The following is a 70680-nucleotide window of genomic DNA, read 5'->3' as shown; positions in this document are numbered from 1 at the left end:
AGCTGGGTATAGATAATAAAAACATTACAGAATAGGACACCCCTATTTTCATCAGAGAAATGTTGGAGGGTACGACTTGGTTCTGTCATGGTTGCCCCTTGATTCAACAGTGAGAAGGCCCCTTAGCCTATGCTCGGAAGTGCAACACAGAACTCTGTCTCGAATTAAAACTGGGCACAGCGATGCCTGAGGAATTTCTTGCTTTGTAAATCCCATTGCAAACTGTCTTGCTTCAAACTCCCGCAGACTCATATGCAGACTTGATCAGTTCTTTATAATGCAGATACGATTTTAGAGAAAAAATATCGCCGTGATGTGTGTGTGCACAAATACCTCTCCTCTCTTCTCCACTCTAGAGACATACATATACAAAACACACAGAGATTCCCCTCCTTCTACTCTTGTAATGCAACCCGTCCCAGAGAGTCCTGTATTTGAAGAAACATTTCCTCTCTGCCCTGTCTCCTCCAAGGCTCTCTTTTAGGTCTTGCTAATGGGCCTTGTGGCATTTTTGCAAGCAAGATTTCAATTAGGAGCTGGAAATAGCTTCTGAACCCTGCATGACTGATTGCCGGGTATCACCGGGCCAGCCACAATTAAGGAGGAAGAGAGAGGACGATTGTATGGTGGCCTGGCGGTAGGGACCATAATAGACCGGGCGTTGCCATCCATGTAGCCCTGTGGTCGAACCTCCTACTGAATGGGAGGGATCACAAGAAAGAGACAGTCAGCAGATGGAGGTGGCCAGGGAGGGGATTTCGGCTGACCTGCTTTGGGACAGAGAATTGCAGCAGGATGGGCAAAGGTTTTAATCTGGAGATGGGCGTCAGCAGGATGTTCCCAGTTTCACGGCTCAGTCATGGGATGTTCTGGATTTATTCAGTTATTTATTAAATTTATACACTGCCCTTCATCTGAGGATCATGCGGCAGTTTGCAATATAAAAGCACAAAAATGCAAGGTGTAATCACAAATAAAACAACTCTCCACCGCCAGTTTTAAAGGCCACCGATCATTTCATTAGCCAAAGGCTTTGGAGAACAGGAATGTTTTTGCGTGGCACCTAAAGATATGTAATGAAGGAACCAGGTGAGCCTCTCTGGGGAGAGAATTCTATAAGCAGGGAGCCACCACAAAAGTGGTCCTTGAAGTACTACGTTCCTGAGCCATTTAACAGACCCTCCAAGTGTCCCTATTTTCCAGGGACAGTCCCAGATTTACAGAAGCCGTGCCGGTTTCTGATTTGATCCCGGAATGTCCCGCTTTTCCTTAGGGCGCCCCTATTTTCATAGGAGAAATGTCGGAGGGTTTGGAGTTACATGACCCCTTGAGCCAAGGAGATACCGTATTTTTTGCTCTATAAGACTCACTTTTTCCCTCCTAAAAGGTAAGGGGAAAGGTGTGTGCATCTTATGGAGCAGGCTGCGCAGCTATCCCAGAAGTCAGAACAGCAAGAGGGATTGCTGCTTTCACTGTGCAGCGATCCCTCTTGCTGTTCTGGCTTCTGAGATTCAGAATATATTTTTTCTTGTTTTCCTCCTCCAAAAACTAGGTGCGTCTTATGGTCTGGTGCGTCTTATAGAGCGAAAAATACAGTAAGTGACTATACAACTTTTAGAAGACATCTGAAGGCAGCCCCGTATAGGGATGTTTTTAAATGTTTAATGTTTTCTCATTATTTTTTTTACATATGTTGGAAGTCACCCAGAGTGGCTGGGGCAACCCAGTCAAGTGGGTGTGGGGTATAAATAATAAAATTATGATGATGATGGAATAAAAGGTAAAGGTACCCCTGCCCGAACGGGCCAGTCTTGACAGACTCTGGGGTTTGTGCGCCCATCTCACATCTATTGGCCGGGGGCCAGCGCTGTCTGGAGACACTTCCGGGTCACGTGGCCAGCGTGACAAAGCTGCATCTGGCGAGCCAGAGCCGCACACGGAACGGCGTTTACCTTCCCGCTGGTAAGCGGTACCTATTTATCTACTTGCCCCCGGGGGTGCTTTCGAACTGCTAGGTGGGCAGGCGCTGGGACCGAGCAGCAGGAGCGCACCCCGCCGCGGGGATTCGAACCGCCGACCTCTCGATCGGCAAGCCCTAGGCGCTGAGGCTTTAGCCCACAGCGCCACCCGCGTCCCTGATGATGGAATAGGACGGCCCTATTTTTATCAGAGAAATGTTGGAGGATATGCCAGCCACGGTCTCTATAACATCTCCACGGGACCACTGGTCAAAGCTGACTAATTTTGACTGTCAGTGGGACACCCCCCCCCCACGAGACAGGTTGCTGGGCCAGCCTGCCAGGGCAGAGAGAGACACAAGCTCTGAACAAACTCAGTCAGAGGCAACTCTGGGGTGTGTTTTCCCCTGCGCCACTCTTTCTCCCTGAAGACAAAACTGGAGCAGATAAAGGGCATCTGGGATCTGTTAACTGGATTCAACACTGCAGAACACATGGGTTGCATTAAAGCAGCTTTCTCCCCTCCCCCCCTCCTTTCGCGCTAGGAAAAATATATATATCTCCAGCGCTCCGTTGTGTTGCCACTTGGAAACTCTTCATATCTCTGCAAACGTTTCCTTCTTTGTGAGCCGAATTCAACTAACCCAGTTTCGGTCGTCTCTTTCTCTCTCTCTCTCTCTCTCCCCGCCCCCCCCCCCAGGCCGAGACGTAGAAATGCAAGCCTGGCTGTAACTCACACAAGTGGCCCTGTCAGAGACAGCGATGGCTGGAGCAACCCAGATTTTAAGGGTTTCCTCAGGAGTGTTGCCTTGACCCTGAAATGTCAGCTCTCGCCATATGTTCAGTTGTACAATGAATGGGTACAGGGAAGACCTACATTCATTCTGTGAGGAGCCCCCCATGGATGATCTAATGAACATAGGTGGGAGGTCCCTTTCCCCATTCTAAATATATTCATTGGACACGGGTGGCGCTGTGGTCTAAACCACTGAACTTCTTGAGCTTGCCGATCAGAAGGTTGGTGTTTCAAATCCCCGCAACGGAGTGAGCTCCATTTGCTCTGCCCCAGCTCCTGCCAACCTAGCAGTTCGAAAGCACGCCACTGCAAGTAGATAAATAGGTACCACTATGGCAGGAAGGTAAACAGTGTTTTCGAGCACTCTGGTTTCCTTCATGGTGTCCCATTGTGCCAGAAGTGGTTTAGTCATGCTGGCCACATGCCCCAGAAAGCTGTCTGTGGACAAACGCCAGCTCCCTCAGCCGGAAAGCAAGGTGAGTGCCGCAATCCCATAGTTGCCTTTGAATGGACTTAACTGCCCAGGGGTCCTTTACCTTTACCATTTTACCTGTTCCTCTATGTGCATCTCAACTTTCCATCTCCAAAACACCAAAGACTTCGAGCAGAGCAGAAGATGAACCAACAGAAAAAAGCAAGAGGATGGGACAGGAATGGTCTGGTTTTCCAACCAGTGGTGGATTTACATATAAGCTAAACAAGCTATAGCTTAGGGCCGCACTCTCTTGGGGTCCCCCAAAAATTAAAGAAAAAAACACTGGATGTACATTTCCCAAATATAAGATAAAAAACAAATCAAATAAAACCTACGTATTGCAACAGTGTTTTGTGCTGTTGAGGCTCCTTTGATGTAAGTAATGGGCCCCACCTGCTAGCCTGTTCCCTAAAATACCACTGGTTTGCTCATTTCTATGTATAGATTGCCTACATTCTGCATGTGCGAATGGCTTTAGGTCCATAAATTACCATATAGCATATATTCAAGACAAAAATAAAGCGACAATTTGTTGTTGACAAAGGACAGCTGGACATATAAAGGGCCCCATTGCCTTCAGTAGCTTAAATGTAAAGGTAAAGGGACCCCTGACCATTAGGTCCAGTCGTGACCGACTTTGGGGTTGCGGCGCTCATCTTGCTTTATTGGCCAAGGGAGCCGGCGTACAGCTTCCGGGTCATGTGGCCGGCATGACTAAGCCGCTTCTGGCGAACCAGAGCAGCGCATAGGGACACCGTTTACCTTCCTGCTGGAGCGGTAAGCGGTACCTATTTATTTACTTGCACTTGACGTGCTTTCGAACTGCTAGGTTGGCAGGATCAGGGACCGAGCAACAGGAGCTCACCCCGTTGCAGGGATTCAAACTGCCAACCTTCTGATCGGCAAGTCCTAGGCTCTGTGGTTTAACCCACAGTGCCACCCGCGTCCTGCCTCAGTAGCTTAGGGCCTCATCAAACTTAAATCCAGCCCTGTTTCTAACATCTGTGAACATGATGGACTGGAAAACCACAGCTCTCTCAACACATGCCATGCTATGGTGTGATGCATTGGACGGGCAATGCCTCAGTCCTCGTGGAAGCATACCTTGTTGAGATTGTTGACTCTGCCTTTGTATTTTGTGAAAATCACAAATAAAATATGTATCTTTAATTTCTAAAAATACAAATCCGCAACAGAACAAAAATTAACAATAAAACCTAGTCCAGTCAATAGTGGGAAGAGCCAAGTTATTTCCAGGAAAATTAACACTGGAAAGAGCCAAGATCAAGACGAGAAAACTCCACACAGCGGAAGCAGTCATGAGGCAGTGGTGGAACACTGATAAAGTGAAGTGAACCATATGGGTTGCTTTATATTCGTTGCAAACCAGTTGTGAGGTTTTACCCCCTACAGTCAAGTGATATATAAATTGTCTGAGATTAACACTGACGTATTAGCTCTGCAGCCAGCACTGATGTGTCCGCTAGCCACAACCTGGCACGCTCAACATTAGCGTGAAGGAGGCCTACGCGTGTACAAACCTGCATGCAAAATGTCTGCTTGGCTCTTAAGATCATGTTGAGGGGGCTGTTCTCTGGGCGCTCCAGTTCTGGTTTATGGGAAAGTGGGAACTGAGAACAGAGCCATTTCTGTACTGGTAACCTCATTATGGAATACTCTGCCCAGAGACATCTACCTGGCACCAAGTAAGTTTCAGGTCCCAGGTCAAAACAATTTTCTTGCTATGTGGTTCCATGCCAATTTTTCTGTTGTCTTGTGTACCAATGGGAGCTTTTGAAAGGTAAGTCTGATTGCTGTGGAGGGAAGGTGACTTTTGTGGGGGAATCACGTTCTCCGTGGGCTGTGGTCCTGATGCCAATTGGCTTTCCTTGATGTTGTTGTTTTTTAGTCGTTTAGTCGTGTCCGACTCTTCGTGACTCCATGGACCAGAGCACGCCAGGCACTCCTGTCTTCCACTGCCTCCCGCAGTTTGGTCAAACTCATGCTGGTAGCTTCGAGAACACTATCCAACCATCTCGTCCTCTGTCGTCCCCTTCTCCTCCCAACATCAGGTTCTTTTCCAGGGAGTCTTCTCTTCTGATGAGGTGGCCAAAGTATTGGAGCCTTAGCTTCACGATCTGTCCTTCCAGTGAGCACTCAGGGCTGATTTCCTTCAGAATGGATAGGTTTGATCTTCTTGCAGTCCATGGGACTCTCAAGAGTCTCCTCCAGCACCTGTTATTAAATGAACCCCCACCCTCCCAGCTTATGACAATGCACTCTAAGCATTTAATGTGGCCAGATCTCCCTCCTATTGCCAGATCTGCCCAAGGAACTTGGAAGGCTGTGATGGAGAATCTTGCCAGCAATGACCAGTGATGAGGGGGGCTTTCCCCAAGGGTAAATATACGTGAAACAAAAAACATTGGCTAGCTTGTCCAATATTCAAGGTATAGCTCAGCCAACAGAGCATGACACTCTTAAGCCCAGGGTTGTGAGTTCGATCCCCACATTGGGCAAAAGATTCCTACACTGGAATACATTCTCACCAATATAAAAGTAAAGGTAATGGACCCCTGGACAGTTATGTCCAGTCAAAGGCGACTATGGGCTTGCGGCGCTCATCTTGCTTTCAGGCCGAGGGAGCCAGCATTTGTCCACAGACAGCTTTCCAGGTCATGTGGCCAGCAGGACTAAACTGCTTCTGGCGCAACGGGACACCGTGACGGAAACCAGAGCGCACGGAAACGCCATTTACCTTCCCGCCGCAGCCATTTACCTATTTACCTATTTGCACTGGCATGTTTTCGAACTGCTAGGTTGGCAGGAGCTGGGACAGAGCAACAGGAGCTCACCTCGTCATGGGGATTCAAACTGCTGACCTTCTGATCTGCAAGCCCAAGAAGCTCAGAGGTTTAAACCCCAGCGCCACCCACAATATGCTGATGACACGCAGCTCTACTTTTCCTTTACAGAACCTCCTGATTCCTTATTTCCTATCAGCAGAAGCACAAAGATTTCCTATTTATAACTCTTGAGTTATAAATAGGCACATCTTTCATATATCTAAATATTTAAAAGAATAAGACATAAAAATACTAACAACAACAACAACAACAACAACAACAACAACAACAACAACAACAACATATTCAGTACCTAAGAGAATGGGCAGAAATGTAAACAAGTACACACATAAGACGTTACAAGTTTGGGCTGCCTCAATTAACACAAATGAGTTTATCACTGTGATTTTTGCCAAGAAAAGATGATGGGTTATCAGGAATGTTAACAGAAGGACTTTAATGGGCCTTAATGGCCTTAAACTCTCCCCTCTCCACCCCTGGAATGTGACATTATAAGAGCAGAGGAAGGGATGGAGAGAAGCAAGTCAGTCAGAGCTGGAAAGAATTGAGAGCTGGCTGAGAAGTCCATGCTTCCTTCCCTGTTCCCAAATGCTCTCCTCGCATATTTGTAAACAAACAGATATGTCTTATCTAAAGGAAATTAAATCCTGGACTTCTCAGTGGTCAAGAAAGTGAGGAGCACAGAAGAGTGCATTTTCTTTTCTTTCTTTCTTTCTTTCTTTCTTTCTTTCTTTCTTTCTTTCTTTCTTTCTTAAAACAGACCTGAGGAACACAAGGATGAAAAAGTTGCGTTCTCCTCCCAGAGAAGAACAGCAGATGAAGTTGATGGACTATGCTGAAATAGCTAAAATGACGGGAAGAATCGGAAACCTGCTTCACAGTGTTTACAATTCGAGAAAGATGTTCTCAAGCTGAAACGTGTGCAGAGGAGGGCGACCAAGAATATTAAAATACAGTATAAAAACATGAATAACAATAAAATTCAAAAATCAATTAAATAATCCCCAGGGCTAGCTGGCTGAATTGGTCCTACTTGGGCCAGCGAGGAGGCCAGGGGAGAATCAGCTGTGGGGTCACAGAGCGGGTGATCTTCATAAAAGGGGAGGGGGAGGGAAGAGAAGATCAAGGGTTTTGGAAACCAAGCCTTATGAGGAATGGTTGAGGATAACAGATATCTTTAGCCCGGTAAAGAGGAGATTGGGTTGACATATGATACACATATTCAAATATCTAAAGGGCTGTCACATGCAGAATGGAGCAAGCTTGTTTTCTCCGGCTCCAGAGAGTAGGACACAAACCAATGGATTCAAGTTACTAGAAAGGAGAAGAACTTTCCGACAGTAAGAGCTGTTTGACAGTAGAAAGGCCTCCCTGGGAAGGTGGTGGACTCTTCTTCCTTGGAGGTTTATACGCAGAGGTTGGATAGCCATCTGTCATGGATGCTTTAGCTGAGATCCCTGCTGTGCTCGGCCTGGGGGTAACCTGAGTAACACGGTCCAGGTCCGGTCCCAAATCCAAGGGTTCCACGAGGAGTCGGGCAGGCAGGACACAAGGCAGCAAACCAGGCAAGGTCAGGCACAGGATCTCAGGCAGCTTCTGGCAAACAGCAATGTTGCTCCCGCAACCTGGGGTGGGGTCCAACAGCCTTTTATCTCTGACGGGGTAACGGCCGGTCCTGATCCCCCAGTGACTCACCTCCCTGTTTTGCCCGAAGGTGAGCACTCCTCCTGCGATTACTCAGGTCTCTCCTTCTCTCAGACCTCAGTCTCTGCAGCTCGGGAGGCGTTGGTGGGTTACTAGACCCAGGGGCCGCCTCAGCCTCCCCTGATCCAACTGGTAGTGGAGCAGCTGTAAGTGATGGCCCAGCTGAAGGCAATGAGGTGATCCCCGCATCTGGAGCCAGGGCAGGGTCAGGCCCCTGACTCGGCCCAGCTGATGCTTGTTGCAGGGGAACCTGTGCAGACTAGGACTGTTCGACAGTAGAAAGGTCTCCATCAGAAGGTGGTGGACTCTTCTTCCTTTGAGGTTTATAAGCAGAGGTTGGGTGGCCATCTGTCATGGATGCTTTAGCTGAGATCCCTGCATTGCAGGGGGTTGGACTAGATGAACTCTACAATTCTATGATTCTCTTCTACCCCTCCCCCATTATAGCCATGAAAACTCTAACCACTACACCACACTGTGTAAAAACGACTTTAGGAAATGGAGCGTTTACATATTCTTGGCTGCTGCGGGACACTTAAGAGGAGCACAACTTCCATATGCCTCATTTGTGAGCAGGGCCGTCTTTACCGGGGATACAAGGAGTGCAGGGCACCCAGGCGCCGAATTCTGGGGGGCGCCAGGCACCCGCTGCTGAAGCCGCCTAAGCTCTTAACTACCTACCTGTTATGAAATAATAAATAATTTTGATCAAGCTAGAAAAACAAAATACATATATACCTAGGTACGGTGGATGCTCAGGTTGCAAACATGATCCATGCAGGAGGCACGTTTGCAACCTGCAGTGCCGCGTCTCGCACATGAGGGTCATGATTCGGCAAGTCTGCGCATGCGCAAAGCATGATTTAGCGCTTCTGCGCGTGCACGAGCACTGAAACCCGGAAATAACCCATTCGGGTACTTCTGGGTTCGGCGCGGTGCGCAACCCCGAAAACGCACAACCTGAAGTGTCTGTAACCTGAGGTATGACTGTATTACCGAAATGTATACCTACTGTTTCACTAAAGGACTTTTGACTTTGTGCGCTCATTTGCCAAAGATGCGCCGTGCCAGCAGCGGCGCTTGTCATTCACAACGGCCGCGCTTGTCAGACTCAACGAGTATAAGTGTATTGTAAATAATTGAGCAAATAAAAAAGTTTGCTTCTTTTCCCTCCCTCTTTCGTAAACAAGAGATAAGGCGTAAGCGTGGTGTCTGACATAAGGATAATAAAAGTTAATTTGGGGGCTAAACTGAATTTGGGGGCGCTGGGAGGATCTTTGCAGCCTGGCGGCGCATATGCTAAAGACTCCCATTTGTGAGGCTTGGCTTCCTCTGTGCCAGGGTGCTGGGCTTTATGGGGGCATAAACTTCACATTTCACCAGAAGTTGTTTGAGAGGCACATTGAAAATACTCAGAGCACTATGGAGGAGAAGTGACAACTGTGATCCCATCAACTGGGAAATAGCTGCTCTGGTTTTCTACTATTTAACGTGCATTGGGCTATGTGTGCACTACATTGCAGCTTTTTAGCTGGAATCAGGGGTGCCAACTTGAATAAAATATGGGGGGGCAGACAAGCCCCTCCCTACATAATCGATCACATGACGCACTACACACACACCCCGTTTGAATGACAATGCCAATCCACTTTGAGGGGTTCTTGACCCTCTCAAATATTTTATGGGGGGGGGAGGCGTGAAGGGACCTAGGCCCCTAGGAGTTGGCTCTTATGGCCGGAATCTAAGTAGCTATCTTGATGCTCCATCAGCCAGCCTTAAGCTTTAAAAGTGGGACCCACGGCGAACCTGGGCAACGTGGGGTTCTGCTGATCGGAATGCCCGATTCCTGGGTTGTTTGGTTTCTCGGCCTGTCGCCAGCACAGTCTGCCAGCACTCCATGGCTGCCTTGCACATGGATTTCGAAGGAACTGCAACTAGCATAGCCTGGACCCTGTGCCCGGAGTCCCAGTGCCACCTGTGGAGAGCTGTCCCAAAGTAGCAGTTTTTTGTTTGTTTGTTTGTTTGCTTGCTTGCTTGCTTGCAGAAGCAAGCCAATCTAGGGCATTGAAAAAAGTCAAAAAGCCCCTTACCCCTGGTTTCCCTCCATGAAATGCTAACTGAAACCTGCAGGCAACAAGGAGGTTTTGCAACGGAGGTACATAGATGGGGGTCGGTTGTTAAGAAGCCATTGAGAAGACATCAGAAGGTGTCTTCATGGGGAGACCCCAGCCACAAAGGCAAGCAGCAGCCGCTGCGTTGCGCTCTCTGTCTGTTTCTCTCCCTTCCTAATGAGAGGGTGACTATTCCTTTTCCTTCTTTCTCTTTCTCTCCCAGTGCATTCTCTTCTCTCCACCCCCCACCCACCCCAGGCAAACCCATCGCATTCCTGAGCCCAAACTGCGAACTCCAAGTGATGAGGTGGCGTCTCTCCCCCTTCTTAGCCCAGTCTCACTCCCCCCATCCTTCTCATTCTCTCTTTACACACACACACACACACACACACACACGATGAGATTCTTTTCTTTTTGGTCATGCTGCAAAAAAACAAAAATTAAAGACACATCTTCGTTCTGGAAAGCACCCAGCCTTTTTAAGCGTCCAAAAACCCAGTCAGGATAGAAGGGAGGAGGAGATGTCTCCTGCAACGTGTGCGTTGTCACAGTCAATCAAAGCCGGCGGGAATTTTTTTGCATCTGCGTTGCTGGAGGGAAGTCTCTTTCGTTGCTTTGGTGGAACTCTGGTGTGCATTTAATTGCAGCCTATTAAACCCACACAGAGCCAGGGCGCCTGCGCAGAAGGCTTCGTGGCTCCACTTCTGACGTGTCCCCTTTGAGAAGAATACACGTGGATCTGAAAAGTGGAAATGCAGAAATGTTTTTTACTTCTTTATTTTGGGGGCAACCTGGAAGAGAGGAGTGCTCCGCGGAGCAAAGGGGTGAGGGATACAAAGCAGTCGATTTTTGCATCATCGTTAGCAAGGCCCGCCTGTGGAGGGTAGCAAGGCTGGGCATTTGCCAGTGTCTCAAGAGGTGGTGGAAATGGGGGAAATGCCACACACATTCAATGCCAATGCTGTCAACTGTGGCAGCCTGTAAATCTCCTTTTTGACCCAGGGAAATCATCGGATGTACACGGTGCTACGACTCTTCATTTCCCCAGAGTGGCTGGAGAAACCTAGCCAGATGGGTGGGGTATAAATAATATATTATTATTATTATTATTATTATTATTATTATTATTATTATTCATTGCCCTCATCCTACTGCATCCAGTTTCACTGCCTGGAAGTAGGTCATATGAGTTGCAACCATCAAGGGCATTCAAGTCCACACGAGAGCTCCATCTCCCTCATTCAATGCTGGGGTAGTTAGAAGTGGCTGGACTGCAGTTCCCATTAGCTCTGACCAGCATGGCCAATTGTCAGGGATGATGGGAGTTGTAGTCTAACAATATCTGCAGGGCACCATACTCACTACCCATGCAGCTGAAGCCATCGCCTACGAGCGTTATTTAGATTTGTGGCCTTTTCCAGAGTTGCGATCCTCCTTTAATCGCAATCTATGGCATGAGAATCACTTTTCATTCACCGCCCTGACTTTCCTCTCCCCAGTTTTCTGCTGCTTTTTTCAGTTATGGATGCACAATGGCAGCCGTATTATCCCTTTGCGCAGACAATGTGCATCTCTCCCCCCCCCTCCACTCAACTCTTTCCTGAACAACCAGCAGCAAAGAAAACCATTTTAAAAGAACAGGGAATGGCGGCAGTACTGCTGGTGCAGATCCACCTGAAACCAGGTGGTAATTCCACCGGTTGAAGGTCAATGATGGGAGGTTTCTTTTTTAAATAATAATAATAATAATTTTTTATTAAGTTTTCTATTTAACAATCCAATCATATCACATTAATTATTCCAAATTATACCAGTACATATCATAAAGTCCAAATATTTTGCCAAATTATATATTTTTGTTGGGGGTTCCCATGCTTTGAGTTCAGTAAGGGTCCAGTCATCTCATATTTCTGCTGCTTTTAGTGTTCACCGGTCCCATCTTTCAATCTTCTTGTTGTTATCGTTTTTCTTCTTAATAGCCTCTGAGTTGTTTCCACAGGTGAGTTAAAGTAAGCAATATTATGCTTCTGTGTGAACTTTGTAAAGCTCTCCCTTTTTTAAAAAAGCTGGTAAGTCTTTTGTTTGCAATAAACTCTCACACGCTGATCCAAAAGTCCTTCTTGAGCGGCAGACGCCATCATTCTCAGTTCCAATGAAATAAAATCTAGGCGAATGATGGGAGGTTTCTAAAGTGTGGTCTGTGGACCACCAGTGGTCTATGAGTTTCATTCCAGTGGTCCATGGAAGTTGCAGAAGTAGGAGGCTCTGCCTTCCTCGGAGGAACAAAGCCATGGCTGACGGCTTGGTGGGGGAAGTTCCCAAGCAGGGTAAAGAAGCTGAAGAGGTTATTGAAAGGAGTGGGAGGGGTCTATGCATGGGAAAGAAGGAAGCTGCAGGAAAGAGGGGAGGTCTTTAAGGAGAGAGCACAAGCAAGGCACAGGTGGGGGAAAACATTAAGTTGTCAGCAAACTTTTTCAGCAGGGGGCCGGTCCACTGTCCCTCAGACCTTGGGGTGGGGCAGATTATATTTTTTTTTGGGGGGTGAATGAATTCCTGTGCCCCACAAATAACCCAGAGATGCATTTTAAATAAAAGGACACATTCTACTCATGTAAAAACACACTGATTCCTGGACCGTCCGCAAGTCGGGTTTAGAAGGCAATTGGGCCGGATCCGGCCCCCGGGCCTTAGTTTGCCTACCCATGGCCAAGACCCGCAGCAACTTTACCTGGTCTTTGGTAAGGGGTCAAATTTGGGAGCCACTGTGGGAATGTTCAGGGTGGCAGGAGAGGATATATTGTTTATTAATATCCTTCTTAACTTGCGCTGGAAAGTTCCTTTATGTAGCAGAGTTACATTCCTCTTTTTACATGCACAGGAGATAGCTGGCTGCAGGCTCGTATGAGCCTCTCACTATTATACTATTCAGTCTGTCTCAGATTGAATTGTATGTTCCTGGTAAAAAGTAAAGGTAAAGGGACCCTTGACCATTAGGTGCAGTCGTGACCGACTCTGGGGTTGCGGCGCTCATCTCACTTTATTGGCCAAGGGAGCCAGCGTACAGCTTCCGGGTCATGTGGTCAGCATGACTAAGCAGCTTATGGCGAACCAGAGCAGCACACGAAAACGCCGTTTACCTTCCCGTCGGAGCGGTACCTATTTATCTAATTGCACTTTGACGTGCTTTTGAACTGCTAGGTTGGCAGGAGCTGGGACCAAGCAATGGGAGCTCACCCCGTCACGGGGATTCGAACCGTGACCTTCTGATCGGCAAATCCTAGGCTCTGTGGTTTAACCCACAGCGCCACCCGCGTCCCTGTTCCTGGTAAGCTCCCTTGAATCCCTCTTAAAAGAATAAAGATTCCACAATCTTATTCAAAGTCAATAAAAGAAGTTTACTCACGAAATGATATATAATGAAATGAAAAAGGTACTTAAATGTACTTTCCCTAAGAAACCAGAGGCCTTCCTCTTGGGCATTGTCGGCCAATTGGTGCTAAAGAAGGACAGAACATTCTTTATGTATGCTACAACAGCAGCAAGAATACTCATAGCAAAGTATTGGAAGACACAAGACCTACCCACCTTGGAAGAGTGGCAAATGAAGGTGATTGATTATATGGGACTGGCTGAAATGACTGACAGAATCCGAGACCAGGGGAAAGAGATGGTGGAAGAAGATTGGAAGAAATTTAAAATTTATCTTAAGAAACATTGCAAAATTAATGAATGTTAAAATGTTGTGGTTATATAAAGTAAGGGTTACAGCTGTTAAAGATTAAGTAAAAGACATGAAAAGGGAAAAATTGGACAAAATTAAGGCTAAGGATTTGCTGAAATAATTTTGGGAATTGGAATGCAGAAAGGGGAGGTATGGGGAAGTCGATGAAGGAAGTTTATGGAAAAAAGGGAGTTGAAATTATACGTGTTTGCTTGTTACCGTATGTATATTTTTTGTATTGTGTGTATTGTATGTGTCTTTAAAACTTGTGAAAATTTAATAAATATTAAAAAAAAATAAAAAAAGAAGTTTACTCACATCAGTTCACAGTTGGATTCCGGAAGGCAGACTTGGTTACAAATATGTACATGTGGATCTACCCCATATGGGGGAATAATCTCAGTGCATCTGCTAGCTGAGAGCTAGCAGAGCAGTCCTAGCTGAAAGCTGGTCAAACGAAGAAGGAAGTCAAAAAAAGAGGAAGTGTGCTGTGTGACTTGTCCTTTGTTACCTGGACAGGTAAGACCACGACCACCTTCTACCACATGCAAAAGGAAGGATGCTCCAGCCAGGAGGAACAGGACGTTTCGACTGGCTGGACCAAACATTCCCCCACTTGTCTTCTCTAGCGTTACAAGGAATGTTGCACTTGACTGCCTCTCATGGATCACTTCCCACAGCCACTGCCCTTGACAATCTCCAAAATATATTCTGATCCGTGATCCATCCTTGTTTACAGTTGGTTCAAGGGATCCCGACCAGGCTGGCCCATTCATGAGGAATGCATCAAACCGTGCTTCTGTCTTCTCCTTGGCAGTCCTTCCTCCCTGCCCAGTGCCACCTCTACAGTAGACCCTTGGCAAATAGGAGGCATTGGTGGTCTCCTCCCATCTCTAAGAAGAAATGGTGGGGTCTACCCTCTGGGGTCTCCCAGGCTCTGCAGCAACCCAGTGTGATTCAGAGCAAGCCCCTCTCCTTGCCATTGTCTTTGATCAACTTCAATGGTTGATTTGATCCCTGTGTTTCTGCTATATGCCATGTTTCTACGGGAGTTGCCTGATGTGTGTGTGGGGGGGAGAGAGACATGCATTTTGCCTTGTGAGCCCACCCAATTCACACTTCCCGAAACAATATGCCAACCGAAATGTAGGCGCCCTTCCAAAATCTGCTCTCCTCTGAATTTTGCAACGCAGTCAAAATACGGTCTCCGAAAATGCATACGTTCGGAGAGTGTGCACATATAAATGCAAATACTGGTCAAAGTAACATACAACTGTTGTGCTATACATGGTGGAATTACTTGCAAGTGTGTGTTCATTAGGGGAAAGGTGGACTAAAGCTCTAACAATTTTTCATGACTTGTTGCGAAACTTTGTTGCGAAATTTTGAACGAAAAATTCACGAACTGGGGCAGAAATATGGCGAAGACTGGGAAAATAAGCAGAAATTAGACAGATTTGTCGGCGTCTGCTGCTAAGATCCATTCTGCTGCCATCGTGATTATTAGGAGCATTAACTCATTCCAGAGTGTTCCTGTTTCATGGAATAGATGCATGTAAAACCTTAAAACTGCAAAGAAGCACAAAACCCAAATTCCGCTGCTTCTCCATACTTCCAAGGATAAAGTCACACAATGATATTTCTCTCTACATTTTTTTATTTCTCCGGGTAAAGTTTGCTCTCTTTCTCATGGTGTTTGCCTTGGGATGCCTTCCCTTTGGAATCTTCTTGGTCCTTATTTTAAAACCCAGAAGTTGAGAGGTTGGCCTGTTAAACATACATGCATGCATACACACACATTTATATGCAGTGGTAATTACAGCTTCTAAAAACTGCAACGTATCTTGTGTGCTGTTGTCATGATGCTGCTTCTTTTTCCAACCAACGTGGCTCTTCGCGCTTTCGAACAGTCATGGAAGTTTGCCATTCTTATTTTTTTTAAAGAAAAATGCCCTTGAGGTCCATCAGGGAGACGGAGTATACTAGCTAATAAGAAATCTGCCTTTGGACTTTTCCCTGAGCTTCCTGGAATGCTTTTATTTGAGTCACAACAGCAAAGCAATCTTTGCAACTGGGATTTGAGGGGTTTGATCATTCAAACCTTTGTGAAATAAGTGGTGGAAAGTTTGAGGGAGTCATTTTTATTGATCAAAGGTTTGGGATACTCTTAGGGAAGTCTCGCTGAGGTTCCAGATTGGGATAGAAAGAGAAATATTGTGATTTTCTTTCTTTCTTTCTTTCTTTCTTTCTTTCTTTCTTTCTTTCTTTCTTTCTTTTTCACATCAGTACAAATAAAGGGACGGTTTGGAATGTGGGTAACATTGTGTACAATGGGAAAAACAACTTTGTATGGTTTTAACAATGTGTTTCAATCTGCTATGTGCACATGTGAAAACTACCCTGCTCTGTTACACATCCTAACAGACCGGCAGCCATGAATATAGGTAAGCCCAGTGCTTTTTAACAGCAATGTTAAAAAGCGTGGCACTTACTCCTGATGAGTACCGGCACTGGGTAAGCCATATCACACAGTGAAACACATGCACAGGTAGCCTTCCTGTTGTTGTTTTTCACAGAGAGGGTGGTCAAAAATGGAAAGCCAAAACCCTGATACTTTGAGACACCTGACCACAACCCTGTACTACCTGTGATCATAACTCATCGCTCCATTAGTGACTGCATTGCATGCAAGTTAAATCCCACCGATTTTTTCCTATGGAATTCTCAAGCAAGATATGTTTTACTTCGCTGGGGTTATAAGCAAGACCAACTCCAGAACTTTCCTCTTTTCAAGCTGTCATAAGCAATGTTTCCTGACGCAGAATCTCAGGTGTACTGCGATTCACCTACAGAGTCCCCATATGCATATGGTGTAGAAAAGGAACAGGGGGGACTTCGAAGGTCAGGAAATTCTGTGCAGAGCTGCTAAACGCAGAGGGACTTGCAGAGATATTCCTTTCCCCTGCAGTTTTGCCTATTTGCTTCTTTTCTTTTGGTCCTTTGTAGATCATTTCAAGCTCCCTTCTCGTTTTTTTAAAATAGGACACTCTCCAAGCCACTATATACACTTTAAAGGTGTGTGTATGAAATTAAGCGGCAATTATTTTTGAAAGGACAGCGAGAAAGAGGACAAGGCGGCGAAAGAAAGGATGGATATAAAATTAAAGCAAACAACAACATAGCAAGGATCAGATCGCATTTAGAGGAAGTTTGCAAGATCCCCAGAGTTTGGCTTTTTCTGTACTTAGAGAAGAAGAGAAAACAAGGACAAACAAATACACACTTTGCTCTACATCTCCCTCTGGTGCCTCACCTTCACAGGTGTGCTACTAGGTCGTGCAAAACCTGCAAGCTCCATCTCACTACTATCTTGCATGCCTCTTAATATTCAGCTTTTTTCTTCCTAACGTTCCTGTAACTCCTATTCTTCAAATCAGTCTGCTCCCACTTTTCTTTTAACTCCCCCAGTCCGCATACATCCATACACAAACACATAAGCACCCTTCAATTCATACCCCATTTCATTCCTCCCTCTTCCTGCAGAATCTACTGCCAACCCAGAAGAGCCACTGGTTTTCTGGAAGAGAGGCTAGCGGGGTCCATTCTTTTTGTGATTGGTTAGAAAGGGGCTTGGCTTTGCTTCTCTACTTTTTGGGAGTGGGTGCGTGTGTGTGTGTGTGTGTCTGCGTGTCTGTGTGCGCCTTGGGGGCAGGCTGGGCTCCTCTGATTGGCTGAGGGGCTGGCCCAAGATCTCCCCCTCAGCACTCAGAAGCAAGCGAAGAAGGGATCCACCTCTGGGACACTGGACCGTATAAAAAGGGAGGCTAAAAACTTGACAGATTCAGTAGGAAGTTTCTGCTGGGGTCTGGAGTGGAACTACATAAACCAGACCATCCCTGTATGACTGGACACTAAAGCAGAACCAAGGATACAAAGAGTCTTCATGTCTAATATTTAGACATGTTCAGCTTTGTGGATTCCCGGTTACTGCTCTTGATAGCAGCAACTGTTCTACTCACCAAAGGTCAAGGCGGAGAAGACCGTAAGTACAGCATTTTTATTGTAGTCCTATGGATGGGGTGGTGCTTGCCCCCATATTTCCTTTCCCCCATCTCTTTCTGTCGAATGCAAAATTATTTTCCCCCTCTGCGCCACCCAGAACTCCAGAAGTGCAAAGACAGTAAGCACCAAACCAGTTCTACCGAGCAGTTTGCCAAAGTTGGGGGAGAGGAGCGGCGGGGGCGGCTGAGTTGTGATTTTGCAATCTGTGCTTCCCTGTGGCTATAATACTCGCAGCGTGTTGCGGTGGCTTGAGAGATGTAGATATAAGACCAGGCAAAGAGAGCGCTTGTTACATACAGTCTTAAGATTCCTTTAAAAAAAGAAATAAATAAAAACTGAGAAAGGTCAACACACGTTTGTGATCTTTCCGAACCTTCAGGAGTTGGCATGAAGGCAATGTGGGGAGGAAGGCTTAAGAGACTGAAAAAGAGGGTATCTCTCGCACCTCGTAGATTTCTCCTGAAAGTGCTCTATGGAGAAAACAAACCACTCTTCTAAAAGCAAACTTAGCCAGCTGTGCATAGCCTTGGGCGTGTTTCCTTTGGTCTCTCTCCCCCCCTCTAGCTCCCTCCTTCTTTTCTCTTAACATGTCCCTTGGGGCCAGATAACAAGTTGGATCAATTAGAATCTCTGCACTGGCATGCCAAGTTCAGGAAAGCGGGGTGGGGACTGCGAGTGGGTTGTCACTGGAGGGGGGACAGGAAAGGGGAGCGCGGCAAATGATGGAAAACTCATTGTGCGTTCTTGGAAAGCCAAGCGCTTGACAGGGAGGAGAGGCGAGCAGGACAAAGCTGTTTTCCCTGCCTTGTCGAAGAAGTCTGCAGAAGCCATCAGGAAAATATGAGGGGAGGGGGGAGAGGAGGAGGAGGAGGAGAAAGAGAAGTTTCAGGATGATTCATAAGGAAAATGTTTCAGCAACTTATAAAGCGCAGGAGTCTAGACATCACTTCATAGACAAAGCCTTTTGGATGGTACAGGATTGGAGGGGATCACTTTTGCTCGCCAACCAAGTCCAATGGCGACATCTACTGGCCATCAAGGGACTCGCTTGTCCTTGGCATTCTTCTATAGACTTGCCAGGGGTGGGGTTGTGGGGAGTGGCCTTAAAATGGGTCAGCAATGATCAAAGGGAGTGTATTTCCGGGGTCAACAACTGAACAGGATTAGTAAACAACTCCTCACCGGAGGGAAATCAATTTACCATCAAGCAAGCAAAAAATTTTGTGTGTAGTATATTCATCACTCCAATTATGGAAGTTTTGCTGCCATCTAGTGATGGGTGGGAAGTTTTCCTGCAGCATCCCAGGAGAGCGTTCTCAAACATGAGTTTCATGTTCCCAAAACAACTTGACTCCTTCCCCCTTTAATTTTTTCCTGAGAATAGCGGGTTATCTTTCTCCCTCCCTGTCCAGTATCTGGTGGTTTTTTTTATTTTTGCAGAAAATTCAACAGTCCAGCACTCGGTTTTAACAGGAGGAAATAATTTATAAAATGCACGGTCCCTCATTTAAAAAACAAAAACAAAATCTGCTAGAAAAGCAAATGCTTACTTCTTCTCCAGCATTCGTCCTTGGTCATATCTCTTGGTACATTCCTTAGCTCAGGTATGCTCCACAGTTAACATCCATGGTGCTACGAAACTCCTTGTTTCTGAGCAAGCTGGCGTCGGATTTCAGCCAAGGTGGGAGGCCTAGTGAGCCTGCCCTATTGTGATCCACACCTGCTGACTCCTCATCCTACCTAAATTGTTTGCGATGGAGCTGATTTCCCAAGGCCTCACGCCATCAGCGGGATGCAATTTCTTCTCTTACACGGGTCCTCCTCCAGTCCAAATTCCTGAGTCTCTCTCTCTCCCTCTCCTCTTTATCTCTTTTGCTTCTTAGAAGGCTGTGAATTTCTTTCTCCTTTCTGTGTTTGGCTTGGCTTCAGCTCAGAACGTTGAGGTTACCAAGTTGGATGCAACAACCGGCCAGAAGTTTTGTTTAAATTCCAAAGCAACTGGAAAGAGTTATTGTGAGGCTGGCTCGTTTCCTGTGTCATAGAGTTTGCTTGATGAAAAGCAGATGAGGGTTTTCTTAGAGCGCACGCACAAAATGTCAGCGTTAAGTGGAGAGCAGGAGGAGGAGGGATGGGAGGCCAACCATCGGAAACAATTTTATTTTTTTAAAAAAATGTATGTGCTCTCCAGATCGATCCGTTGTAAGAGGTTCACATGTTTGCACCTTGGCCATTCTGCCGACACTGCTGGCTCCCAAAGGACCCTTTCCCTCTTCCCTTGCCCACCTCATTTCTTGTGTCACCTCCTTCTTTAGTGCCATCTGGAAGGTGCATACAGAATGGAATAACGTACAGTGACCGAGATGTTTGGAAACCAGACAGCTGCCAGATCTGCGTGTGTGACAGCGGCAGTATCCATTGCGAAGACGTGATCTGTGAAAACTTGGAGGACTGCCCAAATCCCGAGCAACGCGATGGAGAATGCTGCCCTGTTTGCCCTGGTATGGATACTGACTTTACCTACTCTTCTTCCATCCACTCATACCATCAGTACTGCCTATGGTTCTGTCCGTCCACGGTCATTCAGTCCCCCCCCCATTCCATTTAAGCATACTCCAATCAGTCTCCTGGAGAAACTGCCTGCCCGCAAATGTATTTACTCATTATATCTATTCTAGTTTTACTAATTCACCCATCTTCCCAAACGAAACATCCACCTTCTACTAATGTACACCAAAATCCATTTGTTTACCTATCTAGTTCCTCTTCTCCCCTCTCTTCTCTTTACATCAACCAATCAACAGCCATCTAATCACCCATCCATTTATCCACCCACCTACAGCCCCATCACCTATTTAATTGTTTCTTTGTATCCACCCCTCTATGTGCTATCTAACCGCTCATCCATCCATTTTGTTTTCATCGTAAACATCAATAACAAACCGCTGGTTTCATAGAAATATTTGCGTCCCTTCCTTGAGAGATTCCAGAAATTTGGCAAAGAAAATTCTGCAGAGTCAGGAAAGAGAGTGAAGAGTTGGGAAAGGACCTTTCAGGCATCTTAACTTTAGTTGATGCTATATTGGTGCATTGTGGGAAGAAACTGGGCTTTCTTTCCTTTCTTTGAAAAGTCAACACTTCAAATAGGATTGCCCAAGTAGACTGGATGATGTGAATCCTTCAGATTGGCCCATTACATATTCTGATTAGGCCAATGATAGGAGTTGCCATTTCCTATCAACTTCTAAATGTACCTAGAAAAGAAGCCTGGTCTTCATTCAATGTTTATTAAGGGAAGGATGTTCTGATAGACCAGAGGGCATTGTGGGTGCAAGGGAGGGGTAGCAATGGTACCAGGTGATGATGATAAATTCTGGGTGATGGTTCTGATTCCTAATATTCCTTTTCCTTTTGTATTCAAGAAACCGATGAACCTCCCCCAGAAGCCACTGGAGTAGAGGTAAATTATCTTTTGGTAACCCTAACTTCCATTTATTTGGATGCAACGATTTTGTTTTCTTTTTGATAACCAGCTAATCACTATTATCTTCCTAATTGGCAGGGTCCTCAGGGGGAACGAGGCCCTAAAGGAGACAGGGTAGGTATCAGTAATGAAACTTTGGCTGATAATAGTTCAAAGGGGAAAGGAAATAAAATTAATATGCAAGCATGGCAGAAAAATTGGTGGCAAGTAGTTGTGTGTGACTAGGACAGTCATAAAATATTCTTTGGCCGCATTTTGAAATTTCCATTCCTATACGCAAAAGAAATTCTGCCTACTTAGGTTGTTTAAAAGAACACTCGCCCCCTCTAAGCTACAGAAAGGAGATTCAAATCTCCCTTTGCTTCTTCTTTTTAACAACATTTGGATTTCTTCAGCTCACATCAGCTTTTAACTAAACATCCCAAAGCTGTTGCAAAAAGACCCGGCCATTTTGGCATTCTTTACTATAGCATCACGGTGGTTCATATTTTGGGAGTGGGAGAATAGAAGGTCCCCCTTCAAATGTTGCTGGTGTGTGAGGAATTTCCAAACCAGTTTTGGTCTTCTAATATTGCTTTCTAATAATGGATAGCTTTAGCATACTCAGGAATCTGAAAGTTTTGTGTCTCTTTTGTAGGAAACATATACCGTATTTTTCGCTCTATAACACGCACCTGACCATAACACGCACGTAGTTTTTAGAGGAGGAAAATCCGTAGGCATGCCACCTGTAGGCATTTCCTCCATAACACGCACAGACATTTCCCCTTACTTTCTAGGAGGAAAAAAGTGAGTGTTATGGTGCAAAAAATACGGTACATTTTTGTGCATTCAGCACCATATACTGCCACGGTGCTAACCTGCGACTTCCTGCTCTCTTTGTTTTCAGGGGCTTCCTGGTCCCCCAGGCAGAGATGGCACTCCTGGCCGACCCGGACCCCCGGGACCTCCAGGCCCCCCGGGCCTTGGCGGAGTAAGTTGGGTTTGCCTCCATAACTTTTGTTTTTCCAACAATTCACGGAGGATGCATTTTTAAGAACCGCAGCAACACGTTCTCTCTTCTCTCTTCCTTCTCCTCCTCTCCCCTTACAGTACTTTGCTCCTCAGATGGGTTACGGTTATGATGAAAAATCTGGTGGCCTTGCTCTTCCTGGCCCAATGGTAAGTGTTGACGGCCTCAGTGGATTTGAGCTTAGTGTGGAAGGAGAAAAGTGGGAAGATTGTAGAAGTATGAATGAAGGAGTCTGTTTCAGCCTTCTTGGTTCCTTAATCTCAGGACAGAATGGTGAGGCCACAGGTAGGGAGGTACATGTTGCTAACTGATGTCCGCCTGATGAGCTCTTAGTAGCAGAAACTGAAGTATCAAAGATACTCCAACTTTATTCTTTTTGATCGGGCAGGCATCTCACTAATAAAGCTGAGTAACTAAGGGATAGCATTGCTTCTTTCCATGAGGAAAAGGGACATGGAATGTGGGTTCCATGAACTAATAATAAGCATCATGACAATGATAATTTTTTATGGTCCTAAGTGTTTACCATAGAGTTGGAAGGGAACTTGAGATTCATCTAGTTATATAACATTAGATCCAGACTAAGGTGGTTAGACGCAGCTCCCAGTGAAACCCGTGGAACAAGTTAGTCATGAAACTCATTTTAGTGGCAACAGTGGCTTGAGTTTATGGCTGAGCAGTGTGGGTTAGTATACTTGCTTTCTTTAAAATACACCGGTTAATCGGGTTTGAAAAAGGAGCAGGGGACTTAACGGTGAGCAAATCCCCACCAAGAAATTCAATTAGTCTTGTGGGAATCTTTTGAGTGTCTCTCATAGCTTCTCAGAAGTTATTCCATTGCAGGAACCTCCCATTTTGTGTTACGTTTCACTTTAGGCTAAATCTGATGGCAGCCCAACGCCTCTCAGCTGGGAGGTATCCAAACACGCTGACCACTCATATAGCAACTACAAAAACAGACATACCCCAACTTCAATGTGGAACACTAGACCAAGAGAGACGAAATGGTTGTTTAAAGAGAGATGGGGGGAAAACAATTTAGGAAATGACATAAAAGTGGGTGGAGGTCAGAGTGAGGCCTAGTTAAGAGAAAAGGTCAAGAATGTATGGTTAGAGCAAGGCAGTACGAGAATGGATACCCACAAGGGTCAAGGCAAGATGGCTCCAATTTCATTTACTTGGGAAACATGACTGATTCTTCTCACTTTGGTTTGTAGGGTCCAGCTGGTCCCCGTGGTCTTCCTGGTCCTCCTGGTGCTCCCGTAAGTACTTCTTTGCTTCCATCTTAATAACGAATTCTCAATACATTTTAGACAAGGGGTTGTGCATTTGGGATTTCAGATGAGAGAGGTGCATTGTAAATGTACGGACCTCAGTACTTGAGGCAATGTTCACCAACCAGAAATTCCCAGTTCTTTCCTTTGGTCCTATTCCTTCCTTTGGTTGGAGGAATGGGGGCTAGTGGGGTTTCTAGTGCTCTGGAGAGCAAGGATTTTGTGCCATCTTTGTCTCTTTCCAGAAAATAGTAATAATAATGCAAATCTTCATTTGTATAAATTCTGGAGTCACAGAATTCACTTATCCTTGGCACAGAATAGGAGATTGCTTTGGTAACAGATTTCTTTTCTCTTTGCACAGAAGAAATAAGGTCCTCTCTTGAGAGGCCTACTCCATAGGCCTGGATGCTCACAGGCATTCACAGAAACTCTGGAGAGATGAGAGAAGGGGCATGGAATACATAACCATTTCCACATTGATGTGTGAGGTGGTTACTTATTGACACTATTCCTTCTTAAAGCGGGTAGACCAACAGTGTGCAATGAAGTCAGGCAACGGAACCAAAGTAATGTATCGCTTGCCTCTTCGAATAAGAGAGGGTGTGTGTGTGTGTGTGCTGGAGATGTAGGTGTCCTGAACTCCAGTCCAAGATACATGAAGAATCTACATGTTCTGCAGAACACTCTGCCCATGCACAGTGGCACTTGTTTCTATTTCTTTGTTGAGCTCCCAGCATTGGTGAGCTTTGGCTCCAGCTGACCTTTACTGGGAAGCTTATGCATCTATGCTGGGCAAACTGGGGTGTAGGCCAGAATAGGACAAAGGTGGTTCAAGAAGAGATGCTTTGTAGCAGGCCAAGAGGGGTGCAGGTTCAAAGGGAAGAGGAAGTTGCTTCAGGCCAGGAGAGCAGCACAGCAGAAGTCATGGAGGTGGAGATGAAAGGAAGGGGGCACTCGGGGCTGACAAAACTCAGGTGGGCCATCATGGCCTACCCAAAACAAATAGGGGTGCAGTAGGTCATAGCCTTCCATCTAATGTAGATGCTCTGATTTATCTTCCAGGGTCCTCAAGGTTTCCAAGGTCCCCCTGGTGAACCCGGAGAGCCTGGTGCTGCTGTGAGTACCATCTGAACTATTTCTCGTATCTCTTGCATGTATTATTATAGCGAAGCTGAACAGCCTCCTTGGAGCCTGTTCCTTGGAGTTCTCTTTTTCCACCACTTGGGGGAGCTTTTGAACGTCGAATGCAGTAGGCAGGTTTCCGTACTGGGGATTCTTTGGCCCACTTTTGAAAAATTCAACCGGCTTATAAATAGGAGCAGGGACGACTCGGCTAGGATTTTAATGCATCTATTTCTTCTCAAACTCTAGGGTCCAATGGGTCCCCGTGGTCCTGCTGGCCCACCTGGAAAGAATGGAGATGATGTGAGTGACTTATGTCTTTTTTCGGAGTGGGGGGGGGTCCCCGGAAACTTCTTCTTTCCAATTATCCAAAGACGGAGTGTGCCCAAATAGCCACACAAATCACTGACTTCAGTGTCAAGGTTACTCTCAACTTACAAACTTGAGTTGGCCGACTTATCCACCTGCCTTGCTTTGATTCCAAGTAAAGCGAGTCAGGTCTAAAAAACTCGCAGTGTAAAAATTAAAAAAGCCCTATCTGCAATCAGTGACTTGAACTCCTAAGCAGCCCACCAAACCAGCATTTGATGGGAGACCCCCACAGTTTGTCAGTGCTGGGCCTTATCCATCCTTGCCCCTTACCACTTTCTCTGGCTTCTCCCTTTCTGCTTAGCAGAAGCACCAATCCTTAAGGAACACCTGTTGACATTACAGGGCCATTTGGTTGCAAACCTTAATGCGAGGTCAAAGTCCCTTTTACAAACACAGTTCCCCAATCAATGGTCTTTCATCCTCGCGTAGTGCACTGTTTCTTGAGCATTGGCTCAGACCCTGTCTCCTCTTCTTTCTCCAAGGGTGAAGCTGGAAAACCTGGCCGTCCTGGCGAGCGTGGTGCCCAAGGTCCACAGGTAAGATGTCTCTAATCATGGGGCGGCTGTCAAGCACCTGTCTTTTTAGGAAGAGCTGCTCCTTGTCCTGGCATCCCTGGAGCCTTGAGATTATAACCTGTTGTTTAGGGAAAGTGATGCAATGTCTTACATTGGCGGCCTGAAAGAGCAGATTCGACGATCGTATTAGCAAGAAGCGGCTTAAGTTTTTCGATTCCTGCTTCGGTACAGAGGGATGGTTCATTTATAAACCCACCCTACAGCCGTCTCCAATCTCCAGATATTTTGGACTACAACTCTTGTCACCCCTCACGACTGGCCATGATGGCGTCTGGGGCTGATGGGATTTGGAATCCGGCAGCACCTGTAGGACATGGGATTGGCGAAGGGTGACATACAACCTATTCCCACCCCAAAAGCTGTATTGCAATGCATCCCGACTTCAGTTCACCTTCCCGGCAATTTTGCAAGGTGGTTAGGTTTGACTGTGAAACAGTTTATGCGCCTAAGGCCTCAAGATGGCTGGGTGAGATTTTGGAGCCCATATTTGAACACATCCACTCTGCCCACTAGACTGGGTGATCACTGACAGACTCCTTCCTAGAATGAAAATTTTGAGCTCTTGATGGTTGGTCCCAGCTGTACAAAGAACTAGGATGTTCAAGGAGATGTAAGGACATAGCACAAAACTAGCAGTAAATATGCCGCCATCTGCCTTAATAGCACTTCTTAATCCTTTTAAACTGAGTCCTACAGTGTTGTTGCTATTGATGAAAAGCACATTAGGTATGTCCTAATCATAAACCAGTTATTGGTGTGAAGAGGTCCCACCCACTTGCCTAAAGAAGGCGAGAAAGGCGAGACACGTTTTCTTCTTCTTTTCTGACTCCTAAATAACTTTTTGTTCTCTTGCTTCAGGGTGCCCGTGGTCTTCCCGGAACAGCTGGCCTTCCAGGCATGAAGGGACACAGAGTAAGTGCGCTCCAATAGCTCAATGACCAAGAAAATCCGGGGATCTTGCAATTCAGAATGTCCCCTGGCTAGATTATTTACTTAGGAGTAGACATGCATTCCCGCTGGAGCTTTTAAGGTTTACAGCCATCACAATACAAACAGCATCTGCCATTGCCATCATGGCACCTCCACTAGATAATGCCTGCCATGAAGGTGACAATAGCAATGTGGTCACCTAAACCTTGGGGTGAAGCCCCACCTAGAACTATTTATCTTACAAGGTAGCCAAGGTCCAAGCTGAGAAGAGCATGAAACGAACCCTTAAAAATGTCTACTCAGGTGTTTCTAGTTGACCATTATATTATTATCTTGTATATTCATATCCTTGGTTCCAAGGTGGTCTTCCACCCAGGCCTCCTCAGCTTTTGCATGGTTGCCAATATGGAGCCTGTAGTCTTTTCAGTTGAACAGTAAAATGAGGAGCTGCTAACCTTCCAAACGTAGAATTAAGGCACCCCATTGCCTTTTTTATACTCAACTCCTTGAATTTTAATGTTCCCTTTTCTTCTTTTCCATCCGTTCCTTCATCCCACTACTTTAGGGTTTCAGCGGTCTTGATGGTGCTAAAGGTGATGCTGGTCCAGCTGGTCCCAAGGTGAGTGTCCACTTTTAAGTATGTGCCCCCTTCCGTTTATATCTAATTCTACCCTCTCCTGTTTCAGCAACAGGGTGTTGACGTCTGCTCTGTTTCCTCTTTCAGGGTGAGCCTGGTAGCCCTGGTGAGAATGGTGCTCCTGGACAAGTTGTGAGTATCATTGTTCTTCTGCCCTTTGCTTTGATGGGTAGACAATCTTTCCAAATCTTACAAGCATAGGCAGGGTATTAGCAGAAATTGATTTGTTCAGGTGAAAGGATGGTGATGAAAGGAGAATTCCTAGTCACCAAAAGGGGGGAAGTAAGAGGGCTTACTCATTGGGAGAGTGCATGCTTTGTGTCCCTGAATGTCCCAGGATCAATCCCTAGCCTCTTAAAAGGAACAAGGAACAGATGATGGGCAAAAGCTCTGTCTGTGATCCTCAGGAGCTTCTTGAAATCCCATAGACAATGTTGAGCTAGGTAGACCCATGGTCCGATTCAATATAAGGTATCTCTGTTTGGTTTCTGCCTACTGTGAACACACCTTACATCCTTTGTGTTCTGAGGATGGATTTGATTCCTAGCATGCTTTGTGGAGAATCAAGTGGAAATAATTTGTCTGAAGGCGTCCAAGTTCAGTATGCTTCCTTTCATATGTTGTTCATGAAAACCCTTCAGGTGAACTAGTTCCATGTGATGGTTAACATGCAGTAACCCCAAAGGACAACACAATAGTTCCATCTGAGTATGGCAGTAGCAACCTACATGAGGGACAGGAGCGTTTTGACATAAAAGAACACAATGAGAAAGATCCAGCGAGATGAAGCATTATTTCATAGCAGGGTTTGGGAAACCGAGGTACCCTCCTGATGTGGTTGGATTCTAGCTCCCATCAGTCCCAGTCACCATGGCCATTTCGTCAGGAAGGGTGGGAAGTGTTGCTCGGCAACTTTTGGAGGGCTGTGAGTTCCTCACCTCTACTTTGCAGAGAACTATGTTTCTGTGAGATTTCAGACAGCAGGGCAGACGTCATGGGGGTTTGTAGCATCCGGGTGGTGAAAGCTACAGAGCAAAGGCTCTTTTGCTTGGTCTAAAGGATTCCACTGTGGCATTTATCATCCTTTTGCGTATAGTTGCAGCCAGATTCAGGAGAGCAAGAACACATAATGAGTCAGAGGGGATTGCATCAAGAAATGAGGGGGCAGATAAAAAAAAACAATTTTAAGCTGAGGGCACTTGAGAGGTATGAAGCAAAGACACGAAGAAGCAAGGCATGCTGGCATATACAAAGTCTTTGTTCTCACTTTATGGCTCCCTGGGGAATGAAGGAACCCCTTAACACCAGTAGAGGCATTAGAAATGGTAGATGCTAATGAATGGCTAATGAAAGGTTGGGTGGATGGTAACAGGGCATGGATCAAAGCTACCTTCCCCTAAACTAAACTTGTTTCTCCTTATGCCTAGGGCCCACGTGGTCTTCCCGGTGAGAGAGGCCGCCCTGGACCTTCCGGCCCTGCTGTAAGTACATTGTTTTGTCTTGAGGGACATATTGTGGGGCTAGATGCAACTGGTACCAAGGCATCCTTGGTGTAGCATCCTCCAGGTCTGGTGTGGCCTGGAGAGGTGGCAGTGACTGAAACGCCTTTCTTCCCCTCTTGTTCACCACAGGGTGCTCGTGGTAATGATGGTGCCCCCGGTGCTGCCGGCCCCCCAGTAAGTATTCCTGCAACCTGCAGTTTCTTCTCTGCTCAAGTGGTGATTATTTTCCTGTGGAGAGGGTTTGTCCTGCCAGACAAACACTGGCCGTTGCCAGACTCCATGTCCTAAATGGGAATTTGCAGGACAACACTCTGTAATTAAACCAGCCATGGGATGGGAGGCCTTGACTCTTGTTTCCCTTTCCCTGACATTTTAAATCACAGACCAAACCTCTGGCCATTGCTGGGGTGGAGTTGGCCAATGTTAAGAGGTTGCTAATTTGGGACTCTAAGGAAAATGCTATAATTGCCATTTCTTTCTTTCTTTCAGGGCCCCACTGGTCCAGCTGGTCCCCCTGGCTTCCCTGGTGCCGCTGGCCCTAAGGTAAAGACACCGGACGACACTGATGCTCAGAAGCAATTGTTTTGTATCAGGAACATCAAAAATTGTTGGGTTTAGACTCTATCAATATCTCAGGTGCCAGTTCTCATGCAAGCCAAAATTGCACCAGCAGTGCATAAGAGGGAGGTATCTGGAGAATCCCAGTGTTTGCAGGTGTACAAAAATATTTAGGGGGAAATTCTTATAGGTAAAAATTTTAAAAAATTAAAATACCAACCAATAATGACTGTGCAGACTCGGCACAGAATGCTAACAAACTGTTGGGGTGTGAAGAACAGAAATCTGGGCAGGTGATGAAGTAGAATGGAGTATCTGGAATTGTGGACAGACTGCAACATTTTGTTGCAGATCCCACTGGTCTTCTTGATTTCTCAGTCTATTGTTAATAATAATAATAATATTTTTTAAAGGGGAGAGGGGAGAGACAGTCTTCCACTTCCCCTTCTTAGATGAAAAGCTCTGTAGCACCAGCTCTAAATGAACTATTTCTTACCAAACCAGCTACAAGCACCTTAGTCTTCTGTGGGAAAGATCACAGGCTATTTCTGAAAAGCCATGGCCCTCATAATGTTTGAAAGGCCCTCCTCCCTCTGAGTCTCTGTATTCTGTCTAGAAGGCTGAGAATCCCTTATAGCTCTTCATTCAAGAATGGAGGTTGACACATCTACATGGTCCCAGTTCTTAAATTCCATGAGTGGCAGCTTTTCATCCTACCCAGCAATGTCTGAAGCTTAGAGGCTACTTGAGAGGTGCTCGCAATGTTGCTTCCCGTTCCAGCGTCTCTTTCACACACAACAAGCAATGTTGGTCTGGGAAGGAAGCCACCGCATTGCTCAACCTCCGGAGTGGCTTATAGGGTTCAGGTGTTCCCAGAGCAGCAGTCTGCAAAGGACTGGTGACTGCCAAGTTCCTGCTGCATAAGCACTTAGTGGTAGACCCCAAAGAAGCTGTAGCAGCAGCCCGCCTCAAAAGGACCAAGTAGTGTTCTTCAGGTGGCAGGCCTCAAACCTCTTGATTTCTGAGAGACAGGGTGGCAAAGGGAGGCCTGAGGCATTGTGGTACTGATCCAATGAGACAAAACTGTGAAGCTTCAGAAGGGCTGGGTGTGGGATGGTGTGGTTTGACAGGGAGACGCTGCCACCATACCTGTGGAAGAGTGCTTATGTCCCTTGTTCTTCTTTCTCTTATTGCACAGGGTGAAACCGGTCCCCAAGGTGCCCGTGGCAGTGAAGGCCCACAAGGTGCTCGTGGTGAACCTGGTCCCGCTGGTCCTGCTGGCGCTGCTGGTCCTTCTGTAAGCTGCGCTACTGGCCGATTTTTGGCTTTTGTCGAATGCGCTTCGGGACTTTCTAAGGAGCTTCATCATAATGACTCTTCTCTCCTCCTTCTCCTCTGCTTTAGGGCAACCCCGGTTCTGATGGTCAACCTGGTGCCAAAGGCGCAACTGTAAGTACCCTCCCATCGCTTTTCTTGTCTTCCCCAATGCCTTCCTTTCCCAGTTGCTTCACCAGTGCTGCTCTTTTCTCCTAGGGTGCTCCTGGAGCTTCCGGCGCCCCCGGCTTCCCCGGTCCTCGTGGCCCAGCTGGACCTCAGGGTCCCAGTGGCGCTCCTGGTCCCAAGGGTAACAGCGTAAGTCTCACCTGATCTCCCCTCGTCATTTAAGTTGTGCCTGCCTTCAGAGGTCTTTGAAGAAATTAGAAATAGAGGCATCTGGGTGGGTTATCCAGGAAACCCAGACTTCTTTAGCCTAACTGAGAGAACGCAAGGAGGAGCCTACCATAACATAATTAATTCAGGAAATACCGCCCTCTGCATATCCTCTCCGACTGTGCTTGTTTAATAGCTAAAGAACTGTTTCTTAGTCTTTTTCAAGCCATGGCCTCCAATACTACCAATAATATCAGCTTTCCTGCCTTGGCATCATATAATACACTGGGTTTTTAAATTCTGAAAATGACAGTATTCCAGAGCAGCTAGATTTGTGTAGCAGGTAGGATAAAGGTATCAAAATGGTAGGCGATGGTGTGCAAATCTCTTTTTTAAGGGTAGCAGTATCCAAGATTATTTAGCAGGGCGCTCCTTCTACCAAACCCCATTGTTAACTCTCATATGGTGGAGGTTTACATCAAGTTGCATGTTCACGATTACATTCTCAAGTTCCCTTTCCTTGACTCTGCTTCCTATAAACCAGGCATGGCCAGACTTGGCGCTCCAGATGTTTTGGGACTACAACTCCCATCATCCCTAGCTAACAGGACCAGTGGTCAGGGATGATGGGAATTGTAGTCCCAAAACATCTGGAGGGCCAAGTTTGCTCTAAACTGTCCTTTCTATTCAGGGCCCAAGCCCATAATCACATGCATCAGCATCTTATCAAATCTCCCCCTCTGTGGATTGCCAGCCTGGATAGCTCAGTTGGTTGCATCATGGTGCTGATAACTCCAAGGCTGCAGGTTCGATCCCTGTATGGGACAACTGCATTGCAGGGGGTTGGACTAGATGATCCTCAGGGTCCCTTCCAACTCTGCAATTCTAAGTCTTGATAACAGATGCATGTTGAAAGCCATCTCAGAAAAGCCACATCCCCTTGTTCTCTCATAGAAAAAAGGATTCATTCTTGACTTCCTTGTGCTGAACGAGATTTGTGATCATGTTGTTTTCTGTCTCTTCCTAATACGTTTAGGGTGAACCTGGCGCTCCCGGAAACAAAGGAGATACTGGCTCTAAAGGCGAACCCGTAAGTATTCCTCTCACCTGGGATGTAGTTCTAAAATGGTGCATCTATTCTTGTTTCATTTTCACTTTTGTTAACGCTTGCCTCTCCTTCCTTTTATCTCCCAGGGTCCCGCTGGTGTCCAAGGCCCCCCTGGTCCACCTGGTGAGGAAGGCAAGAGAGGATCTCGTGGTGAGCCTGGACCCGCTGGCTTGCCTGGACCTGCTGGTGAACGTGTACGTACCAACGTTGTTCTCCATATTACTGCCCTCTCCAACCAAAACTAGTCTCTCCTTAACTGCGGGCAGCAAGATCACACCCTCTTAGCAAGCAGACTAATTTGTGCACGGACCATGTATCTGTCTAACATACTCCCAGTACATTATTAGATTAGTTAGGAATTGCTGGGTCAAATTACAAATGAAAGCAAAGCAGTCTGGAAAGGCAGCCTCAAGAAGCCTCTGTGAGTCAGAGGAGAGCTATTCTGCAGGGAAAAGCTGTTGCAAAAATAGAGTGCGCTGCAGCACTTCAAAGAAAACTGAATCTGCAGATACCTTTGCCACTTATTAGGAACTGCCTCTTATGGTTTCTAAGATGGGAGCCCAATTGGTACAATGTGTTCACCGTGGAGTGTTTTAAACCCACGAGGAAGCACTGTTTAGGCCCGGAGGTGGGCAGAACATCGCTGTCCTTTTCACTTAACAGATCACTGCCTTAAGAATCATCCACGGCTGAATTTAGAAAAAGAAACACCGTCATTCTTTTCTGTTCTCAAGTTGAAATCCCAGGGCAGTCCCACGAGAATTGATTTCATACAGAGAAATAAAAAACAACTGAGACCTTTGAGGTCAAAAGACCGCTGCAATATAGCCAGGTCATCAGTTGTGTTTTGAACTTCAAACATTTGATCAAATCCAAACTTCCCTCTCACTTAGACAGTTTTCCTTGTTTACTTTTGTTTCTTTGCTCCCTCTTATAATATGCCTTCCTGTACTTTCGCTTGAGTTACCTGCAACTCTTTGCACACCTTTTCAGCCCCTTATCTCTATTTGTGGGTTGTGTCTTGCTGCTTTGAGATGGGGTTGGCAGGTGTGGGGTCCTGTCTTCAGCCTGGGCCCTAAACTAGGATTCTGAGATTCTCAAGATTATCCTGAATCTGAATTTACTTTCTTTGATCTGCATGTGATTCTGCCTCACAGGATTTGTATTTTTGGTCCTTTCTGGCCAATCAATGTTTATTTTCCCTGTCCACTTTGATGGGAGAGCCCAGTGCTGTGTATATGACATTAACCTGTTCTCCTCCTTACCATTCGCAGGGTGCTCCCGGAAGCCGTGGTTTCCCCGGATCTGATGGCATTGCTGGTCCCAAGGTAGGTTCTAGTCTCACGCTGTCACTTTCTTCTCTACAGAACAAAAGGTATAAAAATAATGGCCTCTCCATCCATTGGCATCACTCCAATGGGCTGAGGTGGGAAGCCTCAGATAAGGCTCTGGGAATGTGGGTCAAGGCAGAGACAGTTAAACCAGCGAGAGATGGAATGTTCTCTTAGTAGAAAGGAGCCTGGAGCAATCTTAAATGCTACTGGATATTATTTTATTTTTGCTAGCCGTTACCTACATTAGGAATAGTTTAAAAGAGTTAAATGGGTGATGGAAAGAAAGTCTTCTTCTTTGGAACTCCCCTTAATCTCAGGTGGCCTGAGCAGATTTTCACAACGTTGAGAAACGGCACTCTGCACATGTTCTAATGCTATCAAAACATGACTAGTTCTCAATTTCTTTCATTTCTTTCCTGCCCTGCCAATGCTGATAGTAGGGCTAGTGAAAGTAAAAACATCAAAAATAGCAATTTTCTTTTTTAAAAAAAAATACGGTAAAAAGTAAAGCTTCCAGCTCTAATTAACTTCATACCACTCCCATTTTAGAGGTGGATGCCGAATGGGAACTTGGCCAAGCTGCTGCTGAATAAGTTTGTGGCAGGCATGCGCCCAGATCTCTAAGATGGAAGTCTAATTGTCCAGCAAATATAGAAAGCTAAGGAGCTCCTTTGCACTAAGTGAATCTGCTCTCCACCTCCCTCCAAAACTCCCTGAAGGAGCTGGGTAGTCTTGTGGAAATTTATAGGGGCCAGCAGGGATTGCCTAATCATCTGAGAGCATCACACGCCATCCCTTTTGAAGACACTGCAGCCTCACCCTCAAGGCCCCAGATGAATGATCGTTGCTCCCAGCTCTTGTTTAACAACACCAGTTGCTTTCATGTCTTCCCACTCCTGCAGTTCCAGGTTTTTGAGCTTTTTTCTATTTTTTTTTTAAGGCACCCGATCTTGTCTGGAAGCCAGCTTCGGTCCTATCCCCGTCCCCCATCCTTTGCCCTTCCCACCCCAGCAACATTTCATTATTATATATCACACTTTACCACGTTCTGGAATTCTCCAGCATAACCTCAAACCACTCACATATGCTCATCTCGCTAAAGGAGAACCAGAGCCCCAGTAGTTATTGCTCATATTGTTGGGTTTGGGACTTTTTTATGGCTCATATCTTATATTCTCTGCCCATGAAGATGAAGCCATCCACACAGAATCAGGCAGCCTGGTGTTGGTCTCCTTCCCTTGCTGTCCTCCTAGTGGTGCAGCAATAAAACTGCTAGCACACTTGCAAAGCTAAGCAGGGTCCAGTATGGTTTCAAACTGGAGGGGAGACCGCGTGTTCAGATTCCTGCATTGCGAAGGGGTTGGACTAGATGGTCCTCGAGGTTACAATTCTGGGAATATTAGATTGAGCTCTGATATAACACAACAGCCTTCTGAACCAGAAGAAGATGAAACAATGTCGGCATTTACCTGCAGTGCTTCATGGGATAACTTGACCGCTTTTTCTCTTCCAGGGCCCACCTGGCGAACGTGGCTCTCCTGGCCCCGCTGGCCCCAAAGGAAATACTGGCGAAGCTGGACGCCCTGGTGAGCCTGGTCTCCCTGGAGCCAAGGTGAGTGGATTGCAAGAGATCTGGCAGAGGTACAAAGGCGATCTAGCCACACACTTTCCTGTTAGGCCCTGGGCAGTGGGGAATGAGTTGCATTCTGTCAGAAGCTCCCATGCCCTAGAGAGGAATTGAAAAACAAACTGTGTTGTGAAATCACAAGCTCCCCTTGCTGTTATAGTAATGGCACCTAGAAAATAACATAGGACTTTGAGGTATGCAAAGGACTTTGCACTCCTTGTCACATCCATCCTAACAACTTGGTAAGGGGCAGAGGCAGATTTCGGGCAGCATGACCGGTTCTGCCGCACTGGGCGCTAAGCCTGGGGACGTTGCAGGGTGTCACAAATATGACAGTGAATTGAGCAGAAAGGAAGGTGGGAGACAGGGGCACCCAATTGTGGCCTTGCACAGGGCGCTGCTAAAATTTGAAAGACCACCCCTGCAAGGAAAGTCTGCAATGGTCCCATTTTGCAGATGGGAAAATGAGGCTGAGAAATACATAAGTGAATTGAAAGGAGGAAGACTTTTGGCGACAGGTTTTAGTGTCCTCTTTTGGCTGTTTTTTTACAGAAGGGCCATGATGGGATAAGGGTAAGAATTTGCCCAGTTAGAATTAGGGTAATGGATGGAATCGTGGCACCCTGTAGCTCCCTATGTGATCCTTGATTGGTGAGGGTCATTTCTGGAAGGAGAAAAAGCCCTTAAAGAAATAGCAGCCATGGGGGGAAGCAATAGCTGCAAACAGCACCATCAAAGTAAAAGCAAGGAGTTTTTAGGGGGAAATTCAGCCTCCCTGAACACCCCATTTTTGCCAAGAACATATTCAGAGGCAAACGTGACTTGCCCAAGGGCACTAGAAAATTAAATATAGCATTGCAAATTTAACTCGGGGGCTTATTAGTCAAGCTGAAATGCCCTTCTTACTGGGTCACACAAGCTCTCAAATCCTTCCTTGCTCAGTGATTTGAACCCTGCCTTCTAGGCCCCACTTCAAGATGCAAAGGGGATCATTACTTCCATCTATCTAATGCATCAATCTACCACTTTCTCCCATGAGCTCAGGGCAACTTAGAACAAAATTAAAATCGGATTTTGAAAAAAACATGCACCAGTTAATCTGAAATAAAACAAAACCAGAAGGAGGACAGCAAAGCAGGACTCGAACTGGAACTGATTTAAGAGAAACCAGCAATCCCTAGAATTCTTTTGGAAACAAAACAAAAGTCTTCCCCTGCCCCCTTATGAAAAAAAACACCAACTGCAAGGGACACATTGGATTTATTAGCTACTCAGATATTCTGTACAGCTGGAGACTATTTAAGGGAAGGGCGAGGGCAAACGGTTCCAGAAGGGGTTCGCAAAAGCTGTAAAGAAGCATTTAGGAGAACTGGGAATCGTTCACAAAAGAGATGCACAATAAGGGGTTCCTATGGCAAACAGATGTTGTCAAAACAGGGGTTGTAGAGCATTTATGAGTGACTGTGCTGAATGGGGTGGCAAAGACAGAGCAATTCTACCTTACCCTTTCTAGGTCACAAACCCTCTTTGTTATTGACCAAAGGATGTTTCCTAACTCTCCTTCCTTTTCCCTCCCACCTGTAGGGTCTGACTGGTAGCCCTGGAAGCCCTGGCCCCGATGGCAAGACTGGACCCACTGTGAGTAGCAACAGGATGGCATTCTTCATTTTTTTACTTTGCTCAGAAAGGAATTGTTCTTTTAAAAACACACACACAAACTTACGGGCTTTTTTGTCTCCTAATAGGGCCCCGCTGGTCAAGATGGTCGCCCCGGACCTGCAGGTCCACCTGGTGCAAGAGGTCAAGCTGGTGTCATGGGATTCCCTGGACCTAAAGGCGCTGCTGTAAGTAACTGCTTCCTTTTCCTGAATCTCACATTCTCTTGGATGAAAATTCAAGGATGGCAAAATCCAGCTCTCTCCTCGCAGTGCCCAGTCTTTGCTTGAAGTTCAGCTTGCAGTGTTGCCATGAAAATGGCAGAACTTCATTTCAGGACTTCCTGAAATGGCTGCCTTCAAGTCTTCATGAAATAACGGCTGGCAGTGCCTGTAACTGCAAGCTCCTTCTAGCTGCCTTCCTTACGTTTTTGAGCAACTAGAGGGACAAAAAAAAAAAACAACTTCTGGGTGTTTATAAAGACCAAAAATATTGGTCATTTCTGTTCTTGGTTTTGGTTCTGCATCTGCAGTTACTGCCATGGGGCATCAGCATGGTTTCATGGTTTAGATGGCTCCCTTTCCAGAACTGAATCTTCTGTTCTTGTATTGGACCTTAAAATTAAGCAGATCATTGCAGTGATTCTGTTCTGGGTATGTGGTAAAACAGTTGCAGTCCAAGGATTCAGTATGTGCAGTGGGCACACAAGACAAGTTATGGCTCCTTGTTCATTATTGTTTTGCAAAATAAAGCTACCCTTCAGCTAAAAATCATTCCCAAGAATGCAGCAACATGCAGGCTCTGTGGTTTCCCCATAAATGGTTGTATCCATTTGTGGTCCAAATTTTGAACACAGCATACACATACCCTGGATTTGACTCGTTCTAGTATGACCCAAAGAGTGCAATGAAGTCCCACTGCTACGAATATCTTCTTGCTCACTGCTTGTCAAGTTGTCAATCCTGTCTCTGAAATGACCCCCTTTGTCCCCTTCTTTTTCTAGGGTGAGCCTGGCAAACCTGGCGAGAGAGGTGCTCCTGGACCTACTGGTGCTGTTGTAAGTATTTTGCTTAATGCCCTCTGCAGTCAGGTTCAGATACAGCTTTGCACCTGCACAGGGATTTTTAGATGAAAGCAAGAAATCTTGGGCACTTGTTCGCTATAGCAAGCCCCGTCGCGGCAAGGAGGTGGATTTGACACCAACACTATATAGATGTCAGGGGCTGGTCTGGATCAGAAGACTGGGGAATTCAAATGCAGGGAGATCAGTTCCCAACGGAAGAGGAGGGGGAATATTTGACCCTGCCTGCTTCCAGTGTTTCCAGAAGCAGAGAGACAGGTAGACACAGAAGCTGCACAGTTAGAGAGGAGCTACCCAGCTATGAGATAGTAGCTAACCAACCAGAAGGGAAGGAGCAGCTGGATGATACATCAGTCGAGAGTGGGGGGACAACACCCTCCCTCCTCCAAACTTCGAGGTCCGAGCGTGTCAAAAAACAAAGGAGACGCGGGGGGGGGGTACTTCCCTTTGGCACACTTCTTGCTGCAGAAGTGGGGAGGAGTCAGAGTAGGCAACTGATATCCTTGCAGAGGGTTGCCTGTTTGTGCTAGTAACAGAATGCTGCAATAAAAGGACTATAAATCTACCAAACGCTCGTTAATTCTTATCGGTGAACCACCGGAAGGGAGAGAGGAACTCCCATACCTGACAATAGAACATAGAAATGATCACAACCCTAGCTTTCAATCTATGTAACAGAGAAGGCTGAGAGCAGAGGGAGAGGTTGGGGACTGATACATTTGTCCTGGGCCTTTATCCCACAAGCCAGTCAGAGAGCAGTGGAGGAGCAGGCAAGGCGAAGCTCTGGGAAGGTTTTACTAAGGACAAATCACAGATAAGATGCATTTCTGTGGAGAGTCACACAAAGAAGAGCAGCGCATAGACGTTAGAGGCTGCAAGTTTGACAGTGGTATAGAGCGACAAGGAAGTCAATGCAATGAATTCAGAAGATCTGGACACAGGAGTAGAAAAATGATGAAGTGCTTTCAATGTAGACTGTTCTCCGAAGAGTCCATCCAGATACTTTCATCTCTGCCTTTTTGATTCTCTTCTCCTCTGCAGGGTGCTCCTGGTAAAGATGGTGAAACTGGTGCCCAGGGACCCCCTGGCCCAAGTGTAAGTATGAATTCTTCCCTGGTCCCACTTTCCGTACCATTGATGGCTATTATAGGAAACCACTTTTTGAAGCCTACCAACCTATGAACTTTCCTTTGCTTCTCATCCCAGGGCCCTGCTGGCGAAAGAGGTGAACAAGGTCCCGGTGGAGCTCCCGGATTCCAGGTAAAAAAAAAAGCTTTCCATGAACAGAGGCACATACAGAACTGTGTGTGTATTTTCTGCCACAGCAAAACTCCAAATTTGGAAGCCGGCTGGATGGGGAAGAAACTTCAGGGATAGCAATAAACGATGCAAACATAGCGCATTTCTGCATTTTGCATGCTTAAACCTGCTCCTTCGCTTCAGGTTTTCAGATTTCTTTGCAAATTTTCTGGAAGGAGTGGGAGGCAACAGTATAATAGTTTGACAGGGACAACATGCAAATATGTTCTTCAAATCAAGGCTTTGAAGAAGAAAAGAGGAAAGCTGGGAAATTTAACTATGCAGAAACCATGACAACAGGCATCAATGCCTGTGCTTGTGCACACACAAAAAATAATTGTGGGCGATCAAATTATAGGATAGATATAGCTAAACTCTTTGAAAAGCAAGATTTCAGTTCCTAAGCTAACTCCTTCTCCATCTCTGGTTTTCTCTTACAGGGTCTTCCCGGTCCTGCAGGTGCCCCTGGTGAATCTGGAAAGCCTGGTGAACAGGTAAGAAATGAGGCTGCACATAGAGAAATGTGAAGAAGAGACTACTGGGTTCGGAGATAGGTAGTTTAGGGTCTGATCTGAGCATGCTGGCTCTCCAGTAAGCCTCGCTCCACATATAGATATGGCATTTGCATCTGCCTTCCTGAATACCTTCAGACAGAATGCAGTACTTACACCATACTATAGAAAGGCGTAAGGATACCTTGAGGAGAACCGGATGGTCAAGCTTCTCCCCACTTAGCTTTTTCTGCTTGGTTATTCAGCATCTACATGTGCGCGCACACAGCAGGGTAAGGTTTCTCCTCCTTTGAATAGCTGGCGGGAATTTCAGCAGGCAAAGTTTGCTCCTTCCTTTCAGGACCATGAAGTTTAGAATCCCTTAGCTCGGGTGGCTTTCTTTAGCCCTTGCAAAAGACAGGACAGTGCTTGTGCTGAATCTCTCCGGTAACCTTCTGAGAACCACATGCACCCTTTGCACTGAATGAATTGGAAGCTGTGCAATCACAGCAGAGTTCGTGCTATGCCTGCTTTTCATATGACGCTTTTCCCATATGACGCTTCTCCCATGCTTCCAGTTGACTGGCCAACAATAAAAATCCAGAGCACGTGCAAAGATGTATATAGGGGGCGGGAAGTAAATATTTTCCTTTTGCATGGCCCAATGGCGATAGAAACCTCCCATATAGTAGGCAACAGATCTGTATCTCCCCCATGTCCTTCTCCTACTAGAGATAGGGTTGATTGCTTGGATTAAAACTGGGATTTCAGGCATTCAAAGCACAGTAGATACTTGATGCTTCTTGTTGCTCAAGGGGGCGTTGTCTCAGTGAGGTGAAGAGATGCTGAAACGAGTGAAGTCCTTAGTTTAGGCCTAGTGACTCTTTCAGTAAGCCATTGGATTGGACACAACTTGATGATTCAAAACGCACAGGGCTTTTTGATACCCAGGAGCCCGCAATTCATGCTAATATTCTGCGGCTGAAGTTGGCATTTTAAAAGAGTCCATCTTCAGATCCTGTCCGCTCATGTTTCCAATATGTAGTTTTGGAGAAGCCGTCAAGGGAGGTTAACAATGCATACCTCCTGAATTGTCTCCTACCAGGCAGAAGAGAATATCTAGATGCTTCTCATCATGTTGTCCGCTTTCCTCCATGCTTTCATATGCTAGAGAGCCTGCCCACACTGCACAAATCCTGCCACTTCAGACTTGAGCTGTTCCTTCTAGAATTCCACAACTCAAAGGGACCATAAATCCACATAGTCCTCAGCCGTGAAGCAGCAAAATTCACCCCCATTGCTGCACAGCGGGACCATCCATCAGCCCCATTTTGTATTACCTATGACACCTGGATGTCAAAGATTCATTAACCAATTATTTTTCTTCTTCTGATAGGGTGTCCCTGGTGACGTTGGTCCTCCTGGTCCCTCTGGTGCAAGAGTAAGTGAAGATCTTCTTCTCCATACTGGTCTTCCATATGTATTTTCATTGGTCCGCTGCTGTTTACTGTGATGCTGGCATTCTAACCAGATCTCTTTCCCCCCTCTAGGGCGAGAGAGGTTTCCCCGGTGAACGTGGTGTCCAAGGCCCCCCAGGTCCTCAGGGTGCCCGTGGTTCTAATGGTGCTCCTGGTAATGATGGTGCTAAGGTAAGGGTGCATGATAGGATGTAGTCCATCACTTATTATTATTCATGTCCTTTTTCTTCCTTGAAGATATCTTGCATGACAAATATAAAAATCTGTCTTGGATGCTTGGGATTTTTTTCAAATGATCAGAGTTAGGTTTTGAGCCACGTAGGCAACTAAACATCTATAAATCAAGAGGTGAAGGAAATAATCTATGCCTTCTGAAGCATCCCCTCACACCTCCTGTTTTCTCAACCAAGGTGATGTACAGTGCTCACCAGCTTAAGACAGAGTGGGAGCACCTGTAGTATTCGGGATCCTCTTATGAGCTTATGTATCTTAATAATAGTGCATCTCCACACACACACACACACACACACACACACACACACACACACGTTATAAGGATATTGGGCAAATCAGGAGTAGAGGCCCACAGCTGAGCTGTTTCATTTCATCAGGGCTGAGCTAAGTTTTGGAATCCAACCAAGCATCTGCCATGAAGCAGAACACAGCTTCCATTCTGCTACCTTATTACATTAGCCAGACCATATGGGACAAGCTCTGGGACCTTCTTTCTCCCTTTGGCACCTAGAGGCACATTTCACTCCAAGCAAGACAACTTCTGCACCCTAAAGCAAATAAGAAAGAAATGGATTTGCCTTGGCATGGGCATGTTCAGGAATCCTTAGTATCATCTACCCAATCCCTCTGAATCACTGCCTTCCTGGGTGCAACAAGGCTCTTCGTCCCTAGCATACAGACTGAAAATCTGAAAAATAAATGAATGTTGTTTTGCAAATGTGTATGAGACAGACAGACAGAATTCAGAAGGGATTAGGTGCTGTCATCTATGCTGGGCCTGATATCTTAGCTCTGTTTCTGATATGTGTTTGTTTGGCTCTGCTCCTCTAGGGTGATGCTGGTGCTCCTGGTGCCCCCGGAAACCAAGGTCCTGCTGGCCTTCAGGGCATGCCTGGCGAACGTGGTGCTGCTGGTCTGCCTGGTGCCAAGGGAGACAGAGTAAGTATCTGGTCCATGGAAACAATGCCACCAAAATGGCAGCTCACTAACTTAACCGACCTACAAAGAAGGCGAACAAGCAAACAACAATGCCAACAGCCCCTTGACTCTTCCAAATATAACCCTCCAATTAGGAGGCTTTCCCAACTTCTCCTCGTATCTCTCTCCAGCCCACTTTCACGACGAACCACCATTACTGCAACTGTGCAGAGATAATCTTGACACAGGTCCTCACACCCACAGGTTCATATGAGGGTCATAGGGGGACAGTGGGTGGAAGACTTACTAAAAACAGGAGGTCACTTGCAAGGCTGTTGCTGTTTTGCAGGTGGGATTTACCTGCACACCAACAAACTCAGGCTGTGCAATTGAAATGCCTTTGGTGTTGTTTGGCAACACACCCACTTCCCTCCAAAACAGGACTTTTAGATGATAAAGAAAGTGATAGGAAAATGCACTGGGCTCTTGACTGGCTTTGTAACACACCATTTCAATTGGGTGGGAAGTGTGTGGAAAAGCAACATCTGGAGTTGCCTTACACTGAGTCAGGGAATTGGTCCATCAATCCCAGTACTCTGTCTATTTCAGCTGGCGACATAGCTCCACCATATCTGGCTGAGACATTTCCCACTCCCAGCACATGGGATCCTTTTTTAAAAAATGAAAAAAGGGCAGAAATCTAACCTAGGGCCTTCTCCATCCAAAGCCTGTGATCTGCCCCCAGCCCTTCCTCTACTTGAAGTAGACTGCTGGCAGAATCGTAATGTGGGAAATAAGGAACAGGAAGATAATATTAAATTCTGTTCGCTGGTATTTAGAAACTTCCCTCCTTAAAATATCCAGTGGGCAGGTGACTCTTTCCTTCTGTATGGCCAAAGCAAGAGGATGGTTGATGCAGCCCTCCAGATGGACTATAGCTGCCAGCATCCCTGACCATCATCCATGCTGGCTGGGGATGAATAGAAACTCAACATCTGGAGAGGCACAGTTTCCCCACCTCTAGCTTGCAGGCTTTTGCCTTCAGGGTTGGCCTAAGAGTTTGGAATGAAGGGCAGATCTCGGGGTGCTATCCAGTCCTTCTTCCATCAGTTTCCTTGAGATGAATTCCCTCGCGCCAAACTTGACATCCTAATGTAGATTCTGCTAGATGGTCGGATCTCTTTCAAGACCTTCAGATATGAGACACATTGTATTGTCAACACAGAGTTCTTCCTCCCAGTTCTTGCACCAGCCTGTTCCTTTTGGTGCTTCATGGTCTGCTCTGTTTCTCCTTCCTCCTAGGGTGACACTGGTCCCAAAGGTGCTGATGGTGCTCCTGGCAAGGATGGACTTAGAGGATTGACTGGACCTATTGGCCCACCTGGACCTTCTGGTGCTCCTGGTGACAAGGCAAGTGCTCCACTGACTTTATGCTTTTCCAGAAAAAAGGTCTAGTGATCTCCAATTGTCAGGTGTCTAGGTGCATTTTCTGGTGTTTTAACGAATTTGTGAATGAGCTGGGATCTATTTGGTGTCTTCCGACTTGGGCTTTGACGCCACTCCTTTGCAAAGCATGCAGTGGAGAGACAGAGGAAACTCTTTCCTGACCAGGTGTTCTGATGGCGTAGGGATGCAGAGATCCAACCTGGCCCTTTCTAGTCAGCTCAGCGTCCCCACCCTACATGCTGATGGCCAGAATAGGGCAGCCATGGGGACAGCCCGCTTTCCCAAGAAATTCTAAGTATGAGAATCTCAGCACTGTGTGCCCTTATTGGATCCTGATCCTGGGATTTTAGCCTATGATGACTGGCTTCACCTGAAGCCCTCAATCTCTATGAGGTCACCTGGGCTAGGCTTGGGCAGAGAGCAAGAGGCTAGTGGAATGTTGCTCTATATCGGAACCTTTCTAGCTCATGTCCACATGGACCAGAGCTGATTTGACAGGGGCTAGTTTGAAATTAAAACAGTGGCCAGCAACTAGATTCAGTGATAGGTCAATCTGGAGTGGAGCACTGGGGAGAAGAGCTTAGCCCCTCCCTCCTCACCTTATTCACTTGATGCCACCTGGGCACCCATTGCTGGTTGAGGCTACAACCTCCACAACAGGAGGTTCTGCCTGTGGGAAGGACACTGGATGAAAGTTGTTGGCTGTGGAAAGAACACATGGGGATAAAGGGCTTCTTTTTGCCTGCAGAACTGCATGGATGAGAGTGATGGGCCGACAGGTGGTCACCTGCAGGTCACATTGTCTCACAGGCCACCCTGACTACACAGTTAAAGGATTTCCCCAGCTCAACCTGCTATATTATGTATACCATTTAGGGATGCTTTCAGGTCCTACGAATAGGCTAGGCTGAAAGGTATGACCAGCCTTCCAGTCTCCCCTCTCCAGCCACATACAATCCAAGCACCATTGATCCATCTAGCTTAGTATTGTCCACAATGAGTGGCACCACCTCTCCAGGGTTTCAGGCAGGTATCAGGGATCAACCCTTTGGAGGACCTTTGCTTACAGAGGATTCACTCTACCACTGAGCTATGATCCTTCCCCATCCTTCCCCAATTTTGTTCTTCCAACTTGTCACTAATAAGCTTTCCCCCTCCTGTTTTCATACCATAAAACTCAATGGCTCTCTCTCTCTCTCTCTGCTAGATATGTAGGCAAACGGTTCATGTTTTTGAATTCACATGTTGAACTTAGGCGTCCATGCGAGGCAGTGGGAACATGATTAGAAAAAGAGGCATTTATCCAACCTGGTGAGAGTAGCAAGGTATAAGAGAGGAACGTAACTAACCGGTAGGATTATGCAGCTTTAGATCACAGATTTGTAGAATTGGAAGAGGGACCACAAGGGTCATCTTGTGTTCAACCTTCTGCAATGCAGGAATCTTTCATCCAATGTGGGACTCAAACCTACAACCCTGAGATTAAGAGTCTCATGTTTGACTGACTGAGCTATGCATCCTGGGTGCATTTTTTGGTGCTTTTTTCCTACTTGTGTTACAGTGCCTTTTGTGGTTCCTCCTGGTTCCCTGGAGCTTAACCTCATCTCTATTTCTTTTCTTCCTCAACCAGGGTGAAGCTGGTCCTGCTGGCCCTGCTGGTCCCACTGGTGCTCGTGGTGCTCCCGTAAGTACTTTCTTTTCCATTCTTGAAACATAGAATTGCAGAGTTGGAAGGTACCCCAAGGGTTATCTAGTCCAACCCCCCTGCAACGCAGGGATCTCATCCTTATCACCTTCTCTCGTCCTTTGACCCTTCCTCTCATCACCACTGACCAAATGCATTTGTCTCTTTTGCCTCCCCAGGGAGATCGTGGTGAGCCTGGCCCTGCCGGACCCGCTGGATTTGCCGGCCCCCCTGTGAGTATGATGACAAGTGTTCAGTTCTCATCAAACTGTTGATTGGTTGCATGTTGGGTGCCAGGTGCAGAGTGGACAACCCTTCCGTGTTGGTGGACATTGTGGCAAACAAGCGACAACAGTTGACAGGCAAGGTTGGCGACCAGAAGCACCTGTAGATTGTTATCAAGTGATCTCTGGTAGGAGAAAGTGATACGTTCCAGGCATTACACTCATAAAGCAAACAAAATAGTCCAAATTTGGGGTATATTCATGGAATCATAGAACTGTAGAGTTGGAGGGATCCTAAGGTTCATTTAGTCCAACTCTCCCTGCAATGCAGGGATCTCAGCTAAAGCATCCATGATAGACGGCCAGCCAACCTCTGCTTAAATACCTCCAAGGAAGGAGAGTCCACCACCTTCCCAGGGAGGCTTTTCCACTGTAGAACAACTCTTACTGTCAGGTTTTTGCTGATGTTTAGTTGGAATCTCCTCTCTTGTAACTTGAAGCCATTGATTCAAGTCCTACCCTTCAAAGCAGGAGAAAACAAGCTTCCTCCATCTTCCACGTGACAGCCCTTGAGATATTTGAAGATGGCTATCATACCTTCTCTCAGTCTCCTCTTTCCTAGGCTAAACATGCACAGTTCCTTCAACTGTTCCTCATAAGGCTTGGAAGAACAATTCAGTTCTTCCTTACCTTCCTCCTAACTACAGCAATCAAGCCAGCATTAATTAGTGCACTGTTTGGGGTGGCAAATTCAACCCAGCAGTGCCTTTTTCAGCGCCTTATACCACTTTCATTGCCACCTTGAGGTCCTTTGGAGAACAAGGCAGGGTACGATTAAAATAAATAAAATAGGAGCCCAGAGAGCATTCCTCCAGGTCCTACGTGAATCCATTCTAGGAGTATTTTCCAGAACTGGGTGAACTTGAATGTAGAGCCACTAAAAAGAACTGGCTCAGTCAAGACAGCAAATCACAAGGTGATTTGGCTTCCAGGCTGTTTCTTGACGACATATGGATCTGCCAATTGCTTTGCAAGTGCTCATCCTCTTTGTCTTCCCAACAAATCCCCTGAGGTTGATTAAACTGTGAGAAAGGTGATGCTTGAACCCAAAGCTGAGGAGTGGGCATTTGAACCTGGATTTCCCCATGTCCCAAGCTGAACTGCAACCGGGTTGACTCCACTATGTAACTGAGAGAGACTGGGAACTGAATCTCCCAAACCTGACTGAGAACCCTCCTCTCCATTTGCACCCTCCCCGTTCCAGGTTGAGCGAACCTTGCTTCTCATGCTGCCTCTTCCTGTTTGATTCACACCTGGTGGATTATCAGAAGCAACGTGGTCCAACCTCCTCTGGCACAATGAGATCCTTTAGTCAGATGTACTTGGACGGTGCAGAGAAAGATCCATTAATATATTCCATCTTAAGTAGATATGTCTTTCCTTTTCCATCCTTCACCACCACGTGCTCTGCTCTTACCTCCACAGGGTGCTGATGGCCAACCTGGTGCTAAAGGTGAACAAGGTGATGCTGGTGCTAAAGGCGATGCTGGTCCTCCCGGACCTGCTGGTGCCACTGGACCTCCCGGACCCGCTGTAAGTGACCCTCTTGTTGCACCCCAATCTCTTTTGTGAACCCATCACCTTCCATCAGCCTTTGGCTTAACGCTGTCTCCCTCCCACCTGTTGCAGGGTGCTGTTGGTGCTCCTGGACCCAAAGGTGCTCGTGGAAGTGCAGGACCCCCTGTGAGTACCTTCTTCTTTTGCATTATTAAGCTGGGTGCGAGTCAAAAATGCATTCATGTTCGAAACCCAGAGTTTTCACATCCTAAGGAAATCGCTCCCAGTTCATCACCCTAGGACATTTAAAGCAGATTGTGGGTTAGAAAACTAATGCAGCTCTCGGCTGCAGCAGTGGGTTGCAGAAATGAACCACAGAAGGGATCGTGCAACCTCTGCCCAGAAAGATCACGGTCTATGTGAGGTGGGCAAGACAGGGCTCTTTAGCACCTGATCCAGCATAGTTAATTGGTATTCACAGCAGACCAGCTACGCCGTAGTGAGGAAAAGTTTCTGTGTATGTTCAGAGGCTCTCACTAGCTAGCCTAAACTCATCTAACACACAAGAAGCGGGTGGGGGAATCACATTCCAGAGCTTGCCACTGGCAGGTTTTAGGCTGAAATTAAGCCTGAGCTGATTGCAATGCAATTAACCTTGATCACATCATCCAAACTTGTTTAGCTGCATGATGTATGAGGATCTCTAGCTAGTAGAAACAAATAATAAAATAAAATAAAATTGGCACCCTTTTTCTGCATACCCGGAAGCTGTACTGACAAGATGCTAGAAGAACTGAGATTATCATTATCTTTCTGTGGCAAGGAGCTTTGGCATTGCAAAGAGGTTGCCGAACTGAAAAATTAAGACGAAATCCATTGCAGGATCCTACTGAGTGGGGAATCTGTGTTAGAATCACACGTACAGTTCCTGCTTGGTATGGGAGGAGTTATTGAAAAGGAACCTTCTCTTCTGCTCCTTTCATAGGGTGCTACTGGATTCCCCGGAGCTGCTGGAAGAGTCGGACCCCCTGGCCCATCTGTAAGTACCCTCCCACGAAACACACACATGCCAGCATTGTGGGCAACCATTTAGAAAGCTGTTACACAACCCCCAGGTGGCTGGTGGTGGAAGAGGATGCTCAGTAGGAAGTGCCTTAGAGCCTACATAAGAGGACCTACAAAGATATATGGTTGACTCTCTCAGCAGCAGAGAGGATGGAAAAAGAGGGCCATAAGGTAGAGAAGACACAGATTGAGAATAATGCCGAATCAGTTCATATCTAAATATATACAATGGTTTTAGTCCGAACCAGAAGCATTCCTTATAGAATCATAGAATTGGAAAAGTTGGAAGGGACCACCAGAGTGATCTAGTCCAAACCCCTTCAAGTAGGGAACTTTGTACATCCACTTTTATTTTTATACTCCCCAAGTTTGCAAACTGGATATCCAGGTTTCCCCCCCAAATTTTTAGCCCCATCCCCGCCCCCACAATAAAAAAAATCCAACCTTCAGACACAGCAGAAATTTTTGGGCCTTATGGATTATTATGGCACACAAGAATCTCTAGGTATGTTTATACCACTATCTTAATGGCCATCCCTTCTTCGTGGAATTGCAGCTGGGGAGGAGAGGCCAAGGGTCTTTTAGCATTAAGTTCTCAGCATCCTCGCCGAAACTGCAGTACCCAGGATTTGCTGGAGCAAACCACAGCATTTAAATGACGCTGTCACATAAGCACGGGCAGGCTTTTCGTTTCAGTTTGCTCTACTTGGAGCTGCACCTGATTTCGAAATGCGGTGGCCCAAGCTTTTGGCTGTCTCTAGGAACATGCAATTGAATGCAAAAACTAGCTGATGGGATGGAAACTCCTTCTCATTCTCAGTGACCCACTAGAACCTCACTGGGGTGGGGTGGGGGTCCTTCCTCAAAGATGCTTCCTTTGGAGGCCACTGTTCCCAAACTCAACACATGGCCTGTGAGTGTCACTGATTTTCTTGTCCTCTTTTCTTTCCCCCAAAGGGTAACATCGGCCTTCCCGGCCCCCCAGGCCCTGGTGGAAAGGAAGGTGCCAAAGGACCCCGTGGTGAGACTGGACCTGCTGGACGCCCTGGTGAAGCTGGACCTGCTGGCCCACCCGGACCCCCTGGCGAGAAGGGCTCTCCTGGTTCCGATGGACCTGCTGTAAGTAAATGCCACCTCTTACCTTTCATTCCTCTTGAACGGGGTTGCTCGAGCCAAACTTGGGCGCCTCCTCCATGGGGTTATCTCCCTGCCGCAACATCTGGCTCCCTGATGGCAGCCCAGCTGCCATGTTAACGATTTCTCTGGCTTAAATTGGCTTTGGAATTTCCCACTGCTTGTGCAAATCTTTACGGCTGCACCTCTTCAGTGGCGATGTTCTAGTGAGCATCGTTGAAATGCCACATAATGGCTGCCTACATGATAGACCAGATCCATTCGTTCCGATTGTTGCTTGCCAAGTGTTTGGGTTTTTTAATGTGGGATGTGTTTCAGTAGAAAAGGTAGTCCTTGCCATGTGTGGTCACATTTTGCTTAAAGAGAGCCTGAAGAAAAATCCCCTAGCCAGCCAAGATACAACAAGGTGTGGGTTCCTTTAGGCAAGGGTAGAAAGCCTCATGGGCATTACTCACAATGTGGAGTCAGGACATCCAACAGTTCTTCTCCTTCAAGCAAGCCCACCATGTTCTTATTTCCCAGCCTGCCTGGGGTCTTCCTTCTTCTTCGGCGATCACTTGTAGCTGAGTAAGATTGTCTTCCATAAACACGGTTTAACAGTGAGTCTGTAAGTGACCGTGGAGGCCAATTCTGGATCCACACATCCTTCCATAGTGTCTGGGTTATGCTGTTGCCAGTCCACTGCTTGCTGAGACCCAGCTCGCCTCCAACCCTTCTGCAGTGCAGCATAACGCTGGCAAAAATGAAATGTGTTTTTCTAGCCAGGAACTTCTCTGTCAACATCTCATGCTCATGTCCGCTTTCCTCCTTTAGGGTGCACCTGGTACTCCTGGCCCACAAGGTATTGCTGGACAGCGTGGTGTGGTTGGTCTTCCTGGACAAAGAGGCGAGAGAGGTTTCCCTGGTCTTCCCGGACCATCTGTGAGTGCTCCCCTTCTGCTCTTCTCTGACTACTCTGCTCAGAAAGTCTGGGTTCAGTTTCCTTCTGGGGCTGGTGTTTGTGGGCTGGGGAACAGCGAGGAGATTTTTATTTGAGGGGGAATGTTTCTGAAGTGGACGCAGCCACATAGAAGGCTGAAAACACAAGGATACATAAAAGCAAAATAGACACACACACACCGAGTCTAACTGGAATATATGACCCAAGTATACCTAGCACCCGGAATTAGAAGTTTATCAATTGGCAAAGCACTCAGTTGCATCAACTCTGAAGGTGCAAGAATCTAGCTAGCTGAACAGGTCCTCCTACAGACCTGTAGTCTGTCCCAGCAGTTGTACCATGCCTCCTCCAGCCCATTTCTCCCCCCCTCCACCTCGGGACATGGTGCATGCAAGCAACCAGTGACTTTTCCTGTGTGTCATGTCCGGCTGCTCCTGTCCCTTTAAGCCCCTCCTCATCCTTGGAGACAGTGCAGGAGGGGACAGAGGAGATTCAATTCCCTGCAGCTGTTCCCCTGTCTCTGACTGCCCAGCCGCTTCCTTTCTCCGCTGCCTCATTGGTGGCACAGAATGTCACAAATAACTGGCCCTTCCCCTGGATCATTCTCCTGCCCTGCTGCCTCCTCTGCCCATCCCTTCAGACTCCTGCCTCTCCCGGACAATATACTTCAGTGTCTGATGACTCAGCCTGAAGTCTATGCTTGGCATACGAGGCCCAAAGAACAGGAGGGAACACAGCAAAGTTTCAATCTGAGTTGCTTGTTCAGGTTTAGTCTTCAGCTAAACACATTTATATGGAAGTCAGTATCAGCGGTACATCTGCAGATATGAGGGATTTGGATCAGAGCTCGGGTCTCAAAGGAAGGCTTGTTTTCATCCTTGTGCTGCTCTTTGTTCCTGCTCCTAATATAATGCATAATAACTATGGGCTCTGTCGTCGTTTTCCTTAGTGGCAGTAAGAGTGTGCCCAGATAATCGCTTTTGTTTCCTCCAAGGCCAAGAATGAAAATAAAATAAAAGGTCAATACCATTATCCTGTAGAAACAGAGGAACATGTTTTCTATATTGCATCTATGGGCTCACCCACACTTACCTTTTGCCCCGGGCTTTCTTAGGCACAAGTCCTGCACTTTAAAGCTCTGTATTCCCCAGGAAAACCTGCTCTTTAAAGCTGAATTGGAACAAACAGGAATTCAGGTTTTCTGCAGATTGCCGTTTGCTCCAATTCAGCAGTTCGGAGTGGGGTTTTGCAGGGAAAGCGCAAGGGCAACAATAACAAAATGCTCTAACACAGAGATTTGAAATGTGGACCTGTGCCTAGAAACATGGCCCAAAAGGAAGTCTGGATGAGCTAAGACAAAGCACTGTTTATTGTTTTAGCTTGCTCACAAATACCTGCACAGCCCCTGGCTGAATTGCTGAAAAGTGAAGGCTAAACCCTGGAATTCAGTTCCAAATCTTCCCTACCCCATCAAAAAGACTTATCATTTAACCACAAGTTCTGTGAATTGTCAAAAGTAAGAAACATTTCTAGGGAATCCTGTTGATCATATTAAATGTAAGCCCTGAGACAGGACGTCCTGAAAGATGTAGTAATGTTCATCTGTTCAGTTTTTTAATCTGAGCATCTTGCTAGGCCTTGAAAATGCATTTGACAGATTTTCTGTGTTTTAAGGGCAGGTGTGTTTTTTTGAGGAGTGCAACTGTTTCTTAGAAACAGCTCACAAATTTTTGCAATTCTGTTTTAAAACAACCATCCACAGTTCCCCTGACCAGAAAAAAAACCACAGTTGTGTGTACTGGAAATGAAAAGAATTCTGGGGGAAAGTTCTCAAGCAAGTTTTTCTAGCTCAAACTTGTTTTCAAATCTTGTCTCTGTCCTCTCTTAATGAGGATTTGTCTCTCAGCCTAGACTGCTAAAGATGTAGTTGGATTAAGGGGTATAGGATAGGGGACAAGGTGGGGAGGAGTTAAAATATTGAATTTGGTCAGTTATAACTTAATATCGTTGCCTTAAGGAAGAGATGAATCTTTGGTTTTGCAAAGTGTTTTTATAAATCTCAGTTTTCACAGCTGAAACAGATTCAATTTGTAAAATGTAAAATGCAATTCTGGTTTGAAAAAACTTCCTGGATTCTCAATACCAGGAAGTGAGCGAGCTTTCATAAATAGAACAGTGCTCTGGGTTCTGCAGTATCTAGAAAAGTGATGTCAACCTTACAAAACAAAACTCAATAGAAATAGACTAGCCCATGCTTTATACAACAGATGTTTCCCCAGTTCTGAAATGCAGAGCTATATATTTCAAGTGAATAGAACCCAATGGAAAAGATAACCTTCCCTGGCTCCATCCCATAACCCATGTTGCATTGAAAGTTCTACTTTAGTGCTTTCTGAGATCCCAGGGAACAGAATTCAAACTCTCCCTAGACTAGGCTCCTTGTTTCGCTCTTTTTAACCGTAGTTAACCGTGGTCAAGCATGATGTGTGAATGTGATTCCTCTCCTGCTGTCTTCCTCCCGCCTCCTTCTGTATCTCAACAACTGGATTCTTTTTGTTCTAACTGGGACTGATCTCCACAGGGCGAGCCTGGCAAACAAGGCCCATCTGGTCCTTCTGGTGAACGCGGTCCTCCCGGCCCGATGGGACCACCTGGCTTGGCCGGACCCCCTGGTGAATCTGGACGTGAGGCAAGTCTTCCAATTTCCACGGGAGCTCCGGACTCCTAAACTTGTTCACCTTTCTCTGTCAAACCCGTGTCTCTTACCATTGATCAGAAATATGGTCCAAGCCAAAATGTGCAGTCGGTGGTAAAATGCAGGTGCAGAATGCCTTGGCATCCCCAGCTAAAATAAGCTTTGATAAGGACCTCTATCTGGAGCCTTGGAAAGGAAGGCAATACTGGGCTAAATAGGCCAATGGTCTGGCTCAGAGCAGTGTAGCTTCGTGAGAGACCATGATCAGGGTCATGCTTTACTTGCAGAAGACCCCATGTTTGTTCCTTAGCATCTCCTGTTAAAAAGGTATTCAAGCAGGCTGCTGCCTGAGATGAGACCTTGGAGATATGGTACCCCCTTTTTTTTTGTCGTTACAGAGGATAGACAACACTGCTAGATAGACGAGTAGTACTCCTCAGTTAATAATAATAATAATAATAATTTATTATTTATACCCCGCCCATTTGGCTGCGTTTCCCCAGCCACTCTGGGTGGCTTTCAACAAAATATTAAAATACAGTAATGCATCAAACATTAAAAGCTTCCCTAAACAGGGCTGCCTTCAAATGTCGTCTAAAAGTCTGGTAGTTGTTGTTCTCTTTGACATCTGGTGGGAGGGTGTTCCACAGGGTGGGTGGCACTACCGAAAAGGCCCTCTGCCTTGTTCCCTGTAACTTGGCTTCTCACAGTGAGGGAACCGCCAGAAGGCCCTCAAGCGCTGGACCTCAGTGTCCAGGTAGAACGACATATGGCAACTTCATATGTCCGTAAATCCTTACTAGTAGATGTGCATTGAATGATGTAGTTCAGTTACGGAGCTGAATGGTTTTAACTCAGTTCTAGATCTCCCATGGGTAGCTAGAGAGTTCTAGAGCTTCAACGCGATCTCAGTCTCACCATCTTTCTTCTTGGCTGACAGGGCTCTCCTGGTGCTGAAGGTGCTCCCGGTCGCGATGGTGCTGCTGGTCCCAAGGTGAGTTGAAAATGCATGTGTGTATGCAGCAGGTATCTGGAACGGGCCAGTGTCGCAAGACCCAGGCCCGATAACTTTGCAAAACAAAAGACTTGATTTCACAAACGCACACCGGTTCTGAGCTTTGATCGCCTCTTCTTGCCTTTCCCTTTCCCAAACAGGGTGATCGTGGTGAGACCGGCCCAGCTGGTGCCCCTGGCGCTCCCGGTGCCCCCGGTGCCCCTGGCCCAGTTGGCCCTGCTGGCAAGAATGGCGACCGTGGTGAGACTGTAAGTGGCGCTTCCTTTCCTTTTGCTACAACACAAAATGCGGGGGGCGGGAGTTTTCAGAATCCTTCATTTTTCCAAATCCCACTAGGCCGCATATATGCAAACCAGCTTATTCCAGATCAGTGGATCTGAAATAATGCCAGTCATTCACAACTTTCCGTTTTCACGATCAGTAAAGATGCAGGCAAAATGGGTATCCGTTTACAGATGAGATAGGCATACGTTCCACACCCAGCTTCAGGATCTTACATATTTCAGGAGCATGCCTTCGTACTTAATTAACGTGGAACACATGCCACTTCTGGTCCTCTGCTCACATTCGCTAAAGAGGCTCTCTTTCACGCTGCTTTAATTAACTTGGATTGGCATCCACCTATGGCTCCTCATTTGTTAGTTCGAAATAATTACTCGAGCCATATGAGAGCGCTGTGGGGGAACCTCTTCCATTACGCTCTCCCCATCCTTATTGCAACTCTGCCAGAGGATTAATGAGGTCACTCGTTTGTGATCTTCCGCTCAAATCCTATGGAACATCCCAGGATGCAGGAATAGACAACTCCCAGATTTATTCGTTGGCATGCTTATATCCTGCCTTTTCCGTCTTTGGAACTCGAGGCAGTCTGTGTGGGGGTTCCCAGGTGGTCCCCCGTGCGAATCCTGAGCAGACCTAAATTTGCTTAGCTTCAGCAAGGTGGATGCAGCCATCTGGTGGCCATATATGCCCACCTACACATCCTAAATATCAGGCTGGCTGCTATAGTGAAAACACTTTATAACTAACAATCCAACAAACAGATAGACAGACAGACTCTACAGACAGACTCGAGCTCTTCCTGCTGTGATTGCCCTCCCTTCCAAAGACTGGGCTCCTAAAGGCATAAGTTGCATGCTCAATTACATGCGGAATTTTAAGAGCGATGATATGTACATTTTCTCCTTTTCTCTTTCCCTCTAGGGTCCCGCTGGCCCTGCCGGCCCCGCTGGCCCTGCTGGTGCTCGTGGTCCTGCAGTAAGTTTGGGCTTTGAAATGTCCTCTCTCTCTTTCTTTTCATAAAATCATAGAATTGGAAGGGGTCGCAAGGGCCATCTAGTCCAACCCCCTGCAATGCAGGAATCTTTGGCCCGGCATGGGATTCGAACCCATGAGCCTGAGAGTAAGAGTCTCGTGCTCTACCAGCTCAGCTATGTTATACTGGTAGAATATATAATATGCTATTCAATAAGGCTGGATGGATATACTTGGACACTTCCTGTCTGTATGATCTCTGCTACCTTTGCCTTATGGCTGAAATACAACTAGAAACAAGCACTCCATGTTCATATCCGAGTTAGGCAGAGTGACTTGCCTTTTTCCTTTGTGAAAGCTCAATAAGCCAATTTTTAAAAATTAAAATTAAAATCTTGCTTTCCGTTTCTAGGGCCCACAAGGTGCTCGTGGTGACAAGGGTGAGACTGGCGAACAAGGTGACAGAGGAATGAAGGGTCACAGAGGATTCTCTGGTCTCCAGGGTCCCCCTGGCCCACCTGTAAGTACCAGAAAGCTCTTTGCCATTTTTGATGTAGAGAAGCTTCAGACGTCACAGATACCCTCTGACATTTCTCAAATAGGGACGTCCTAAGGAAAAGCGGGATCAAATCAGAAACCGGGGCGGCTTCTCTTAAGTCAGGGTCATCCCTGGAAAATAGGGACACCTGGAAGGTCTTGATTTAAGGCTTTAGTCCTCATGAAGGAAAGAAATGTCCTCACACAAATTAGAGCCTTGCACCTCTGATCTAGAGAGCTAGAGCTTTCCTATCTCATTTCCATGGCTTAAGAAGGTCTGGAAAAGAATGAAGGACAGACCTCTCTTTCAATAGCCACGATGACTTAAATTGAGCCTCCGCATTCAGAGGAAACCTGCCTCCTTCCCCACCCTGTTTTCTGAACGCCCCAGAGGCCTCTGACCAGCCACTATTCAGAGACAGGTGGATCTCGGTCCAGTTGTTTAATGAGCAAAAGCTACCGTCGCTTTCTGCAAGGAAATTCCACCTTTGGATACCTTTTCGATGAAACATCTAGTCGGGGGGCGGAGGAAAGAAAAGGGGGAGTTTTGACATCTATTTGGCCTGTACAGCAGCAGGACCTTGAAGGGTCCCCAAAGCCCTCGTCCATTAATCGGCTTCTGTTTACAATTCCATCCAGATCTCCAGTTGCACCAACTTACTTAATCAAAACTTGTAATTCCAGTTTTCCAACTTTTGGAGACAGAGGGCAGGCTAACGAGCAACAATTTTGTTCCTAAATTTATTCAGCTACCCATATGTATTCCCCTTACAGACGTCAGTTTTTTCACGCCATGCATTTTGCAAATATGTGCTTGCCTGCGTTCATGCACATCTCAATTTGTTCCACATATTCCTCAGTCCAGAAAGGCTTTGAGCCTGCCATGTGGTCGTAAGCAGCAGTGGGCCTCAGCTGTAATTCGGTGTATAGTTGTTGTCACTGAGCAGTGGCCAAGGCAGGCTTGGGCCTACCTTAGCGGCAAAGAAATAAGAACTTTAAAGATGGAGGCCTTAGATTGCTATGGCTTCCTTCGGGTCCCTAGTTAACGCAGCCCACTTAATTACAAGGTGGCAAGATTGCAGAAGATGAATTTAGATCTCCACACACCCCAAAGCAACCTGCATTTGAAACACATTTCTTCCTGGTCCCAAATGCGAATACAGTATGCTACCCAGTAGTTGTGACGAGCATGGGCAAGATTAAAAAAATTGCCTATCCTTCTTTCCACCCAAGACCTATAAATCTAATTGCTGAAAGGCTTCTGTTTGAGATATACCCAGTTTCCATTGTACTGAGTGAAACCTTTTTTTTTTAAAAAAAAAAAATTATAGGGTTGCCATATTTCAAAAAGTAAAAACCAGGACCCGCCCCCAAGCGATTTTTCTATTGACTTGCCTAAGATCCAGGACAAAGCTCTGCCTTTTGGAATTTCCTCCCTGACCTCAATTCCACCTTTGAAATCCCAGTAATGTTTGGGGAAATCCAGACATATGGCAGCATAGATATCATTTTTATTTTGTCCTGAGTGAACCTATTGGTTCCCGTTGCCACTTGGAAGTGTAGATTGATGAAGGAACACATGTGAGATTGACATGGACAGAAGCTAGACTGATACTCCCTCTCTGTTACTGAACAGGACTGCATTTTCTCCCATTTAAATAAACCTATTTTCTCCCAGATGATCATCAAAACTGACAATTTTTTTCTTTTGTGCAGGGCTCTCCTGGTGAACAAGGTCCCTCTGGTGCTTCTGGCCCTGCTGGTCCAAGAGTAAGTATGGATTGGGCTGTAAAGCACAGCATTTTAGCTATTAGCTATTATTGCTAGACTTCAGTCCTTCTATGCACCTGTTGCTGCATACATGTTAACAACCAAAGCTTCACTCATGGTACATTTTTGTTCTGCCTTCCTGACAGGGTCCCCCTGGCTCTTCCGGTGCCGCTGGCAAAGACGGTCTGAATGGTCTTCCCGGCCCCATTGGCCCACCTGGCCCCCGTGGTCGCACTGGTGATGTTGGTCCTGCTGTACGTATTCCTTCTCGCTGTACAAAGCTCATAGTTAACAGCACAATGGGTGGATGAGATCTTTGCCTCCAACTCTTCCTCTTTTCCTTCTCCAGGGTCCTCCCGGACCTCCTGGACCTCCTGGTCCTCCAGGCCCACCCAGCGGCGGCTTTGACTTCAGCTTCCTGCCCCAGCCTCCTCAGGAGAAAGCTCACGACGGTGGCCGCTACTACAGAGCTGACGATGCAAACGTGATGCGCGACCGCGACCTGGAAGTAGACACTACCCTCAAGAGCCTGTCCATGCAGATTGAGAACATCCGCAGCCCTGATGGAACCCGTAAGAACCCAGCCCGCACTTGCCGCGACCTGAAGATGTGCCACGGAGACTGGAAGAGTGGTGAGTACAATCGGGGGAAAAACAATTCTGAGGTGCATCTCTTAAATGCCACTAATTCTCATTTCTTCTGGACCACGTCCGTTGGCAGAATGGCTCTGCCCTGCTCTTTTCTTCCCCGTATATCAATCTTCTCACTTCCCCTCTCTTCTCTGCCACTGTTGACCTTTCTCTTTCACTTGGGGATTGTTTGCACAGCCAAGCATATAGTTGTTTTCTCAGGTCTGGGGCCAGGAATGGATTTTCCACCGGAGCTGACTGGGCAGTGATTTGGGTGCCTTTTTTTGCAGCCTCTTCCCTAAATAACGTGCTTGAGTCAAGCAGAACGATTAATTCTCCCAAGTAGCTTCTATCTGCAGAATGTGACTTGCATTTACTTAGGTCCTAAAGGGTAAATTTCAGTTTCGCTGTTCTGTATGGGACAATGACAATAAAGATTATCGTATCGTGAAGTGGGCCTTCTAAGTTGCTGTAGAGCTTCTAGCTCCAGCCCAAGCTCTTCTCTGGCCCCTCTTCTTTCTCCTACAAAAAATTATATACTTAGGAACCAGAATGTCATTACTTGTGTAGATAATTAATGCTGGGAAGTGATGGGGCAACCATCTATTTTATATAATACACCCCCCCCCATTCCCTGGCTCTCTGAAGTCCATCTCAGCCATACATAGGTAGTTCTCTTTTCTATTCTTTTGTTTTAAGCTGTTTGCCTGCTCGTCTTGTATGGAGTAAGGCTTGGGCAGATATTTTCCTGACCCACTTGGGCAAGTCTGAGAACTCATTGCATGGGGGGTGGGATCTGTGAGATAGGAAGAAGCAGGAGGGGGCAAATGGTTGGCCAGTCCCCTTTTAGATCAGGTTGGCGTAAACTGATGTTTTGTTTTGTTTTGTTTTGCTCCTGTGATCCGTTCTCCATGAACCTCATTCACTTGACCCCATTCCTCACCAGGCGAGTACTGGATTGACCCCAACCAAGGCTGCAACTTGGATGCCATCAAGGTCTACTGTAACATGGAGACTGGAGAGACTTGTGTCCAAGCTTCTCAGCCCACCATCCCCCAGAAGAACTGGTACATCAGCAAGAACCCCAAGGAGAAGAAGCATGTCTGGTTTGGCGAAAGCATGTCCGATGGCTTCCAGGTGAGACCAGGAATTGGTGAGGCAGTGACAGTTAAGCAGCAAGTGGCTTAGCTGGGACTGCCAATCCCGTATTCTGAGCTGGGACCGGAGAGAGTTACTTCAGGGTCATGTTTCCTCCAAGTCACCTGCTGAACTAGAATGGATATGAATTCCACATGAATTCCATGTGTGGAAAGAATGTCACAGGCAGTAGAACCTGGTGACTGTTTGGTTGTTTCAGTGGAAGCTTTGGGACTGTTTAGCAAGAGGATGAAAAGATTGAGAATAGATAATCACCTTAATGCACAGGTAGGAGCTGCCTCAATGAGACTGAGAAATCCATGTCGACTTTCCATGTCTGCCATGAAATCTGCTCAGATTGTAACCAGAAAGATTAAGTTGCCCATTGAGAAAGGGCCTTTAGCTGTAAAAGGCGGAAGAGCCCTGGAATTGGTTGCCTAGGGAGGCCTGGGCATCACTGGGCTTTGTTGGAATGGGCTTGGTTCACAAGGCAGAACCTGGATGGTGGCTTGATGTCACTTCTAACTTTTATCCAAGAATGTTGAACACAACAGATGATAAATGGACAGGAGGAGGGTATTTATGTTGACCAAGGCACCTCGGAGTACAATTCCTGGTGCTTGCAGGAAGTTGGGCTTGATGGCTCCTTAAATCACTTCCAAATCTATGATACTTGGAAGCAAAAGGGAGAGGGGAAGACCATTGGTTAAAAGCAAGCATAGGCCAGTTTTCAAATGATATTCCAGAGGTTCAGCTGGGCTCAAAGGTCCCTTGACTTAGCATGCTGGAGTAATCTAGCTCAAAGAAGCTGTAGATGCTGCAACTTGGAAAAGCAGTCTGTCAAGAAGAATGTATACCTGTGGCCTCATTTCTCTCTCTCTCTCTCTCTCTCTCTCTCTCTCTCTCTCTCTCTGCATCTTATTTGTTTCCAAGCTGGATTTGGGCTCCTTAAAGAGGGCAGCAGTCAGCTTATCTGGCTTTGCCCATTATTGTATTACTTCCTGCCTCGGCCCTCTGAGCATGAAGAGAAAGCAAAGAAGCTGGTTAGATTCCTAGATATAGCAGGGGGTGGGGTTCCTAGAAGACGTGACACGAGCGCTAACCAATAACTTGCTCCCTCCTTCCCTCCGTCTCCCATGGCAGTTCGAATATGGTGGCGAGGGATCCGACCCAGCTGACGTTTCCATTCAACTGACCTTCCTGCGGTTGATGTCCACTGAAGCTTCCCAGAACATCACCTACCACTGCAAGAACAGCGTGGCTTACATGAACGCAGAGACTGGCAACCTGCAGAACGCTCTGCTCCTCCAAGGCTCCAACGAGATCGAGATCAGAGCAGAGGGCAACAGCCGCTTCCTCTATGGAGTCCCCAAGGATGGTTGCACGGTGAGCGATTGGGTCTTTAGATGCCGCAATGAGGGGTGGGGGGTACAATAGATTCTCTCTCTCTCTCAGACTGGAGACCTTGTGCATAAGCTGCAGTGTTTTACTCGCAGCTGGCAGGGGTGTTCCCCCTCTGTACCTCCTGCTAAAACCATGCTTTGCAACTGGGAGACAATCCATATAAAAGCAAACGCCATATGTAAGAATGGCCAGAGGCAGGGGGAAATAGGGGTAGGCAAGTCTGGCTGAGGAAGTCAGGACTGCAGGTTGACGTCTCGGTACTGTGATTCCTAACTGTGTTTGGAAACACATACACTGGGTGCTTTTCAGTGCTGAAGCATGGCAGATGAGGGATGGAATATCCCTATTCAGCAGCAGAACCCTCTGAAAGATCTCAGGACGGGGAAGCCGTGGCCCGCCAGAAGTTTGTCGGACTTCAGTTCCCATCAGCTCCATAACCAGTGCTCAGGAGTGATGAGGGTTACAGTCCAATAATACCTGGAGGGCCGCAGTCTCCATACTGCTGCCATAATAAATCCTCAGAACCTGCAAAGGTTTATCTCGCTTAGTATAGCAGTCCCTACTTGCTTGTGCTCTTGGCATCTGGATCAGGGACAGACTCTTGGACTGTTTCCCTTTGAAGGCACATCCTGCTTTTTGAGCCAAAAGGCCTTCAAGGCAAAAGAGCGTCCAGATGGCTGAGTCCAGAGTAGCTTAAATCCATCAGAAGACAGTGATAGCTCAAGATCAGATGATGTGACTGCTCCCCCTGGCTATTCATGGTGGCTTCCTCTGGACTTAAGGACCTGGATTCTGGTCATGCAGAAGATAGACTATAACATATCCTCCAACTTCTATGTTGGTTCTGCTTCTTCTCTCACAGTGCCCTGAATCCCTGAAGTTCTAAATGCCAGAGTAATTATGTGTTCCAGTGGCACAATGGGATGGGCAGCCAGGGTGGGGAAGGGAGGAGCCAGCTTTTAGGAGCACAGCTGGCCAGGGAAAAAGTTCAGATCGGATGGGGGGAGGGGGTGTCATTCGGAAGCTTCAAAAGTCTATGGAACCAAAAACAAAATTCTGATTTCTAAATTCTGATTTTTCCTCCCTCTGCAGCGTCACACTGGCAGTTGGGACAAGACAGTCATCGAATACAAGACAACAAAAACTTCCCGGTTGCCCATCATTGATGTGGCTCCCATGGACATTGGTGGCAGAGACCAGGAATTCGGCTTTGAGATTGGACCAGTCTGCTTCTTGTAAACCCAAAAGGAAACCTGACAGTTTAAAAAATAAAATAAAAAACAGCCAAAAAAGAAGGAAATTTCACATGGACTTGAATTTGTGTCTTTTTCTATCCATCATCTCTAAAACTATTTTTGTTTCCGTTAAAAAAAAACAAAAAAAGCATTAAACCAAAAAAATAAAAATAAATGACTTTTCAAAAATAATTAAGGAAGTGCATCCACTTGCTTGACTTTATTATTATTATTAAAATCCCCAAAGACAGAATGGTTTGATTTTATCTTCTTCTTTTTTTAAAAAAAAAGATCAAGTAATATTGTGGGACCAATATTTGTACATTCCAAAAATACATATATAAAAACCATACAAAATGACAAAATCAGTCGAAACCAAGTAACACCTGAAAAACACCTGTATGAAAATCTGGTGTGTGTTTTTATCTTCCTGGCAGTAATCAGAGCAATACTAAACTTAGCGGTAGAACCTGCCCATCACAAGCCCATCAAAAATAACCTCCCCTCCTCTCAGCCCAGAACTGTAATAATAAATAAACCCCAAAATCTACCTATAGACCATCTTTCTCTGCCGGTACCTGATAGAAAGAGATTTATCTTTCTCTCTTTTATTTTTACTCGGAGCAAAGCCACTGAAAAGATGATTCTTTCAGCCATTTTAAATGTACTTTTTCAGTTTTGTTCAGTCGGCAACAGGGATAAATTCGGCAAAGTTATCATAAAAAAAACAGAAACCTGTTTGAAGGAAAAGAACAGGTGATAGTGCCTGTCCCTCTCACAGACATCAGGTAGAGGGGGGGAAAGGCAGGTTTAAGAGCTTTAATTATTTTGTCGGTGAGCAACTGAAGGGGAAAAAATGGCCAATAATACCAGAAAGCAGAGAAAATGTAATGTTTAAATGTATATTATTGTTGTATGGATGGCTACCTCACCATTGTCTTTTTCAAGTTCTTTGGGGTAGTTTTGGGGTCTTTTTTTTAATACTAGCATCAGCTTGCATGGAGGGGGGGCGAAGAAACTGGGCAGAGTTTCAGGTTTAGATAAAGGTGCTACCTGTGTCTTTCATATATCTTTTTTTTTTTTTTAGTCTGCTATGTTAATAATTTTCAGGTCCCATGAACTTTTTATTTTTTATTTTTTTGAGGTGACGAAACCTAGAAAAACCTCGCCCCGAGCACAGCTTTGCTGAAAAGGGGGCCATTTGGTGCTATAGAAATGAGATTATTGGAGGGGAAAAGCAAACTGGATGCCTTGCTGCCCAGAGATACTTGTGAATTTATTTTCTTCAAAAGGTGCTATTTCTTTTTTAACAAGCAAAAATAATAACTAAAAAAATCGAGGATGAGGAAAAAAATAAATCAAACATTGCTACAAGGGATCAAGGTCTCAGCAGTTTCTGTCTTTCTCTTGTAAAGCAGGTGGATTCTCTTTTGGCTTGTATTTTCTTCCCCATTCCCTCAGTTCTTCTCCTCCATCACCACCTCTCTCTCTTTTTCTCTCTTTCTTCCATCTTTCGTCCCATCCCAAGCAAACACTTTTGCTCATCGCCCTCCCTCGCTGCTGATTCATTTTTCCCTTTCTTATCCATCTCTTTTTCCTCAGCTCTGCCAACATCACCCCTCATCTCTCTTTTTCTCCCCCCCCCTCCACTTTCTGTCTTTCGTTGGGTTTCCAACTCAAGCAAAAAACCCCATAATTCCTCTCTTTCTCACAAGAGGCAGATGTTGTAGGGAGTGTGAGCGGCCGAAGATTCTGTACCTATTTTGTATATGTATAATAATTTGAGATGTTTTTAATTATTTTGACTGCTGAAATAAAGCATGTGAAATGATCCAACACACCGGTTGTTCTTCGGACTTTTTCTGTCACGCAAGGCCAGGGCGTCGGTTGGGAGAACGGGGCAAAGGCTTCCTGCACTTTTACTGGTGTGCCTAACATTTCAAACGTGAGCCCCTTTGGGAAATTATCATTACTAACCAGTGCTATTTTTTTTCTAGAAAAAGAGGTGCCGGAACTCACCATGAACACCTCCCTTGTTGTCTTATAATGGCGCCCATCGGAAGGGTGCCAGAACTGAGTTCCGGCGAGTTCTGGCTAGATTAAAAAATGCCCTGTTGTTAACTGTCATGGCTTTCCTCAAGGAACCTAGGGGAACACAGTTGTGTGAGGGCGTTGAGATAATTTTCTGTCAGAGACAGGGAAGCGAAGCCCAGGCCCTCCATATCTTCCCGTACTTCCAAGTCCCATCAGCCCCTGGTCAGAAATGGTGGGACTTGTAGTCCGGCAAGATCTTGAAGGCCACAGAATCCTTGCTTTGGGGAGAAACATGTCCCTGCGTTTCTCACTGGGAGCCCCACCAATTGACATTTGTAGTGTGGGCACGCTGTAGCCTGAGGGAAAGGAGTCTGAGTTTTGTTCCTTCGCTTAGTTCTTCTGACAACTTCTCCCTTTGCATGGTCCTGTCTCATCCTCGCTCTCTCCTTGTATGCCTGGTTATTTCCTCCCACCCCACAACTTCTTCTAGAACTGGTCAATATGTCCCCTGCCCCACCCAACGCTGCTATTAGTCTCGACAACTTCTAACCGCCTGGCTCCCATATGTTTTAACACAGAGAGACGGAAAAAACAAACTTAAGCAGGTAAAGCGCTCGTCGTTTTAGCTCCCTGAGAAGAAAAACGCCTCTTGTCACTCCGTGGGTCACGCTCCCCCCGGCAAAAACACACCACACCTGTCCTCCTGGCTGCCACCCTCATCCTCAGTTCAACAGATTCATTTTGATTTGATTTTTTTCCTCTCCATCTCCAGATATTTCACCCCCAGACATTTGCCCCCACAGGAATTCCCTGCTGGTTTTCAGCCACCGTGGAATTTCTCTTTTAATCCTCCCTCCCCACCATCTCAAAAACCCCAGAGAGCTGGAAGAAACAAGCAAACAACCAACCCACCGCCCAACCATTCGGTTTCATAAAAGAGTGGCAATGAATTCTGGACAAAAAAACATATAAAAACTACATACTTAGCAAAATGCTGAGGAAGATGGTACTCCTTGAGGCAGGAGGCTTAAGTTCCGACAAATACTGATAAAGCAAAAAAACTTTCTGGGAATATTCCACCCCGAAAGTTTCTTTTTCACACTCACATTTTCCCCCTCATATATTCCCTCCCCCCTCTTCTCTATGAGCCGGAGAACACCTTTCTTTTAAAGGAAGCTGAACAAATTCCAGAAACCAAAAGCCCATCTCCCCTCCCACAAACAAAATATCAGTTCCATTTTTTAAAAAAAAGGTGCCCCAACACCACAATGGTCACCTTCCCCTCCTGCAATACATTCTTGCAAAGTGTGATTTATGAGGGTGAAACTCCAGAGCTTGAGTTTGCCTAGCGGCCAATGCCATCTTACCCTTGAAGCCTCGTGCCAACGATCCAAACTGTGTGGAAGAGATCGGGGGGGGGAGATAAAAGGCACTCTGTGCATGCTCAGAAGCACTTCTCCGTGGCACTGAAAAGAGATTTCAAGGCTGAGCTGTGGAGGCACATGCGAAGCTGTGGGATACTGTCTGCAGATGCTCAAAGCCAGAAGGAACAAGCTTCGCAGTCTCATTGCGTCACCTCAACATCCACCAGCCTTTCTTTCTTGGGTTTCTTCTTCCTCTTATCCATTGTCCAGGAACTATCCTTGCCTCTGGTCTCCTATTCCAGTCTCCATTATGACAGATATGCACCAGTTGCAGCCCATCTCCCCAACACCCTACCAGCTCTCTCATGTACTCAGCATTTCTGAGATCTTTGCAAACCGGACGGAGCTTCCCATTCCTTTTGCTTACCTGACGCTCTAAACAGGAGAGGGAGAAGGTTGTGTGAGGGGGGAGAGAGCCCTTCTCCTCCCTCACCAAACGCGAGAGCTGGCGTCTTCTCCCCACATGCCAGGAAAGCTGGACGGCGTTCAATGGTCCTCATTCAGGAGCTAGCAAGAAGAGGGGCTCTTTGCATCAAAGGGTGCTTTGTCAAAGGGGAAAACGCACAGCAAGGGCATGATGCACAAACATGCGCACGGTGGATATTCTGCCCCCTTCCAAAGAGGCCTGGTTGTGAAGCCGGAAAAAGCACAGTCGCTCGGACGGCTACTCATGAATAAGAAGCTTTTGGAAACACAAAGGATGGATGGAGCGTTTTCAAAACAACCAACATCTGTCTGGGAAACCCCAAGGCCCAAATGGAGTGGGATGAAAACCAGTCTCAGCAGTTTCTGCCTTGATGTTGCTGTGTAGCTGTCTTATACAGGATCAGACCATTTGCCCATCGCAGGGCCGGATTTAGGTTTGATGAGGCCCCAAACTACTGAAGGTAATGGGGCCCTTTCTATGTCCAGCTGTCCTTTGTCAACAACAAATTGTCGCTGTTTTTGTGCGTTGAATATATGCTCTATGGTAATTTATGGACGTCATAGGTATCTAAAGCCATTTGCACATGTTGCCAGGCAACCAGTCCATGCAAAATGTAGGCACCCTATGTATAGTAAAGGTAAAGGGACCCCTGACCATTAGGTCCAGTCGTGACCGACTCTGGGGTTGCGGCGCTCATCTCGCTTTATTGGCCGAGGGAGCCGGCGTATAGCTTCCGGGTCATGTGGCCAGCATGACTAAGCCGCTTCTGGGGAACCAGAGCAGTGCACAGAAACACCGTTTACCTTCCTGCCAGAGCGGTACCTATTTATCTACTTGCACTTTGACGTGCTTTCGAACTGCTAGGTTGGCAGGAGCAGGGACCAAGCAACGGGAGCTCACCCCATTGTGGGGATTCGAACCGCCGACCTTCTGATCGGCAAGTCCTAGGCTCTGTGGTTTAACCCACAACGCCACCCGCATCCCAGCCCTATATATAAATAAAGCGAGATGAGCTTCACAACCCCCAATAAAGCGAGATGAGCGCCACAACCCCAGAGTCGGTCACGACTGGACGTAATGGTCAGGGGTCCCTTTACCTTTTAAGGGAAAGTGGATCATTCCAGGATCAAATCAGAAACCGGGACGGCTTCTCTAAATCAGGGACATCCCTGGAAAATAGGGACACTCAGAGGGTCTGTTCAAGACGACCCTAACTACATGTAGACTAGCCCCGAAACACCCACTGCCCAGAAATATATCCATCATCAATATTAAGACTGATCTGAAATGCCCACTTAGCAATGATACACTCTCAGGACAGGAAGAACTACAACAGAGTCCGCATAGTGCTCCAACTATTCATCTACAATGAAGCTTCTGTGCTGAGTTTCCCAGAGGCCCTTCGACTTGGACCGGGGGTGGGATAACTTTGCAGCACACTCTGAATTTGCTCCTTCAGAACTCAGGCAATGCTTGCTGTACTGCAAAATCTGTGCTCTGTTCAACAGAAAATGGATTTTACAAAATGGAAAATGATTGTGAAATGGTGAGGCATTGCTGCAAAAAGTACCGTCTTTGTGTTTATACTCATGCATTTATCCATTTCTGGTCCTAGCTTCAGAATCAAGTTGCAAGGTATATGAGATGTGCAGTATGCGCCTTCATATTTGCCTTATTAAATCAAACTTTTCACATGGCTGCTCCACAGATTCGGAGGCAGGGAATGCTGCTCTGGTGATGTCACAGAAACTGGCCAATCAGCAGCTACCACAACCACAGATATATCTGGGAGATCAAGCTTAGAATCTGTTTCTTTCCCCAGGTAGAGCTTGAAGCGTGCTGAAGATCTGCAAAAACCCGTTTGCTCTGAGCAGACAACAGCTAGACAGAAAAGCTGTATTCCGTGTTGTGGACTATGGAGACTCCTCCACTTTTCTGCAACTGAATGGAACGGAGACGAGGATAGGAACAGGTTGCTTTTTCGTGGATTATGTGCTTTCATGTTATGGTTCTTGGTTAGCCAGTGAACCAGAAAAGGAAAGAAAAAGCTGGCTTGCTTTTTTTCTGGATGGAGGCTAAAAAGAGAGTCAATGCTTTCGGGAGATGGAGGAGAAAGAGAATAATCCTGGGACATTCTGCTCCAATCAACTGCCATGGCATTAAATTTGTAGGTTGTTGTTCTTCAGATGACTCTTGATTCCTCCCAGAACTAAAGACTTAAAAGCACCAAATAGACTTTTAAAAAATATTCCTTTAATCACTGTTCAGAGTTCACTTGTTGTGGCATCACAGTGCGTCCGTTAACAATGAAAGGTTATTATTTAGTTTGGTGGTAGTGCAAAGGTAAGTATAGTGTGTGTGTGTGTGTGTGTGTGTGTGTGTGTGTGTGTGAGAGAGAGAGAGAGAGAGAGAGAGAGAGAGAGAGAGAGAGAGAGGAAGGAAGGAAGGAAGGAAGGAAGGAAGGAAGGAAGGAAGGAAGGAAGGAAGGAAGGAAGGAAGGAAGGTTTTTCTTTTAACGAGAGTGTCATATTTAAAGTACAAAACTGTAAAATGTTTTTATTGAAGTGTTCTGTGAATTGTGAAAGCTGACATATACAGATCTCACCTCTTCCAATACAAAGGGGGTAATTTTGCCTGAGTTGTCATTTTAGGATTTTAAAACCCGGGGGGGGGGGTGGACCTGTACTCTTTGAAGACAAGGGGCTTCCATAATGTTCTATTTGACAGTTTCTGATGTCCAACTGCGACATACTGTGTGAACCGGGAGTATAGAACATTTGAATCTATAGCTCGGGGTGTCTGTGAGCATGTGGCAGTCAAAGGTGTTGAGGTTTTCTTTGTACAGAGCAGGAAGTAGGATTGGGTGAATATGTCCATTTTGGATTCTCTCTGTTTTTCATTTTTCTAGTCTTAAACTCAATTCTCCACCCTGCCACATTAGTTTTTATTCATTAAAAAAATAAGTCAGCGTGAAAATTAATCAGCATCTTAGTGCAAATTTCTCCATATACACATGTCAATGCAATTTTATGCATGTTTTTGCAAGCAATTTCCCCATATGTAATGCAGTTTGATATGTCAGTTTCCATAACCACACATTTGTAAATAGGTTAAAAAAAAAAAAGGTAAAGGACCCCTGGATGGTTACATCCAGTCAAATTCGACTATGGGATTGCAACGCTCATCTCGCTTTCAGGCCGAGGGAGCCGGCGTTTATCGTGTGTGTGTGTTTGTACACTCTGGCAGGATATAAACAAATATTTTGAAAATAAACCTTTGAGTTGTGTGTTGAAAATGAATGTTTCTCGGTGGTGGCTAGGTAGTGCCTTTGTTGGAAGTAGAGATAAGGTAGAAATTCAATTCGGCTTCCATTCAAAGCCCGATCTATCAAATCTGCACTTACCAAAACCATGTGAGAGCCAAAACAAAGCCATTTTTTTGAAGTTAGCACTTATCCAAGTTTTGCAATGTAGCTCTCCAACCTATCCATGGTTACAAAAATGCATATATCAGGGGAAAGTATGCATTAGAATGAATATATTCATGAAAACTCGATACAAAAGTGCATTATATTAGGAAAAATTGCTTGGAAACGTGCATATCAGTCAAACCTGCATACAAAAATGTGCTTATTAGGAGAAATTTGCACTAAATTGCTGAATTTTTATGAGGATTTATTTTATTTTTTTACAAAGAAAATTGCCAATTGTTGCAGAAATATGGAGGACAGAATTTAAGACTGGAAGAATGAGAAGCTGGGAGAACCGAAATGGACAGACCTTTCCATCCATTACTGGAAAGTATTTACGCCCATTGTACAAATGTGTGCGGGTGAAAATTAATCTGTGTGTGTGTGGTGCCATTTGGCACAGCATGTGTGTTGAAGTTGTGCATGAGGTTTTAGCATACCTTTAGTTTCCACTCTGATTTATGGGAGGTTTTCCAAGTTGAACCCATCAAAGCTGCATAACAGTTATGGAATGTGACGCTAACCAAGAAATCCAGCTTTTTGAAGGCTCTTAATTGGGGAGAAGGTAAATAAAAATAAAATAAAATAAAATAAAAACAATACAAAGAAGCGTGTTCAACCTTTTATCACAACAAGGTGCAAAATGGTAATCAAAGGACTCTTTGATCGCAGTCACTCTATGGGTTCAAAGAGGTATTGTCGTGATGTTACCCACAGAACTCTGGGCACTGTAGTTCTGAGACCAAGGTTATGTACCCACAATGCCTGGCACCAGCAGCTCTGAACTACCCACCCACCACTTGGATATGTAGCAAAAACACAAAAACAGCATTGCCCCGGGAGTCAAAATGCTTAACCCTACAAACATATGCACAGAGTTACCGAATTCCCACCATTACCCCAATTCCCACCATTATCAAAGTGGAAACAAGCAGGAAAGCAAAATCCACTCTCCCGAGTTTCAAGAGAAGTTGCCTCAATATTGAGAGAAGTCTTTGGTGGGGACATTCTCCACAGCCTCGCCGGATTTGACCTGTTGGAGGGAAAGAGGAGGGAGGAGTTTAATACCACATGCATTTCTTTGGCTTCCATTACTGAGTAGGGGGAACGGAGACTACAAGAGGGGTCATTCATCCACCAGAAGGTTTCTGTGTCTTTGTACAGTGGTACCTCGGGTTACATACGCTTCAGGTTACATACGCTTCAGGTTACAGACTCCGCTAACCCAGAAATACTACCTCGGGTTAAGAACTTTGCTTCAGGATGAGAACAGAAATCGTGCTCCGGCAGCGCGGCAGCAGCAGGAGGCCCCATTAGCTAAAGTGGTGCTTCAGGTTAAGAACAGTTTCAGGTTAAGTACGTACCTCCGGAAAGAATTAAGTACTTAACCCGAGGTACCACTGTACTTGCAAAAAAGAAAGAAAAAGGTTCCCCATCCCTGCAAAAAGGACAGGGTTAAATCCTGCCTTGACTGAGCACTAGCGTTATAACTTTTTGACTTTTTTTTAAAAAAAATCACACCTCTTTCCTGTATCATAAAGGGATGACCTTTTGCTTAGAAACA

At 46.1% G+C, this 70680-nt stretch overlaps 2 protein-coding genes and 1 long non-coding RNA gene across 3 annotated transcripts in view; 1 reads left to right on the top strand and 2 right to left on the bottom strand.

The window, feature by feature from the left end:
• Positions 1-10304: 10304 nt before the first annotated feature.
• Positions 10305-34860, bottom strand: LOC309516078. Its single transcript, XR_014212750.1, has 3 exons — positions 34722-34860; positions 33184-33279; positions 10305-10650 (listed from the first exon to the last, which is right to left on the bottom strand). It is a non-coding gene; the product is annotated as an uncharacterized lncRNA (long non-coding RNA).
• Positions 17461-61954, top strand: COL1A1 (collagen type I alpha 1 chain). Its single transcript, XM_082194290.1, has 51 exons — positions 17461-17674; positions 20007-20192; positions 21114-21151; positions 21254-21289; positions 22065-22157; positions 22268-22336; positions 23405-23449; positions 24527-24580; positions 24836-24889; positions 25441-25494; positions 26392-26445; positions 27029-27082; positions 27188-27232; positions 28528-28581; positions 28732-28776; positions 29092-29145; positions 30359-30457; positions 30565-30609; positions 30694-30792; positions 31847-31900; positions 32005-32112; positions 33193-33246; positions 34766-34864; positions 36464-36517; positions 36625-36723; positions 37539-37592; positions 38658-38711; positions 38823-38876; positions 39356-39409; positions 40803-40847; positions 40957-41055; positions 41950-42057; positions 43339-43446; positions 45113-45166; positions 45346-45399; positions 46876-46983; positions 47080-47133; positions 47933-47986; positions 48970-49131; positions 49960-50067; positions 52668-52775; positions 53722-53775; positions 53937-54044; positions 55000-55053; positions 55463-55570; positions 57304-57357; positions 57504-57611; positions 57707-57989; positions 58933-59123; positions 60267-60509; positions 61620-61954. The coding sequence occupies exons 1-51, from the start codon at positions 17593-17595 to the stop codon at positions 61764-61766; spliced, it is 4356 nt and encodes a 1451-aa protein (XP_082050416.1). The 5' UTR covers positions 17461-17592; the 3' UTR covers positions 61767-61954.
• Positions 61955-69726: 7772 nt separating this feature from the next.
• The window catches only part of SGCA (sarcoglycan alpha), a 24218-nt gene continuing 23264 nt past the window's right edge, over positions 69727-70680 (bottom strand). Inside the window, exon 10 of the mRNA XM_082194479.1 lies at positions 69727-70149. The gene's annotated coding sequence lies outside the window, so the exon portion shown is untranslated. The remainder of the gene's footprint in view (positions 70150-70680) is intronic.

This window comes from Podarcis vaucheri (genome assembly GCF_965113315.1).
Source record: "Podarcis vaucheri genome assembly, chromosome: 13".
NCBI classification, from domain to species: domain Eukaryota; kingdom Metazoa; phylum Chordata; class Lepidosauria; order Squamata; family Lacertidae; genus Podarcis; species Podarcis vaucheri.
Note: the sequence above shows the minus strand (reverse complement) of the source record. Positions and strands in the feature narration are given on the sequence as shown.

Coding starts and splice junctions, on each gene's coding strand:
- COL1A1 (XM_082194290.1), top strand. CDS start 17,593: ATGTTCAGCTTTGTGGATTCCCGGTTACTGCTCTTGATAGCAGCAACT. Junction 36,724..37,538: donor CTGGACCTAAAGGCGCTGCT/GTAAGTAACTGC, acceptor TTCTTTTTCTAG/GGTGAGCCTGGCAAACCTGG. Junction 46,984..47,079: donor CTGGACCTCCCGGACCCGCT/GTAAGTGACCCT, acceptor CACCTGTTGCAG/GGTGCTGTTGGTGCTCCTGG.